Below are 72,089 nucleotides of genomic sequence, written 5' to 3'. Positions count from 1 at the left end.
ATTTTTTTATTGTATTTTATTTAGTTTGTGATGGATATGCGTGCATTGGGGATACAAAGAAAAATAGTGCGCAATGTTATCAAACTTTGGTGATCATAATTCAAAAATGTTTCTTGAAGTATTATTTAATGGCAACACTCAGAAACCTTTGACTCGAGGAATTTTTGAACACCATTGAAATCCTTCGCTTCAAACGTTAGTAGTGGGCATGCTATAAAACTTTAGTGATTTAGAAATGATTCTTGAAGCAGGAGTTAATGGCAACACTCAGAAACCTTTCATTCGAGGAATTTTTAAACACATCATTGAAATCCTTCACTTTATATGAATCTAAAATTCCTCATTGTTATGATGTGATATGCTTATAAGTTGTAGGAGAGACATTGATTCTTTGAGTTGAAATATTAAATAAATTATGAAATGTATGGGATAAAAAATAAATGTAATTTATCTACAATATTTTGGAAATTAATAACTACCGGGAATGTGACGAAGGAAGCAAACCCATAATAAATTAATGAAATGGGTAATGTTACTGAAATTATGGAATCTACTCCATCGTTAATTCCTGAAGCATTGCCAAAAACTATGACTGGACCATCATCGCGACAACAGGATATAATACTTTCTAATCCTCCTTCAAGTCGAATCACAATACCACATGATGATATGAATTCATCTTATCCCACTCTAAGTCGCATTATCACAATGCCAATGGATGGCATTGGATTCACCGGAACCTCCTTCAAGCTGCATTATCACAATTTCATTCTCAAAGTTGCATTATCACAATTTTAAATTACAATGGCATCCTGACTTCACATGTATTAAAGAATGATAAATATGAATAACTCACTTAAATATGTAAGGAATGATTGTTACAAATAAATTTGCTTAAATGTGTATTAAGGTTATTTATATTAAAAAATTTAAATGGATGCATTTTTTAACTTTATGCATGTATTTATTTTATAGCAAAGATGATAAATTTTTATTCTTATTTCTTTAAACTGAGTTGTGCGATTAAGTATGATTACTTAAGCTATTTGTTATGCTTTGGGGAATTTTTTACACAACATTAGATATTTGCACCCTCCATCTCACGTTACTCATTAAGGAAAAACACTTTTATAGTAAACAAGGTGAGGTGGTGTTTCATCAAGATCGCTTCTTAATCAGTTTTTAAGTAGCTGACACGTTGTTCACCAATAGTGCAAAATTCATTAGTTCGTCATTAGATATACATTAAACCCGATCCTTTCACTTTACATTATGTTATACAAATTATAGTTTTTCTTTATACATATTTTAGGATGGTTTATGATGTTAATTTTACAAATATAACATGCAAGTAAGGTAGAAAAATTGGCATCATCGTAGACACTGACAAGTTTAAGCCGTTAAAAAATTTGGTAGAAAATAAATTAGTTACTGTAAGAGCATAATAATTTAGCATTAAGTGGTCAAATTTCCTCATTGTTCAATGTCAATGGCTCATTCAACTTCTACTACACAAAGTAAGATTTGGATTTCATGTGTGGGAACTGTCACATATAAAGATTTAACAACTCGTGCTTTTACTTTGAGAATGAAGTTTTGATCAGCCCGTTCAAATTGCGTGATTCTCTAACTATAGAAAAATCTACCATATCACGAAATTTACTAAGTCATTGACCACATACCATCCATGTGTGAATTTAGGACATGAACCTCCATTACCGAGGCTTTATACCTACAAAATGAACAAAAAGATGGTGTCTCAATTAAAGAGTTTATAAGCATTTCATCTTTTTTATGATGATATTCCTTACAATTTTATTTAACATTACATGACCAATACAGTCCTAAAACTTGATTGTTATATGAAACTCCAATTATACTCTTAGGAACAGAAGCTAGGGGTGGGAGGTTCAATTTTAACCAGAAATTTACATGCCATGGTATGTTCAGAGAATGGAATCTTTGATGTGATTAAGAAAGGTATATAAGTTCATTATAACTTTGTTGTAGGAAGGTTGGTTGCACATATCGAAGAAGATTTTACTATTTTATGCAATTTTCTATTTTATTTATGTTTTAGATTAAAATCCCATTAAGGGTTCTTTGTTTTTGTATTTAAACACTTTTGACATGGCCGTCAAGATGACTTTTCATCATAATAATATTCAACATTTTTTCTATATGGCGATTCTATAACTTTATCTTATAGGTTTGTTGCTTGCAACCTTTATTTTTATTCTAGGTTTAGCGCCTGCTAATATGTAGGATTTCCTACTGCATCGGGTGGCATCAAAGTAGATTTCCACAGTTTTTTTTTGTAACTTGATCAACCATGGGAGATCACTCAGTGAACAGGGAAGATATTGAGAGAATTACCACAACTTTCACCACGGCTCTAACAGCTTTGAATGAATAGATGGCGACTTTAATAATTCAGGTGAACAATGCCAACAACATTTGGAATCAGCTGTACAACCAACTTAAATTAAAGATGAGTAAAATTGATTTAATCATTTGATTAATAAACTTAATAATTAGATTAATTAAATCTATTCATAAAGAGAGAGGAATGGCAATTGTTTAAATATAAGGGAATAGTAGTAGTATATATATATGAGTAATTTCCTTTCCTTTTATTCCATTTCAAGAATAGAACAAAAATTGAAACAATCTCTCTCTCTCTCTCTCTCTCTCTCTCTCTCTCTCTCTCTCTCTCTCTCTCTCTCTCTCTCTCTCTCTCTCTCTCTCTCTCTCTCTCTCTCTCTCTCTCTCTCTCTCTCTCTCTCTCTCTCTCTCTCTCTCTCTCTCTCTCTCTCTCTCTCTCTCTCTCTCTCTCAAAATTCTACATTCAAGTTACTTGCTTTGGGGTTATTGAAAGATTCAAAATCAAATAAGTGAGTTCCTTTAGTTTTAGAACCAGCCTATGGGTAGATCTTATGCTATTACTATGTTAGAATGTTAAATTGATATGATTTGATTCTAGCTTGCATGCAATGTTGGAGACTGTTATGTTATAATTTTAGTAAATTGGAAGAATTAGAAATTAATGAATTAGACTAAGATTAATCCCCCTAAATGTTGTAAATGTGTGATTATATACCTATCCTTAATTTATTCTATAAGAATTAATATTTTAATGTATTGGGATCATTAGAAAAGCATTACAAACCATCATTTTCTGTTCAAAAAACCATTTATAGGTTTTGTCCCTGCAATCCTTTCTAGGCGAGAGTTATAGCTCGCTAGGCGAGCACAGTAGAGACGTAAAACCATGCAGGATGTGTTTTTACTTAGTGGGGTGAAGTTCGATGGGCGAGCTTGCCTAGAGTTTTAAATATAAATAGCATTGAAATTACTCTACTGATCCCAAGCTTTTCTAGAAACCTTTATAATGAAGAATTAAGTCTAGGTATACAAATTGAACTAATACACATATCGTAATATGAATGAGTTAAGATAAATGGAATAAATTAAGTTAGATATGTTCCTTCAAGTAGAAGAATGATTAAGAATCAGTAAAAAAAATAGAGATATAAGACCTTAAAATCCTACTAGTAAAAGAATAAGAAAATAGATTATTACAACTTACTTATGTGGTTAGGTGAGTAGATCCTATTAGGATTATCTGATGGATTCTAAGACTTAGTTCTATGAGAAATAAATTAAATATGTAAACCTTATATAATAAAACTTTGAGATTTAAGGCTTGACCTTAATGATAAGTTGTGATAAGGAAACTGTTGTGAAAACGATGTCGGAATTTTAAATTACAATTGGTTTTTTGATCGATAGGAAATCAACAAGGGGAGAAAAGAAGAAAACAATAAGAACACAATGAAATTGGTTATAAACTGCTATTCTTAACTATCTCTCTGAAACAAGATTACAAGTGTTACAGAATAACAAATAACCTCTCTCACCCTAATTAGGATTTGCCTTATACAATGATGAGAGACTAGTATGCTATTTATAAGAAAACTAACATACTAAGCTAATGAGCTTTTACACACATGCCCATTACACAAGATAACTTAGAGAACAAGCTAACTTAAACAATTAAGCATAATATATGTCTAGAATACATGTTATACATGGTGTAAAACTGGTACTGAAATACATAAGCGCCTAGCAACACAGTGTATATATACATACATGCCCAAAAGAAATATAACATGGCACAAAATGTACACAAAAGTGCGTAAAAGAAAACTAGTAAGAGCTAGATCATTAACTAATGATCCCAAAAATATCTACACGGCGGAAAGCCATCCAATCATCAGGTAAGCAAGACATCACTCTATCTTGTCCTTACCCTTCTCCTGCTCAGAACCACATGAAAAATAATCAACAACATTGGGTGAGATAATAATCTCAGTGGGTTCCCTATCTTATGGGTCCACTCAGCTCTACAGGGTTTTCTAATCAATATTCAAGTCAAGTCAACAAGGGAACAAACACTTAAGCGATGGGGAAACTAACTCACAATGTATGGCAACATGCACCTGAGTTCTCACAACTCAACCACAATCATTATTCAGATCACGAAACATCAATTCCAGAACGGACTTACGTCTAAGCCAAGCCCGGTTCATGCATGCTCGTATGATTAGACTTTCGCAGTGGATATCGGGTCCTCTATGAGGCTTAATCCCCAGTTCAAGCGACCGTCACCCCTATGGGACTCTAACCCACTTAAGGTCTCTTTCACCGTATGGGAATCTAACCCACTTAGGTGTCCACCTTTCCCCAAGTCCGTCGTGGTTGGGACTCAAACCCAATTGAGGCACGAATCATTGGTCTCACATCTCAATGCTTACTCATCTAAGCATACCAAATAGAGATGTGCACCATCACAGAAAAACACACATTTTGAATACATGATCGGTCCCACAAATTATTTGTTCCACAAACCATAACAAGATCCATCGATCACAGGTGACTTCATTCATCACAATACACAAATTATAACATGGCATGTTCCATACAATGCTTATCATTCTCAATCATGGCAACCATTCATCCATGACCTCCACATAAGCATCGTACGAATGAATATCGTCATCCAATGTTATCTAAGTTATAAACCTAACTCATGGCCTAATACCAATCCTAGGTTAACTTACTAGATTGATCATGTAATTTTCACCATTAGCATGTATTCAACACAAGCATAGCATTACAAGGGTTTGCTTATTGAATTTGACTTTTAGAAAAGAGACCGATTGATGTTGGATCAAGGGTTTGCTTATTGAATTTGACTTGAAAAAGAGACCGCTTGACGTTGGATCAAGGGTTTGATTATCGATTATGAAATGGTGAATGTTCATAATGCCTAAGGAGTAACTATAAAGCAATAAAAGAAAGCAAGTAAATGCGTACATCGGAAAGGGGAGGGGGTACATGTAAAGTACAAGGGAGTGCAAAATATAAAATCAATCGGATGAAAATTAATTCTAAAGTCTAAGTTCTATCTAAACATGCATTAGAACTAAGGTTAACTCCATGAGAAATAATGACTAGGTTAATTGACCAATTAGAATATTCTATAAGTCCTACAACTAGGGGAGCATGCAAGATTGAATTACTTCTAAGTCTAGGGGTAAAACCGTCATTTCCATATTATGGTTAGTATTGAATTAAATTTCTATTTATGAAATTCCTAATTAAAATCTAAACTAGATTTAATATTTCTAAAATTTTTTCTGACCTATTCTAATCCTAAAATTATTTTCTTATAATATTTCTAATTCTAATTAACTATTTCTAAAATTAATTTTTAATACTATTTCTAATGTTTTCTAATTAATGTTCTAATTCTAATTCTATAATTAACTTCCAATAACACTAACATTCTAATCACAATCCTAATTATAATCTATTTAACTCTACCTAATCAATTGCCAAAGGTCCTAATTAATCTTCTAATTACTAATCCTAAGTCCTAATTAAGAAAAACCAACAAAAATCTAACAAAGAAACGGAATTGGGCCTTGAGATGGTGAGGAAGGGGTGCAGGACCGAGAATCACACCGTGAAGGCCACCGGAGATACTTTCGGGCCCTAGGCCCAATCGATTCAACCATGGATCTCCGTTGTGGACGTGTTAAACGCAGCGAATGCTTCATCATCACATCGTTTGAAGCCGATTTCCACACCTTGAATCCAAGTCGGGACGCTCAGGATACGACCTTTTAATATAAGATAAACAAAATACTGGATAATTTTATTCATAAGAATAGGTCCCTTTTGTAGGCATTACAAAGTGTAACCGTTGTTTCCAGTTTTCCTAAAAACTAACTATCCACTAACCAACTAACACACAATTCCTAAAGACCAGGTTTTAGCAACTGCCATTAGTTTTAAACAGAAACAATTCTAAAACAAATAAATAAATAAATCTTAACACCATCCCTTAAACTGATATTTGTAGATACTATCAGTTTAGAAACAAGCACAATGCAACAACTTCTTTCTTTATTTTGTCTCCATTACCGAACAAACTCCTAGCATACTTCGAAGCTTGAAAAATGCAGCAGGCTTTAGGGGCTTAGTCAAAATGTCTGCAACCTGATTTTTACTCTTACAATAAATCAATTTAATTGTTCCATCATTGCTAAGATCTCTTAGAAAATAATATTTCACATCAATGTGTTTACTTCTACCATGTAGTACAGGATTCTTGGAAAGTTTGATTGCTGAGTTGTTGTCACAAAAAATTGTGGTAGCTTCACCTTGTTTTGACCGTAGCTCTTCAAGAATCCGTCTCAACCAAATAGCTTGACAAGCACAAGCTGTTGAAGCAATGAATTCAGCTTCTGTGGATGACAGATGACAATTTGTTGCTTCTTAGAAGACCATGAAACATCCCCTGTCCCCAACAAGAAAGCATAGCCAGATGTGCTTCTTCTATCATCTTGATCTCCTGCATAATCACTATCCAAAAACCCGAATAATTCCAACTTTTTACCTTTCTTGTAGAACAGTCCAAAATCTTTAGTTCCTTGTAAATAACGAAGAATTCTCTTGGCAGCTAACAAATGCATTTTTGTTGGACTCTCCATATATCTGCTTATTAAGCTCACAGAATACATTATGTCAGGCCTCGTTGCTGTTACGTACATTAAGCTGCCAACAATTTGCTTGTAAAGTGTGTTGTCCACTTTCTTTCCATCATGATCTTTGTTTAGCTTCAAGCCAAACTCGGTTGGAGTGCTTACAGGATTACAATCCTGCATTTTAAATCTGTCCAAAATATCTTGCACATACTTCCTTTGGGAAATAAAGATCCCATAAGTTGATTGCACTACTTCTTTGCCAAGGAAGTAATGTATCATACCAAGGTCAGACATTTCAAATTCACTCATCATAGATTTCTTGAATTCTTTCATGATGGCATCATCATTTCCAGTAAATATAAGATCATCAACATATAAACACATAATGAGCATTTTCTCGATATCTCCCCTTTTAACAAAAAGTGTGTGCTCATATGGACATTTATGAAAACCCTTTTTCAGAAAATAAGCTTCAATGCGACTATACCAAGCTCGTGGAGCTTGTTTTAGTCCGTAGAGAGCTTTCTTCAATTTATAAACTTTATGTTATAATCCAACCTTTACATAGCCAGGAGGTTGATCGACATATACCTGTTCTTCCAAGTATCCATGCAAGAATGTCGATTTGACATCAAGCTGGAAAATCTGCCAAGATTGTAGTGCCGCTAATGCAACCACTAATCTGATTGTGTCATGCCTTGCAAGTGGAGAGAAAACTTCTGTGTAATCAATCCCATACCGTTGCTTGTATCCCTTGGCGACCAAACGAGCCTTATACTTGTCAACTTCGCCCTTCTCATTTAGCTTTGTTTTGAAAACCCATTTCACACCAATGGTTTCCTGTCCATTTGGTAGATCACATAGCTCCCAAGTATCATTTTTTTCTATTGATGCAATTTCTGCATCCATAGCCTTTTTTCCATTTTGATTCCTTGATAGCAACTTCAAAAGTAGTAGGATCACAATCTGAAAAGAGAGAAAAATGTGTAAGTACATCCTCACCTTGGTCAACTCCAGTAACCTCATAATCTTCCATCCATGCAGGTCTTCTTCTATGACGTTGAGGCCTTTGTGATTCCGCTACAAGTGGACTTCGATCGGCTATAGGAACATTCTGATTTCCTTCTACTACTTGCACATTTTCCATAGGTTTCTCCCTTTCCTCATTATCATCGCAGGCTATTGGGATATATTGTTTAGCCTCATCTTCTTTCCATGACCAGGTTGTTTCTTCATCAAAGACTACATCACGGCTAATGACAATTTTCTTGGTGCTTGGATTGTATAATTTGTAAGCTTTTGATGCATCGCTAACACCAAGAAATATGCATTTTTCTCCCTTGCTGTCTAGCTTTTTTCTCTTATGATCTGTCACTTTGTAATGCCTACAAAAGGGACCTATTCTTATGAATAAAATTATCCAGTATTTTGTTTCTCTTATATCAGTGGTATCAGAGCATAAGCGATACACCCAAAAACTCGGAAATAGTGTACAACTGGTTTTCTTCCGCTCCATGCTTCTTCCGGTGTCATATTTTGAACAACAAGTGTGGGACTTCTGTTCAGTACATGTATGCTCCAGTTGACAGCTTCTGGCCAAAAACTTTTTGGAATACAACTCCTTGACAAAATGCTACGCACCATATTCATAATAGTGCGATTTTTCCTCTCACATACACCATTTTTTTGGGGCGTATAAGCTGCTGTAAGTTGCCTTTTGATTCCATGAGTCTCACAAAATTTTGCAAATTCATGTGAACAATATTCTCCACCGCAATCTGTGCGCAGAACTTTGATTGGACTGCCTACCTCTTTTTCAACCAATGCTTTATAGCTTTTAAATGCTAGAAATGCTTCAGATTTTTCTTGCAAGAAATAAACCCAGACTTTACGACTAAAATCATCAATGAAAGTAATTATATACCTCTTGCCTCCATTGGAACATGGATTAATTGGTCCGCATATATCTGAATGAACAAGCTCTAGTGTAGCCTTTGCCCTCCATGATTTTCCTTGTGGGAATTGATACCGGTGTTGTTTGCTAACGAAACACTCTTCACAAACTTCAGAGGGGATTGTGATTTGAGGAAGACCTGTCACCATATTCTTTTGTTGTAAAGTCTTTAACCCACAAAAACTAAGATGCCCGTAGCGAAAGTGCCAAAGCCATTCCTTTTCTTTTAACCTTGCAGAAAGACATGATTGAGTATTGTCTTGTAGATACAATGGAAACATTCTATTAGCTGTCATGTTCACTTGAGCTATCAAACCCAATTTTTCATCTTCAATTCTGCAAACTCCATTTTTGACATAGATTCCATATCCCTTTTCTTGAAGCTGACCAACACTTAGTAAATTTGTTTTCAAATCTGGAACAAAAAGAACATTAGAAATAGTTTGAACATAATCTTTTTTGGTATGAATGCCAATTGTTCCTTTTCCCATGACAGACACAGTAGAGTTGTCACCAAATTTAACAGTGCTGCGAAATGATTCGTCTAAGTCAGAGAATGCCTTCTTATCGCCACACATATGATTGCTGCAGCCAGTATCCAAATACTACAAGTTTGGTTGAATTTCTTCCTTCACGTGACACACCATTAGAAGAGACACCTCTTCCTCTCTTTCTGCAAAGTTGGATTTTTCTCCTCTTTGATATCTCAAATTTGTTCTGCATTCTGACTTGTAATGGCCATACTTATGGCATTTGTAGCGTTCAATATTGGACTTGTTTAATGACTTTGTTAATTGATGGCCTCCACGTCCTCTTCCTCTTCCTTGAAAATAACTATCTTGATGCTGATAATTTTGTTGGTTCACCCGATCATAGTTATTTTTGCCTCCTCAGCCTCGATGTCTTCCTCTATCTCGTCCTTTATCACCTCCACTAGATATGGTGTGATTTTCGGATACGGCCTTCAATGCTTGTTCTTCTTTCTCCTGTTGGTTAATTTTTTTTCTCATGAACCAACAAGGAACTTTGCAATTCATCAATTGAAAGTTCATCCACATCATTTGCTTCTTCTATCGAACAGACAACAAAATTAAATTTTGGTGTCAAGGATTGAAGAATCTTCTCAACAACGGTGACATCTGTTGTCTTGTCTCCATGAATCCGCATCTTATTAACGATAGCCATCATTCCTGAAAAGTAGTCTGTAACTGACTCTCCTGATTTCATTCGAAGTAATTCAAACTCCGAACGAAGTGATTGAAGTTACTGCCTCTTTGTTCTTGTTGTACCTTGGTATTTCTTCTTCATGGAATCCCAAATATGCTTTGCAGTGTCCTTGCAAAGAATGATTTCCAAAATTGATCGGTCAATTGCTTGGAAAAGATAATTCTTTGCTTTGAGATCCTTCAGCTTTAGTCCTTCCTGCTCCGTCTTTTGCCCGTCTGACAACTCAGCATCTGCTGCAGGTTCTGCTACGCCAGAAACAACAATCGTCCAGTATTCTTTGGATCTCAAGAAGTTCTCCATGAGCATGCTCCAATGGTCATAGTGACCATCAAAGCGTGGAATAGCTGCTTGCACAAAGCCATTTTCTGAAGTCATTTGTGAGAAAAAAAATTACAGCTTTTCCTGGTTCTCTCCCTCGCAGTATTTTTTTTTTCTCACTGCAATCCCTCTCACGTACCGAAGCTCGGATACCACTGATATAAGAGAAACAAAATACTGGATAATTTTATTCATAAGAATAGGTCCCTTTTGTAGGCATTACAAAGTGTAGTTTTCAGTTTTCCTAAAAATTAGGTTTCCACTATAACCAACTAACACACAATTCCTAAAGACCAGGTTTTAGCAACTGCCATTAGTTTTAAAAAGAAACAATTCTAAAACAAATAAATAAATAAATCTTAACACCTTTCCTAACTGCGATTCAAGATCTCTTCTCCTTCGATTCAATCACACAGCCCAAATATCACGTAATTAACGAAAGAAAATTCTCACCTCGAGTCGATGCGCGATGGATCTGGACGGAATGCACGTGATGCTCCTTCGCGATGCGAGGTTATCGATTCCGAGATCGGACGAGTTGCTCCGCCGCAGACAGAAAAGATTCGGAGGGAAGAGAATCGATTACTGGCTTGCTACGACACGGCGGTTTCTGGTTCAACGAAGAAGACGATGATGAATGAAGAATCACGCTCCGGTAATCTGGCTCGAGCTCTTGACTTCTTCTCTTTCTCCCTTCGTGCTTTTTCTTCAATATGCTTTCCTCTCCTTCTGCTATCTGTTTCTGTTATTCCTTCCTATTATCGATCCGTTCTTCTTTTCATCTCCTTCAATTCATTCTGTTATGGAGCTTTTTGATTCCGTTAGGATTGTGAGGTTGGAGGTGGTTGTTGAGGGTTAAGATTGAAGCGTGGTGAAGGTTGTTGAGCGAGGTTGAGATGAAGAACTTGAAGGTGATGGAGGGTGAAGGTTAAGGAATCGGCGTCGGTTACAGGGAGGTTGAAGAAGAAAGAGGAGTTTGTTGGCAGAGGAGGTTGAAGGTGGTGGTTCGGCGAGGGAGAAGAAGAACTGTTATGCGGTTTGTTGAGTTTGTTACGGTTGGGAAGAAGGTTGAAGGTGAGGTTGCAAGGGATTGAAAAAACTGGTTATGTTAAGAGTTTGTGAGGGTGGAGGATGAAGGAGATGGCAATGGCAATGGAAGGAAGTGGGAAAAAAAGAGGAGGGAGTTGAAGAAGCTGGCATGAGGTATATATACAACGCGATTCCGTTAGAACCGTCTATCTCTGTTAATTTCCTTTGTGAAAAGTTGTTAGGAATCATCACACTGTTACTTACAGTTGTTAATCATGAAAAAAAGTTATGAAATTTACCAGACTTATTAGTTTAGAAGAGTGGAGTTAGTTTTTGTTAGAAATTTCAATAGTTATTTTGGAATGAGGAAAAGTTCTGTTAGATTATTCCTTTACATGTTAACTGTATATGTATTTTCAGGTTTGGCGTTGCCGTCGTTTGGTTCGTAAGTCTCCGCGTCTTGGCTTGGTGGTCCTGCTGCGTTTTGCACTGTGAAATGTCGCTTTGGATGTTCAAGTCGCTGTGTGCCGTTTGCTGCTGCATTTTAAACTATGTCGTTTTATGCTCCTGCGGCTTGCGTTTTAGTTAACTGCATTTTGGACTGTTATGGCTTCGTTGCAGCTTTTCACTTTACTCGTTGTTACCGTTTCGCACAGATGCCACCTGCATTTTGTTACCGTTGGATTCACATCACCGTTTTGAGCTTGTATGGATGGTGTGCGTGGCCTTGATGTTACTGCGTTCTGCATTTCCTGCAGCATGATGCATTTGGTAGCAGTTCCACTTTAATAGCATTTCCTTGTTGTTTTACTTTGACTTGTAAATGGAATTTGGGTTACAATTACATGGACATGGATAATAATAGATAATTGTATTAATGAATTAAATGGATTATTGGTTAATATGAGTGGATTGGTTAATTTGGTTTGTAAATGGATAGTGGATAATTAAATGGATTAAAATGGATAAAGTGGAAATGTGAATGGGAATTAGTATATGGTTTTTTTGGTTTTTTTTTAAATGGATAATTGTTAAAATGGGCTAAAAAGACGGGTGTGGTCCACTATCAAAAAAAACAAGTCGAAAAGAAAATCTAAAAAGTCAAAGCTAATTCGTAACCAAAAATAACATTTTCTAAAATTAGTAGGCTAAAGAAAAATGATGAAGTGGTTATGAAATCGAACTAATTCTCCAAAGTCGATTTGAATCTCAAGGATTAAGTTTTGAATTAAAATCCAATTTGAACCTTTAAAATCCATTCAACTTCATGAATTAATTCGAAATGGATAGAACGATTATGGATCACATGATTAAAGATTTAGAGGTTGATGGTTGACTTTGGTCAACCGGTTGACCAAAAAGTCAATAGTTGACCAAAAGTCAACCTAGGTAAACATGCATATTTTCTCATGGACAGTCAAATGTGGACCATAATATCCTGAACCAAACGACTCATGCCAATGCCATGAATCAAACAAGATGAATATCGATCAATTGACAGTTCATACACAAGATCTCTGAATAGCAAAGCCATGAATCAGGATTTCAATCCATATGATGTGCAATGCCATAAACTTCAATCCGACCCTGTTTTTATCAACCACAAACCTTGAATCCATGACGCCTGTCAGCAGATGAATGAATGAATGCACATGAACGAGTATGGATGAGGTTAGATGGATATCAAGTTATAGTCAGACGAAAAAGCGAAAAGGAGGGCAAATTTTGGGGTATGACAACTGTCAATCGATTGGTCCTGCTAAAATTCCATTTTCTGCAAAATAAAAGGGTTGTGCAATCGATTGGTTGAAAGGAACAATCGATTGGTCCTCACACATTTCCACATTTTCAATTCACAGAACACCATTTCCTCTGTTAATCCATTTCCAATAAAACACCCACCCAATCTTCCAACAAACCCATCATACTACATGCTCATATACACATATATATCAAGGATTTCAAGTTCATAACCACAACCAATCACTTACCCACAACCACAATAAATCATGTAATCACAACAATCATAAGAACACATCAAGGCACATGTTCATGGAAATCAACAAAAACAAGAGATATATTCATCATATAGCATGGAATTTCATGATTCATCTATGTTTCTACAACCCTAATCTCTAGAAATCCTAGGGTTTCTAAGTAGAATCCACCTCAAGAAATAGAAGAGGATAAGTTGTTGAAGATGAGATGAGGATGAAGATGATGGTGTTGGTTCCAAGCTTTTCTTCTTCTTCTTCTTCTTCTTCTTCTCCACTAGCTTGTTTTCTCTTCTTCTCTTGAGCTTCTTATTTACTCCACTAACCTTTCTGATACATTGAGAAAATGGAGTGGCTTATGGCAGATGTTATATGATAATAACATGTGGTGGTGAGTGAGTCAAAGATCATTAGCAAGTGTCCATGAGAAATGTGTGGTAAGAAAGTGGTTACTAGTAGCAACAAATATCTCAAATGACATTAAACTTGTAATATTTGTTCTACCAGAGCTATTGACCCATTATTAGTGTTACCAAAATGTCCTAATTAATAAAAGGTCAGTCCCAATTAATATTAATTAAGTCAACCTGAACTCACTATTTACTTTATTTATCCTGATTGATAACTTTTAGAGCACATGGGAACTCAATTGATCTTAATTAATAGGAATTTGAGTAGTTATGGAAATACAGGGTATTACATCTTCCCCCCCTTAAATAAAATTCTTCCTTGAATTTAAATATTACCTGGAAGGGATGAGGGAAAGCTTCTCGCATTTCTGACTCCAATTCCCAGGTAGCATCGCCCGGATGTGATTAATCCCACTGAACCTTAACAAGAGGAATCTCCTTATTCCTTAACACCTTAACTTCTCGTCCTGCAATGCGACTTGGTAGAGGTTCGAAAGTCAGATCTGCTTCTACTTTTATTGAATCTGGAAGAATAGGCTGAAGAGAATCTGGAATGAACTTCCGGAGTTGAGATACGTGAAAAATAACATGCATTTCTAATAGAGAAGGTGGTAAAGCTAATATGTAGGTTACTTCTCCAATCCTCTCTATAATCTGGTATGGCCCTATGTATCTTGGACTTAGTTTTCGTGACTTAAACGGTCCTTTTAGTCTCAACCTCGGAGTCACCTTCAAAAATACATGATCACCTTCATCAAATTCCAACGGTCTTCTCCTGTGATCCGCATAGCTCTTTTGGTGATCTTGCACTTTCTTCATCTTATCACTGACCATCCTTATCTTTTCGGTAGTCTCTTGGATAATCTCCGATCCTAAGATCCTTTCTTCACCAACTTCTGTCCAACATAGAGGTGTCCTACATTTCCGTCCATACAAGGCTTCATAAGGAGCCATCTCGATACGTGTATGATATCTATTGTTATATGCGAATTCAATCAATGGTAAAAGCTCCTTCCAATTCCCTCCACTTTCAAGTACACAAGCTCTTAACATATTTTCCAGTGTTTGTATCGTCCGTTCAGTCTGACCATCCGTTTGAGGATGATTAGAAGTACTCAAACACAATCTCGATCCCATAGCTTGCTGGAATGCTTTCCAAAATCTTGAAGTAAACTTTGGGTCTCTATCGGACACAATACTAGTTGTAACACCATGCAACCTAACAACTTCTGAAATGAAAAATCGTGCAAGATGACTTGCCTTGTAAGTAGTCTTCACGTCCAAGAAGTGCACGGACTTAGTTAACCGATCCACAATCACCCAAGTTGAATCATAACCACCTTGGATCTGAGGTAACCCCACTGCAAAATCCATTGAAATACTATCCCATTTCCAAACTGGAATCTCTAAAGGTTGCAATAAACCACCTGGCTTCTGATGTTCGATCTTTACCTGCTGGCATACTACACATTCCGACACATACTCTGCAATATCCCTTTTCATTCCAGGCCACCAATAGTCCTTCTTCAAGTCTTGATACATCTTTGAAGAACTTGGATGTATGGTAAACGCCCCCTTGCGGCCTTCCTCCAAAACTTTTCTTTTCAGCTCAGCATCATTCGGAACACAAATCCTTTGATTAAACAGAATAACTCCATCCGGTGACTGAGCGAAACCTAGTTGAATCGACATCTCTTGCAACTTCTCATCTATCATTTATCTTTGTCGAATCTCTTCCCTTAGGTTAGAAGTAACGTTCAAATTTCCCATTATCACACCATCCTGCGTTCAACTAAACTGAAGATTAAGATCTTTGAACTTTTACAACAATGCATATTCTAACATCATCAACTCAGCTTTATGCATATCTTTCCAACTTAAGGCATCCGCAACCTTATTCGCCTTCCCCGGGTGATACTTAAGCTCAAAATCAAAGTCCTTCAAATACTCCATCCATCTCCTCTGTCTCATGTTTAACTCTTTCTGGTCAAATAAGTATTTCAAACTCTTGTAATCACTAAGCATCTCAAAATGCACCCCATACAAGTAATGTCGCCACATTTTCAATGCAAAAACAACATCAGCTAGTTCAAGATCATGAGTTGGATAGTACTCTTCATGAGGCTTCAACTGACGAGAGGCATAGGCTACAACTTGACCACTTTGCATTAACACCCCTCCTAATCCTTTCTTAGAGGCATCACAAAATACTTCATAAGACTTACTAGGATCATGGATGATTAAAACATGAGCAGTTGTTAGATTTTCCTTCAAACTCATAAAACTCTTCTCACACTTCGAATCCCATTTAAAAGAAATTTCCTTTCGGGTAAGTCTAGTCATTGGTAATGCTATCTGCGAAAACCCCTTTATAAACCTTCGATAGTAACCTGCCAAACCTAAGAAACTTCTGACTTTGGAAGCATTCTTCGGTCTTTCCCAATTAATAACTGCTTCAACTTTAGATGGATCCACTAACACTCCTCCTTGTGATATTACATGACAAAGGAACTTCACTTCGTTCATCCAAAATTCACACTTACTTAACTTGGCAAAAAGTTTCTTCTCTTGTAGTACAGATAGGACAATCCTTAGGTGTTCTCCTTGCTCTTGAGGAGTACGAGAATAAAAAAGAATGTCATCAATAAGGATCACAACAAACTAGTCCAAGTAAGGTTGAAATATCCGATTCATATAGTCCATGAAAACAGCAGGAGCATTCATCACACCAAAAGGCATTACAAGAAACTCATAATGGGCATATCGGGTTCTAAATGCGGTCTTTGGTACATCCGAACTCTTAACTCTTATTTAATGATAACCCGATCGTAAATCAATTTTCGAGAATACGCAGGCTCGTTTCAACTGATCTAACAAACCGTTTATCCTTGGCAGAGGATACTTGTTCTTAATGGTAACTTTATTCAACTGGCGATAATCAATACGCAACCGCATACTTCCATCCTTCTTCTTTACTAATAACACTGGAGCTCCCCATGGTGAGACACTAGGTCGGATGAAATGCTTGGTTAACAACTCTTCCAATTGATTCTTCAACTCTCTCAACTCGAATGGCGCCATGCGATATGGAGAAACGGAGATTGGAGTCGTCCCAGGTATCAGATCAATAGAGAATTCCACTTCCCTTTTAGGAGGAAGAGAGGTGATATCCTTAGGGAAAACTCCCGGAAATTCACAAACGACTGGAATTTGTGTAACACTCAGATTATCGCTAGATTCCTTGGTAAGTACCAAGAGAATTGACTTTTCATTCTCAAATAAGAAATTAACCATGCCAACTGTACCTTCCAAGATAGTAGTTAATACATCCTTTGGAGTAGCTTCACTAGATGGAATGATAATCAACTTCTCTTCACATTCAATAAACACCGAATTGGTGGAAAGCTAATCCATCCCCAAAACTATGTTAACCTTCTTAAGTGGTAAACAAATAAGATCAATCTGGAAAATTCTACCATTCACCGAGAGCGAACAATTTTCACAAATCAACGGTGTCTCAACCACATCATCCATGGCAGTAGTAACCACCATATGAGGAGACAAGGGAATTGCTTTCAAGCCAAGACGCTTCATGCACTGAATTGATATAAAAGAGTGTGTCTCCCCACAATCAAACAATACAAAACAAAGGATGATTATTGACGAGACACATACCAACAATCAAGGCATTGTTGGTCTTAGCCTTCCTTGCATCCAAAGTATAAACTCGACCGATGCTCTTCCCCTGCATGTGATTCTTATTCTGAGGACAATCCCTAGACATGTGTCCCTCCCTCTGACAAGTAAAACACCTAACTCCACTTCCAACACATCTTCCAAAATGAGACTTCTTACACACTTGACATTGAGGTGGATGGTTAGGTCTTGCATGTTGCACATGTTTTCCTTTGAAAGCCTGAGGTCTCGGCCTGAACTAGCTACCTTGCCTCCCTTGGTCTCTCTGTCCACTCCTATACTGATCCATTTCTTCTTGAACTTTCTCCAAACTGTTCTCATCCACATAACATTGCCATAACAATTCAGCATTAGTAGTGAATTCCTTTTGAGAAACACTATGAGAAATTTCACCCCTTAGACCAAAAGGAAACTGATCAATCTTCCACCTCTCATCAGGTGCATACGTGGCCTGTCTAGAATAAGCAGCCATATCTTCGAACTTCTCAGCATTCGCAGCTATTGTCATAGTACCCTACCTAAGATGTTGAAACTCAAACTCTTTCCGAGTCCTCAAAGAACAAGGAAAATACTTATCCAGGAAAATAGTCTTAAAATGCTCCTAATCCCTAGGTACTCCTTGATTGGTCATAAGAGTCGAAGTACTCTCCCACCATCTCACAGTTGGACCCTTCATCATGTGAGAAGCAAACACAACCTTATTCTCTTCACTAGAATGCACTATCTGAAAAATCCTTTCCATGATGGTTATCCACTCCTGAGCCTTCACAGGATTCAACCCGCCATGGAATTCAGGAGGATTCATGCGGAAGAATTCTCGGAAACTACCACCTGCAGCTTCTTATGGAACCCTGTGAGGATGTAAACCATCATTCCACTGTTCTATCATATGTTGCATGAATTGGTTTTAATTTTGTTGCATTTGTTGCACAAACCGAGGCCATTGAAAACCTTCACTACCACTTGGCATTTCAGAGTCTGAATTTTGGGTCTACCACGACCTCTGCGTCTATCAGCCATGATTCTGAATGTCATACAAATAGGATTAAGTTGATAAGGCTCAATACTATGAATATAACATCAAGGGCAATGATGGAAACCCATATATGAGGCAGAAAGAAATACTTATAATATTTCATGGCTAGGTCGAGGATACGACCTGCTATGATACCAACTGTAACACACACATATAATATATGTCTAGAATACATATTATACATGGTGTAAAACTGGTACTGGAATATATAAGCGCCTAGCAACACAGTGTACATATACATACATGCCCAAAAGAAATATAACATGGAAAAAATGTACACAAAAGTGCCCAAAAGAAAACTACTAGGAGCTAGATCATTAAACAATGATCCCAAAAATATCTACAGAGCGGAAAGCCATCCACTCATCAGGTAAGCAGGACATCACTCTATCTTGTCCTTACCATTTGCCTGCTCAGAACCACCTGAAAAATAATCAACAACACGGGGTGAGATGATAATCTCAGTGGGTTCCCTATCTTATGGGTCCACTCGGATCTACAGGGTTTTCTAATCAATATTCAACTTAAGTCAACAAGGGAACGAAGACTTAAGTGATGGGGAAACTAACGCGCAATGTATGGCAACATGCACATGAGTTCTCACAACTCAACCACGATCATTATTCAGATCACGAGACATCAATTCCTGAATGGACTTACGTCTAAGCCATGCCCGGTTCATGCATGCTCGTATGATTCGACTTTCGTAGTGGATATCGGGTCCTCTATGAGGCTTAATACCCATTTCAAGCGACCGTCACCCGTATGGGACTCTAACCCACTTAGGGTCTCTTTCACCGTATGGGAATCTAACCCACTTAGGTATCCACCTTTCCCCCACGTCCGTCGTGGTTGGGACTCAAACCCAATTGAGGCACGAATCATCGGTCTCACATCCCAATGCTTAGTCATCTAAGCATACCAATTAGAGATGTGCACCATCACAGAAAAACACACATTCTGAATATATGATCGGCCCCACAAATCATCGGTTCCACAAACCATAACAAGATCCATTAATCACAGGTGACTTCATTCACCATAATACACAAACAATAACATGGAAAGTTCCATACAATGCGTCTCATTCTCAATCATGGAAACCATTCGTCCACGACCTCCACATAAGCGTCGTACGAATGAATACCGTCATCCAATGTTATCTAAGTTATAAACCTAACTCATGGCCTAATACCAATCCTAGGTTAACTTACTAGATTCATCATATAATTTTCACCATTAGCATGTATTCAACACAAGCATAACATCACAAATGATTAATGGTTGGAAGAATGCACTTAGAAACACTTAAGAAATGGATTTTGAAGTTTTTAACATAAGTCAATTGATTGGTTGGGAATGCCCACTCGATTGGTTCCTCTCACATTTCTGTTTTTCAAAGTTTGCAAAGGATCAATCAATTGATCCTTAGTGTCAATTGATTGGTTCACTAAACTTTTCCACTGTTCCAAAACAGAAAGTTTGTGCAATCGATTATAATACACTGTCAATCAATTGGTCCTGCTAAAATTCCATTTTCTGCAAAACAAAAAGGGTGTGCAATTGATTGGTTGCAGGGACCAATCGATTGGTCCTCACATATTTCCACATTTTCAATTCACAAAACACCATTTCCTCTGTTAATCCATTTCCAATAAAACACCCACTCCTTCTTCCAACAAACCCATCATACTACATGCTCATATAGACATATATATCAAGGATTTCAAGTTCATAACCACAACCAATGACTTACCCACAACCACAACAAATCATGTAATCACAACAATCATAAGAACACATCAAGGCACATGTTTATGGAAATCAACAAAAACAAGATAGATATTCATCATATAGCATATACTTTCATGATTCATCTATGTTTCTACAACCCTAATCTCTAGAAATCCTAGGGTTTCTAACTAGAACCCACCTCAAGTAATAGAAGAGGAGAAGTTGTTGAAGATGAGATGAGGATGAAGATGATGGTGTTGGTTCCAAGCTTTTCTTCTTCTTCTTCTCCACTAGCTTGTTTTCTCTTCTTCTCTTGAGCTTCTTCTTTACTCCACTAACCTTTCTGATGCATTGATAAAATGAAATGGCTTATGGTAGGTGGTATATGATAATAAAATGTGGTGGTGAGTGAGTCAAATATCATTAGAAAGTGGCCATGAGAAATGTGTGGTAAGAAAGTGGTTACTAGTAGCAACACATATCTCAAGTGGCACTAAACTTGTAATATTTGGCACTAAACTAATACCAACACATATCTCAAAATGTCCTAATTAATAAAAGGTCAGTCCCAATTAATATTAATTAAGTTAACCTAAACTCACTATTTACTCTATTTATCCCGATTGATAACTTTTAGAGCACATAGGAACTCAATTGATCTTAATTAATAGGAATTTGGGTATTTAAGGAAATACGGGGTATTACATCGGGTGAAAAGGAAAAAGAGTGCAACAACCAAAGATCCGAACCCATGAAATAAGGGGCTAGAAGCTCTAGCAGTGTGCAGTAGAGTAAATCACCAGTCTAGAGGAGGAATAATCCATACACTAAACCCATTAGAGACACATGTTATCATTGTAATGTAAGAGGTCACATATAAAATGTTTGTCCAATAAGGAGGGTTGATGCTTTTGTATAAGAAATGGAGGAGGAGGAGGAGGAAAGAAAATGATCTACAGTTGAGAATGATGAATATGTTGTTGGTGTAAGCCCTAGAGGCCAATACTTTTGGTACTTGTATCGAATTATTTATTAATAATAAAAGGCTTTTTCTTTATTATGTTTGTTTAATAAAGTCCCTAGAATAGCTAATCCGTTTAATGTATCAAGTATGACTTAATCATGAGATCACATTAAACATAAGAACATTATTCTTAAAGTATCCGTAGTCAAGCTTTATTGTGATGTGGGATAACATTAAAGCATGAAGACTATTATGTTTATAGACTGATGATCACATCTCATGGATCATGGATAAAGAGTTATCAAGTCTTAAACATAGGTATGAATATTAAGAGTAATAGTTATACTGGATTGACCCGCTATGAGAATACTATATAGAATGTTATGCAAAGTGTCATAAGTTATTCTCATGGTGATAATGGTGTATACCACCCTTCGACCTGAAACCACTATGGACCCTAGATGTAGAGTCGAGTGCCTTATTGCTGATCAAACGTTATCCATAATTGGATGACCATAAAGATAGTTGATGGGTACTCCATGAAGCATGCTAAGGGACATGAGTGACCTAGATGGAATTTTCCCATCCTGCGTAACAGGATAAATGTCTATGGGCCCAATATTGAACTGGACAAGGATGACACGGTCTATGCCTTGTGTTCAATATAGACATAAGAGCAAAAGGGTAATTATACACATAATTATTATCACAGAAGGATTTGTTAGATCACATGACATTTTCGTGTCTTAGGTAGCAGTGATGTGTTGCTAGATACCGCTCACTATTTATTATGTTAAACACGTGATTTAATATAATTGTTAATGCCGCGAAAACCTATAGGGTCACACACAAAGGACGGATTGATGAGAGATAGAGTAATTAAGGAATATCATAATGTACGGTGCCCTTAAGTGAATTATAGAACATCGTAAGGTACGGTGTACTTAAGTAGAATACGAAATATGGTAAGGTACCACGTGCTTAAGTGATTTTGGCATATTATAAGATATGAGCCATATACACTTGAGTGGGATTTTTAGCTTGCAGCCCACACAAGTGGTTCTATAAATAGAACCCTTGTGTAGAAGCATTGTTGCAGTTGCAATTTCATTTCTCTCTCTCTCTCTCTCTCTCTCTCTCTCTCTCTCTCTCTCTCTCACTCACTCAAAGCCTTCATTCGTAGTAGCTAGCACTGAGATTGAAGGAATCCGTTCGTGTGGACTGAGTAAAGGCGTTGTCATTGTTCAACGTTCGTGATCGCTCCGTAGATCTGCATCAAAGGTTATAATTGCCACAAGAGGTAACGAATCTATCACTGATCATGCCCATTCGTAAGGATCATTAAAGGAGAATTTTTAAATTCCGCTGCATTTTGGATCGCCCTTCTCCTTCATATGTAAAGGTTAAGTTTGCAGAGGAAAAATCTGATTAGCAGGTAAATTTGGTGTTGCGGAGAATTTCACTAGCATCCAAAAGTAAAAGGGAAACACAAGAATTTGTTTAAAATATATTTTTCTATCAAGAACAAGGTGTGTGTGATCGTGGATAATGGAAACACAAAGAATCTGGTGTCGTAGAAATTGGTAGATTATTTAAAGTTGTCCATAGAATACCATGAGAATCCATACATCCTCGGTTGGGGATGCAAGGGCTTCCAACTTCAAATAATTCTATCCTCCGGAGCTTAATTTTCATCGATTCAATATTACTTTCAATAATTACTAATACATACTTATTAATGTAACTATAGTTGATGTTTAAGTATTCTGAAGATGATAAGTTGTAAAAAAGGTAGATCACTTATGTTCGTACGTGCTGGAGAGACTTTAAGTTACAACTCACGTGTGACTACATAATGGATCATAAGCCTAATATTATGCATATGTGGGTGAGATATAATTTTCTTGACAAGAAGTTTTGAAAAAAGTTTGTGAAGTCTCGTAGTTCTGAGGATTTCCTAGTTAGTGCTAATTTTAATTTTGATAATGTTATGCTTATGATTTATTGAGACAACCATGAAAGTTAATAAGTTTTCTATGTTTATAACAACTTAAAAGTGAAACAAGAAAGCTGAACAAGGCAAAAAAATAAATACCCCCATAAGTTGTCTCATGGGGGTTACAGGAAACATGCAAAAAAACAATCATTAATAAAAAAAGACAACAAATGGGAGATGAGGGCTCCATGAGTCGTGATCGTATCCCATCTCCACCATCACAATACGAGAAGTGAAAGAGAGATATAAAAAGATAAAATGGAGAGTACACTTGAGATGCCTCAAGATCAGTCACTTAGAAAATTGTAAGTAGGATTTTTTGTGCGTATGTTATGTGTTATTTAAATATCTTTGGTAATTAACAATATATATATTATCATGTTGTTTAGTATTCATTATTTGTGTTAGCCCGTGATGGTTCTTTTGTTCCAGAACGATGGTATGATATATTAATACAAGCAATCGAAACAAATGAGCATGGTGGGCGAGTCCATGGTGTTGTGGATGGAACCGACCAGAGATTATTCTATGGTACATCTAGAAAAAGAACCATACATATGTAAAAAGAAACAATTGCAGAGTTTGATAAGAAGTTGGAAAGAAAAAATGAATAATTAGAAGATGCGTTAGCCAAAGTTACAAGAAAACTGAAGGAAAGACGTGGAAAAAATGAAAGTTAAATGTGGTATGTGAGAATATTGTGATATCAAAAATGTATGATATATATTGTGTTGATTCTTTTTTGTGTTCTTGTTATTTTTATGATGTAGAGAATCCGTGAAAGCGTCCAATAGTGTACACATGAAGATGGTGATGATCAATTACCTGAAAGAGCTGCTATACATGGTACAAACACAAAGGGAAGTTGTTCAACCGTCCCCGCCGATAATGAGATCCATAATAAGTTTTTGGCTCTTTCTGAAGAATCAATAACCTAATTATTATGTCTTGTTATGCATAAAAAAGATCTAATTCCTCTTGATCGAGAACATGATCGAGAGTTAGAGTGTTTCTATGTCGATCTTACAGATATAAAGGATTTGATCATTGGAAAACAGTGGTTGGATGTAGGGATCCTTCAGATTTGGTGCATGTAATTATAGAATTGAATATCTCATTCTGGTACATTCGTCATTTTTAATAGAAGTAATTCCTCACTTATTTTTTGAATTTTGTTTAACCATTTAGGTACATTCACCTTGTTTGATTAGAATTATATAAACCGGATATTTATGAATTCTTGGATATAGTGAGTATTCGATTTACAAGTAATAGTCCATAAACTATTCAAACATTCATAGATTCACGGTTAGATGGGAGAAAAACTAATACTTAACATCATTTCTCGATGTGTGAGTAATTTTCAAATTATGGTTTCTCTAATATAGTTAGTTTCCATGTTTTACCAAATACTGATTATATATGATTGTGTTCATTCAGTGAACATATTCAATTGATCATCATATCACTTGAGAGAAATATGGTAACTACATTGTGTTCCTCACTTAAACCACTTGAACCTATAATGAAACAAATTATTACTAGGTAAGTTTATGTTTATTTGACTTATAGTAATATTTTATTTGACTTTGTAATTAGTTTATCATGTAATATTTTTAAATCATTTTCAATATACAGGGTTATGAAGCGACAATATATTATGATCAATTCCAAAAAAACTCACATTTTATATGTCCAAGATAAGTAGATTTCTTTTTATGTGCATATATATATATATATATATATATATATATATATATATATATATATATATATATATATATATATATATATATATATATATATATATATATATATATGCATGTGTGATTATATATTCATGAAATATTTAAATTTATAGACGAGGAGACAAGAAGAGGGATACGAGTGTGGGTATTATGTTATGAAACACATGTTAAATATTGTCTTTGTCGGCATTGTTGATTCTTGGGATCATGTATATTTATATTGTGTCATGAAATGTTAATAATAACATCTTAATTGTTTAAGTTTGCTATTATATTTCAAATCATGTGATATTCAATTTTTTTCAATTTTTTATGTAGATATTTAACGACATGACACCTTTCTCCCCCAATGCCTTAAACGACATCGGTAGACGTTAGACGATTCTTTTTCAATGTGCTACGTGAAATGATGCTAATATATGACTTTGACTTTGATGTTTGTAAAATATCATTTTGTCGTTGATGTTTGTAATATATAACAAGGATAAATATATGCTTATAAATAATATTTTTGATTTTGATGTAAAAAAACATTTAAGTACTGTATAAAATACAGGTAAAGAAATATAGGTCTATTATATATGAAAAAAATAAAATAAAAATAAAATTGATTAAGAAGATCGTGGTGATAGGTAGCACACCAAATATTGTATTTCACATATTTAATAAAATCACCTACCTGAGTATCAAGTAGGGTCTTTAGTATGAGATATTGGTGAAATATATATAACACTCATTAGAAAAACCAGGCATGTGCACGACTTAAAATTACTTCCTAAAATCATTATTTAACAACAAATTCAAAATTTATTGATTGATTCTACTCTCACCATATTTAAAAAATATGAAAAACTTTAGATATGGTGGAAATCATAATAGTCTTGTAGAAAATAAATTTATATTACTTCCTAAAATTATTATTTCACAAAAAAAAAAACTATTCTAGATTAAAATCTTTATCCTTGCAATTTATGTATCATTGGCTTATCAAGAAGAATTTGTTAAATCATAGAGGATTAGCGTATTACACATAAAACCCTTACGGATAGCGCGATCACATGTCTCAAATTATCTCACCAATTTTTATTTTGAAGGTTTTTGTAGCTTATTTAACAACAAATTCAAAATCAATCAGTTGTCATACATTGTTGTTTATAAATTCAAAGAAAGATTTCATTTTTGCGTAAGAAAAAAGTTTTCCAATTATTATTAATTAAAAGAAATCTTTAATTTTGTTAATTGCACTACTTAATTATCGTTGTCGATAGTCATACCATATTCGTTGCAATTTTTCAGCCATAGCGTTTGCAATTTCTACTCCATCCTTTATTAACATTGTTATTTATGTCACACATTTTTTTAACGTTAGCGTACACATTGTCTTTCTCTCGTCCTCTTCCTTATAGTTTTGTTGACAAGTCTATTTAACTATTTGTTTATTAAGTTGTTCTCACTAAATCCCAAGTTTTATCTTAAAGTATAGGTTGTTTATCTTGAATTATTCAATTTTTTAAAGTTTATTTATTTGCGTGCAACCTTGTGTTTGATTCAGTTCTTTCAATCATCGTTTTCATTTCTTTCGAATTTTAATTTTTTTATTAATTTAATTCTTTCGGTGATAAAGTTTTACACTATTTGTTATGTTTTTCAATTGGTTAGGCTTTAAATCGATCAACAGTTTCTTTTTGACGGAACGTGAAAGAAGACAAGTAACAATGTAACACCTAATTCTATGAAAACCAGGTTCTATTATTCTAATTTATTCTATTTTATTTTTATTTATAATAATTTTAACATTTTATGAATTATTTTATTCTTTTATATTAAAATATTAATATCAACTAAAAAATATGAATCAGGTTACTCAAAGTAACAAAAAAATGAAGTTTTTATTAAATCGCAAAAAGGAACTCTAGATAAATTCATTAAAACAAAAAAAAAGTATCTATGAAAATATAGGTAATTTTTAATTGATGTTGCTATAAAATAATTGAAAGGTCTAATTACATTTTTAAAAAAATTAAAATTAATCCAATATCAAAATGTCTTAACCAAGATTAAATGGATTGACTTTACTATCCATTGGAAAAGAAATTTAACGAGAAATCGATTATGATAATTTAATAAATAATTTTGCATCTCAAAAAGCCTGAAAAATAAATTTCTTTCAAATTAATTATACTTAAAAAAATTATTTTATAAAGGTCCAATACTTAAAGCTTGCTATAACCCTCAATATTGGTTGAGACGATCCTGCGACCAAACTTCTCATATCTTCATCGAGCATTTCAAGCATGAAGACATTGTCAAGTTAAGATTTATTTTTGGAGTAACAAAATCAAGTTTAAGAGAGTGTTGAATATTTAAATTGAATTTGGGTTTGTTAGTTTTTGGGCCTTAGTAATTTTAAGCCCAAATTGGTGTTGTAGTATGTCCAACTTCTAGAAGTCTATTCTATATAGATATCTCTAGAAGATAAGGATAAGTTATTATTTTTATAGAATATTAGAGAGAATTCTAGAGAGTGATTTATAATCATTAGATTAAGTTTGTGGTGGCAAAATCCTAGTCGTTAATTTAAGAATACCACTAGTATAAATAGAGGTGATGTATTTGAGCTTGTAAAAGGTCAAAAATTATAAACACTCAATAATAAAGGTAGTCTTCCCATTCTCAAAAGTTTCATATCCTCTGGTAAATACTTAACACTTTTTCAACCTATAAAAAACTTTCTTCCAATATCTTATATTTTTATTTTAAAATTATTTTTATATATTCAGATGTACTAATATTTTTACTATTGGAAAAAAAACACAATAACTCATTTATATGTATAAACCTATTACATAATTCCAAATCATACATTTATATTCAATTGGGTTCCTTCAACCATTTCGCAACAGCGATAAATACCTTTCACGGTTAATAATAATTCAACATGAATCAATGGAGACAAAAGCTATCATAAATTTGATTTAAATATAGGTATGCATTTGCACAATTTCTCCGGATCTTATTCCCCATCTATTTAATTTTATTCAAATTTATAATAAATCTTATTCTAAATTATGCAGCTTCATTCTAACTATTAAAGACGCAGTATATTCATACAGTAACATCTTTGTCATTCGATTTGATTGGTCTTATGTCAGAGATTTTTTTCCAGTGTCAACGACCATGATTTTCTTGATTAAATGAGGTGAATCTTTTTCCTAATTAATGATTTTTGCTGTCATTGGGATTTTGAATTTTCTGCTATAGAATTTTGTTGAGGTCAAAGTTTGCCATAAGAAATTATATTTTTCTTCCTTATTTGTTTCATTAAGTGTGTTCAATGGATTGTGGTAGCCGGTTATAATTTATGTTTGTTAGGTATGTGTTGGATTCTTGCATTTATGCTTGATTTAATCCTATTTAAGTGGTTGGACTATAGGATCACTCCTATAGCCAAAGCTACATATATTCTTATATTTTAGTATTATTCATAATGAATCAGCGGGCATTCGAACAGACCCTACAAGCAATGCTCAAGAAGTAATGTAATTTTTGTTGACTGCTGTGAATTTTGACATCATATTTATTGATTTTGATTTTCCCATAATAAGGAGATCTCAGGTATAATAATGTTATTATATCTACCACTAAAATATATTTTTATTGTATTTTATTTAGTTTGCGATGGATATGCGTGCATTGGGGATACAAAGAAAATTAGTGGCCATGTTATCAAACTTATGTGATCATAATTCAAAAATGTTTCTTGAAGCAAGATTTAATGGCAACACTCAGAAACCTTTGACTTGAGGAATTTTGGAACATATCTTTGAAATCCTTCGCTACAAATTTTAGTAGTGGGTATGCTATCAAGCTTTGGAAATGATTCTCGAAGCAGGAGTTAATGGAAACACTCAAAAACCTTTCACTCGAGGAATTTTTAAACACATCATTAAAATCTTTAACTTCATATGAATCTAATGTTCCTCATTATTATGATGTGATATGTTTATAGTTTGTAGGGGAGACATTGACTCTTTGAGTTGAAATATCAAATAAATTATGAAATGTATGGGATGAAAAACAAAAGTAGTTTATCTACCATATTTTGGAAATTAGTAACTATGAGAAACAATGTGACGAAGGAAGCAAGCCCATCATAAATGAATGAAAAAGGGATAATGTTACTGAAATGATGGAATCTAGTCCATCGTCAATTCCTGACCCATTACAAAAAATTATGATTGGACCATCACCGCGACAACAATACATAATACTTTCTAATCCTTCTCCAAGTCGAATTATCAAAATACCACAGGATGATATGGATTCATCAGATCCTACTCTAGGATGCATTATCACAATGTCAATGGATGGCATTGGATTTACCGGATCCTCCTCCAAATTATGTTATCACAATTTCATTTTCAAAGCCGCATTATCACAATTTTAAATTACATTATTGAAGTCGTATTATTACAATGTCATTCTGAAAGTGATAGCTTTTTATATGGTGTAAGGCTAAAGATCTACGTCCTAATCATATTATCACATGTAGTGACTTCACATGTATTAAGGATTGATTAATACAAATAACTTGTTTAAATATGTAAGGAATGATTATTACAAATAACTTGCTTAAATGTATATTAAGGTTATTTACATCACAAGCTTTAAATGGCTGCATTTTTTAACTTTATATATGTATTTATTGTATAACAAAGATGATAAATTAAGATAAACAATCACATTACATAAACCAATAAAATAAGTTAGAAGTACTCTTAAGTAAGCCAAAAAAAAGTAAAAACAACAAAACATAAGCTATTTGTTATGCTCTCGAGAAATTGTTACACAACATTAGATATTTGCACCCTCCATCTCATGTGTGTTTATTAAATAGATCTAGTACTCCTAATTTATATTATATTAGAAATTTGCTGGTTATGTGCATGTATTTGTCATGCTTGTACAAACACGCGAATGTAAAGTCAAAGGAAAAAAAATAAAATATATCTAGAACTATAATCTTTCCATATAACTAAATTTAATAAAACATTTTTATACTAAACAAGGTGTTATTGCATCAAGAAGGATTCTTAATATTTTTTAAGTAGCTGACATGTTGTTCCCAATTAGTTAAAAAATCATATACATATTAGATTTACATTAAACTTGATTCTTTCACATTCCATAATGTTATACAAATGACAGTTTTTCTTTATACATATTTTAGGATGCTTTATGATGTTAATTTTACAAATATAACATGCAAGTAAGGTAGAGAAATTGACATCATCGTACACAGTGACAAGTTTAAGCCGACCGTTGTTTGTCCTCAAGTAAATTGCCTATAATTACATATTTCAACATACAACAAGTCGCACAATAACAATCGAACATCACCAAATTAAATATTTCTTTTACTCGACCGTTGTTCTAGCTTCCAACTTTTATCCGGTGAATTCGGAAAATGTCATCAACATTGACGAGTATTCAACTTGTCTCTCAATTCACTATAACTCACTCAATGGATAGGGTGATCTCTCAATCAAAATGAAAAATCAATTATACTTATCTTGATCATTTTCTAATAGAGTTCATCACAAAAATCACAACACACACATAAAGGTCTTTTCAGGTTGTAACTTGCCTTATGTTCGGGTATGATATTTTTAGTAAAGTAGGTTTAAACTTTTGGAGTTAGGTACATAATTATCCTTCTATCATCATACCCCTTTGTTCCTTTTTTATGGTACTAGAGATTTTTGGTTCTTATCTTTATTTTCTCTTTTTCTTTTTTAAGAAACGTCTTTTTCCACTTCTTTTTATTCTCGAAATTTTGAAATTTTTGGACAATATTCTCTAGTACCCCAACTTCAAACTTAAAACTTTGCTCACTTCCAAAAGCAATCACAAACTTTATATTTTTCATATACGTTAAGAACTATACTTCTACCTAACTCCAAAGAGAGGGTGGAAAGAAAATATCTTTCAAGTCATATGGCTAAGAATTTTAGGCTACGTCACTGAAAGAAAGGGTTAGGCTCAAAGTGGTTAGCAATGGATATACCTATTACTATAGGGTGGTTTAAAAAAAGGATCAAAGTTAAAAAAACAAAAAATTGTCTCATTATGTGTTGGTCAAACCAGATAACTTAATCGGAAATAGATCAAGCCAGATAAAATAATAATGCATGGATACACTCATAAAGAAAGAAAAGTGAACAATAGAAATATTTGGCTCAAACCTTACTAGATGAGGTATATATAGGTTGAGTACAAGTCCGTTGATTATTTTCTCATCCTTCTCCTTCAAGTTTCTAGTTGCTATTATGATGATCAAGTTTCTTTTGGATCCTATGTTCAATGCTAAAGTGCTAAACTTGAAAATCTGAAGAAAAAAAAACAAACAACTACAAACTTGTTTATTAAAGATAACATGGGTCTTCATGGCATGGTTATTCTTGAGTAGCTAATTCCTCTTGTGGATGGTCTTGAATAAAGATAAGTAAATTATGAAAAACAAAAATTGATTAAAAATAATGGGTTGCCTCTCATCCAATGCTTCTTTTCCGTCATTAGCTTGACGTCTCATGCTCAAAACACATCAGGCGCAAGGGATACCCTCACGCCGATGAAAACTCATTTTTGAATTCTTTTGTGAACTTCACTACCTTTTTCTTACAATTGGTAGCATGTCTATAGATCCTCCATATATGGTGTCCATTGATATGCATTAAACACCACATTCTCATTGTTAAAATTCAAAATCAATTCACCTATCTCCACATCTATTTTTGGCTTCCCGGTTGCCAAAAATAGGCGCCTGAGAATCACTAATTCTGATTAATCATTTTTCATGTCAATTACCACAAAGTCTGTAGGGAAGGTTAAACTATCAATATGAACTAGCACATCTTGTACATTACCAAGCGAACGCGTCGCAAATGAATCGGACAAAGTGAGTGTCATGTTGCTCGATATGATCTCTCCTATCTTCAATTCCTTAAATTTCTCAGTGACATGACATTGATGCTTGATCCTAAGTTGCATAAAGCATGTGGGACTTTTAACTCACCAATGGTGCAATTGATGTTGAACTCCCATGGATCCTTCATCTTTGGTGGAACTTCCGACAATTTTGTCATCTCCTCTTTGTCATGTTGACATGTCCTTGAGTCAACTTCTACTTCCCACCTTTTAGCAATACCTACATAAACTTAGAAAACTTGGGAATTAATTTTAAAATTTCATGAAAAAATGTACTTACCAAAGGTTTTGTCAACACTTCTTTAAAATTTTCAAACATTCCAGCTTCATCCTCATGTACCAGTTTCTTCTTAATGATAAGATATGATGGTTTTATGTAATCTGGTAAAAGTGGGTGTGGTTCATTAAGGATTTTCTCCTTTGATCTCTTCCAAGGAGAGTTTTTATCTATGAGTTAAACAAGGGTGACTTCTCTTTACTCTTAGTTTCCTTGTCTTCCATTCTCCTCTTTTTCACTTCCACCTTCGTTTTTCTCAATTTCATCCTCTTGAACTCTTTCAGCTTCACCCTTTTTAGTAACTACACCAAAATATGTTTCCATAACCTTTCATGTTTCATTATTAGGATTATCAACGGTGTTACCGGTGAATCTCCACTTGAGCTTGGCAGAGCAATTATTTGTCTGGATAATTGACCAACATGTGTCTCCAAATTCTTGATTGACGCATCATGGTTTCTACTCATAATTCCATGGTTCTTATTTACCTGATCAAAGCTACTCTTAGTGACTTCAATGAAATTCTGCAAGGTCTCTTCCAACTGTGATGGATTCCTTTGAAATGGAGCTTGTTGGCTTTGTTGCATATCTTGGTTGGCATTTGAATTTTGATTATTGCTCCAATGGAAATTTGGGTGATCTTTCCAACCTGGATTGTATGTGTTGGAATACGATTGCTATTTTGAAAATTTGCAAACTGGACCTCCTCACTTGTCCCTTCCAACGAGCACCTTTCATTCACATGTTCTCCTCCATAGAAATCTCACCTAAGTGCTTGTACCTGGCTCTCGTTATCTCTATCTAAGTTGCTTTCAGTTAGATTTTTATTTAACAATTCAATTTGAGCTAAAAGAGTAGTATGGGTATGAAGAGGTAACATACCTTTAGATGTACCCTGAGTTTCAAGCTTGACTGGCCTTTCGCCTTTCGAACGATATCCATTCATACATATATTCTCAATAAGGTCTTTTACTTTTGGTTCAGTCATTTGACGGATAGTACCTCCCGCGAAAGCATCCAATAACATGTGAGTTTGACTCTTGAGACCTTTGATGAAGTTTTGAATCTGCTCCATATTATTCATGTTGTGATTCGGGCATCTGCATAATAAAAGTTTTAGTCTGTCCTAAGAGTCATAAAGCAACTAAATTTCATGTTTCTCAAAATTTACAATTTCTGCTCGGGGATCGGTAAATTGATTAGTAGTAAAAAATCGTTCAAGGAATTTATCCTCCAATTCCTTCCAAGTCCGGATTGTTTCATTTCGAAGGAAAAGTAACCAATCTTTTTCACTTCCAATCAATGGGAACCCAGACAACCTCAATTTAACCTGGTCTTCAGTGACATCAGTTGGTTTGCACATTTAAGCTGTTTTATACAAGCGTGCAAGATGCGCCCATGGGTCTCTAATCGCCTTCCATTTGAACATATTTTATTTTAAACCTGAAAGTACATAATTTTTAATATCAAAGTTAGTAGGGTATGCCGATACAACACCCTAGAAACTTGTCCTTCATTGGTTTGATTAAAGCAGCTGCCATGATGACTTCTTCTTCAGAGTCATAAGAACTCGATAGGTGATATTCTTCTAGTATTCCTCCATCCAGAGCTGCTTCTCTAGCTCTTTTCTAAGAGCACATGCGGTTCTTTCAATTTCTGGATCAAATGGTATTAATGATGATTCTGAACTGCACATACACAAACAAAAAAATACCTCAGTAGCATTATGATAAACAAGAAAATAAAACAAAAATTTAAAAGACTAAAAATAAAAAATGGCACAAATGCCACGTTGTTGAAAAATTAACAGTCCCCGACAACAACGCCAAAAACTTGATGACTTCTCGGCAAGTGTACCAGTAATGTCGAAGTAATAACAAGATTGAATCCACAAGGACTGCCTCAAAGCAAGACAAAATGTGTGCAATGTATAAAAAATTAGTAAAAGTGGGGGTTTTCGAGTTTTAGTACAAAAAGTAAATAAACGAGTAAACAATATCACGAAAGTGGTCAAGTTGTGTTATAGAATCCATATTCCTCTATTATTGATGTTTGATTCCCTCCATGAATGATCTGATCACTATAATCTCACGGAGAATTAACAAAACCATTATAGAGGATAAATCACTAACCACTACTCGAAGCTTTCTATCCCAAGTCCGCTAACATCATCCGTGTTAGGCGATGTATAGAACGTTAATTCTTTATGTCATTATGCGGGGTCTCCTATTCCTATTTAACTAGTGTAAGTACAACAATTTCCCTAGGTCCAACACATAGACTAATGGTCAGTATTCCCTATGTGCCCAAAATCAGATTAAAAAAGTGTCTCACATGAAAAAGCATTAAGAACAAGGAGAAATTGAATAAGATTATAGATCTATAGGTTCAAACAATGGTCAAATAAACATACAATCCAACGATATAGAAATAGGTCCACCATAACACAACCTAACCTAGAGGAGCTTAACTACTCATAGTGCAAATAACAATACCATAATTCATAGAAGAAAATAACATAAGAAGTCCCTTTAAGTGATGACCTCCAGTGACTTCAAATGCTCTAAAAATAACTACCTATGCTCTCAAAATCATGCTTTAATCCCCCAAAATCATAACCCTTGTGAAAGTGCAGAAAATACCCTTTTAAAGGCATTAGAATGGACCAGAACGCGTTAGACCAACCCATAACAAGTTCCTATCGTGCGCGTGATACCTTGCATCGCGCACGATGGTGCATGTGATTATTTCTGAAGTTGCATCCTTTTTTTCTCCTTTTTCACTCCAATTTTCAATAAGTCCATAATTTTCAAACTTAGCTATTTTTCCTCATTCTTTGGTCATTCTTCTTCATTTAACCTCCAATTTCACTTGTTTTGATCTGATTCTTCAACTAGATATATGCAATGGCGGATTGTCGTCACATTCCTTGGACGTAGCAAAGTCAGCACATTGATAAATGGTTGGAAAGAAGCACCAGAGGATGTGAAAGAGAGCATATGGACAAGCATATTGGTATTAATTTTAATGTTCATCGATTCAATATTACTTTCAATAATTAATAATACATACTTATTAGTGTAACTATAGTTGACATTTCAGTTTTCTGAAGATGATATGTTGAAAAAAAGATAGATCACTTATGTTGGTACTTGTTGGAGAGGTTTAAAGTCACGACTCACGCGTGACTACATAATGTATCCTAAGCCTGATCTTGAGCATGTGTGGGTGAGATATAATTTTCTTGACAAGAAGGTTTGAAAAAAGTTTGTGAAGTCTTGTAGTTCTCAGGATTTCCTTGTTAGTGTGAATTTTATGTTCTGATAATTTTATGCTTATGACTTGTGGAGACAAAAATGCAAGTTAATAATTTTCCTATGTATATAACAACTTAAAAGTGAAGCAGTAAAGTTGAACAAAGCGAAAAACAAGTACATAAATTGTCTTGTGGGGTTACAGGAAACTTGAAAAAACAATGATTAATGAAAAAAGACAACAAATGGGAGATGAGGACCCCATAAGTTGTGATCGTAACCCATCTCGACCATCACGACATGAGAAGTGGAAGAGAGCTCGACAAAGACCAAATGGAGAGTAAACTTTAGATGCCTCAAGAGCAATCACTTGGAAAATTATAAGTAGGATTTTTTGTGCGTATGTCATGTGTTATTTAAATCGCTTTGGTAATTAATGATATATATCTTATCATGTGGTTTAGGATTCGTTAGTTGTGTTGGCCTCTGCAGGTTCTTTTATTCCAGAACCACGACATGATATATTAATAGAAGCCATCGAAACAAATGAGCATGGTGGGCGTGTCCATGGTGTTAGAGATGGCATCGGCCTGAGACTATTCTATGGTATATCCAGAAAAAGCACCAGACCTACGCAAAAAGAAACAATTGAAGAGTTTAAGAAGAATTGGAAATACAAAATAAATAATTTGAAGATGCGTTAGCAAAGGAGCAGGAAAATCGAAGGAAAGACGTGGAAGAAATGAAAGAGTTATATGCAGTATGTGAGAATATTGTGATATCTGGAATGTATGATATATATTGTGTTGATTCTTTTTTGTGTTCCTGTTATTTTTATGATGTAGAGAATCCATGGAACCGTCCATGAAAGAACTGTTGTACGTGGTATAAGCACAAAAGGAAGTTGTTCAACCGTCCCCGTCGATAATGAGATCCATAATGTTTTTTTGGCTCCTTCTGAAGAATCAATAACCTAATTGTTATGTCACGTTATGGATAAGAAAGATCTAATTTATCTTGAGCTAGAACATGATCAAAAGTTAGAGTGTTTATATGTCGATCCTACTGATATAAAGGATTTGATCATTGGAAAACAATGGGTGGACATGGGGATACTTCATGTTTGGTGCACATAAGTATAAAATTGAATATCTCATTATGGTACATTCGTCGTTTTGAATAAAACTAATTCCTCACTTATTTTTTGAATTTTTTGTAACCATTTAGATACATTCATCGTGTTTGTATATGTTTAAATAAATCAGATATTTATGGATTCTTGGATTCAACAAGTATTCAATTTACACGTAATTGTCCAAAAAAGATTGAAACATACATAGATTCACAGTTAGATTGGAGAAAAGACTAATACTTAGCACCATTTCTCGATGTGTACGTTATTTTAAAATTGTGGTTTCTCTATTATAGTTACTTTCCATGTTTTACCAAATACTAATTATATATGATTGTGTTCAATAAATGAATATGTTTGATTGATCATCATATCTCTTGGGACGAATATGGTAACTACACTTTGTTCCTTACCCAACCCACTTGAATCTATGATGAAACAAATTATTATTAGGTAAGTTTATGTTTATGTGACTTTTAATAAAATTTTATTTGACTTTTTATCAAGTAATATTTTTAAAACATTTTCAATATACAGGGTTATGAAGCGACACTATATTATGAACAATTCTAGAAAAAGCTCACATTTTGTACTCCCAAGATAATTGCATTACATTTTATATACATGTATAGTTACATCCATGTGTGGTTATATATTCATGCACTACTAGAATAAGTCATTTTAGCCTCCTAGTTTAGAGTCGGCCACCGACACGGACACTATTAGTGTCGGCTAAGCCTACACTAACGGACTCTATCTAGGTACACTTGTAAGACAAGTTATTTTTTTTATCAGTGTCGGCAAAACCGACACTACTTGTTATTTTATATTTGAAGAATGTTTGATTAATTTATTTAGAGTCGGTGAGACCGACTCTATCTAGTAGCATTATTTTTTAATTAGTATTTATTTACTTAGAGTCCGCTGAGCCGACTCTATTCTTATAACATATACAATTTCCATTGATTTATCTATAATATATATATATATATATATTTAAGATTTAAGTATTTTATTTATTAATTAGAGTCCGCTTGGCGGACTCTATGGAATTTTCTATTTCGTACCAAAAATCAGCTTATTTCCCTCTTTCCTTTTCCCTCGTCATTTTTCACTCTCCCTCCATTTCATTTCACAAAACGAAAACCCTAATCTGATTCTTCCTCTCTCTCTTCCGATTCTTCCTCTCACCGTCGCAGGCGTCACCACCGTAATCGCCGAGACCGCGACAAGGACTCCGTTAAGAACCGAAAAAAAACCAAGTCTCACTCCCACACCAAACGACGTCGCAAGCATCATCGCTAGTCTTCCGATTCTGATTCATATTCTTCATCCCCCTTTATGATTACTCCAGGTTCCAATTCAATTCCTCACATAACGGACTACATGCTTATTCCCTTTTTAATTTTTATTTCTCGGTATATACATGATTTGATTCCATATTCAATTTACTATCCATGAATTTTTATGTACAAACGTTCTCAAATGCTATGGAATACAGTTGAAGAAATAGTTTATTCAACCTTTTGTCTCTGTGTTTTGGTTACGGGTATGTTTGTATGTTTCCACTAATTTGAATTAATCAAATTTAGTTTAAAGTTCGTCTGTGTATTTGGTTCTGCCGTGAAGAAAATTGATTTTGATTGAATTGATTCTGTAAAAGTAATTCTGGCTAAAAGTGATTTACAGTATGTTTTAGATAAATTGTTGCAAAAGTGAGTTGAGTTGTGTTAAGAAAGAAAAATCAGTTCTACATGATTTACAGTATGTTTTACAGTGATTTACAGTATGTTTTACAGTATGTTATAGAAAGAAAAATCAGTTCTACATGAGAGCAACTGAACATGTTAAAATCAATTTTGGGTGATCCAAATGTTATGGTATTGATCAATATGACACTCAAGGCTTAGGTCCTTAGATTCTGCAGCTAAATTTTATGTCATTATTTGGTAAATGATTCTTGGATTCGTATTTATGTGTGACAACTTCAGACATTTCAAGTTCCGTCTTTTTTGAGAAGAAAAGCCAACCCTAAAAATGTTGTTTCCATCATACTGGGAGGAGGTTCTGGTGTTCAACTTTTTCCTCTTACCAAACGAGCTGCTACACCAGCTGTGAGTTAACCAAACCATTGTTTTTGTTGACTCAAAATTCGAGAATTGTTTCATTCGGTAATGATACATAGTATTGTTTACATTTTTCAGGTTCCTGTTGGTGGATGCTACAGGCTTATAGACATTCCAATGAGCAACTGCATCAACAGCGGGATCAACAAAGTATTTGTATTGACACAGTTCAACTCAGCATCCCTTAACCGTCATATCTCTCGCACCTATTTTGGAAATGGCATCAACTTTGGAGATGGATACGTAGAGGTATGTATCAAGAAATTGGCTGTTAATTGTGAATGGTGTATATCGTCATGTTTAATTTTTGAACCACTGAAAATAAAATAAAAATCCCTTGGAATGCATGTATTCTATTCTCTCCTAATACCCATTAGGAAGTTATCTGATTTTCTCCTAATACCCATTAGGAACTTATCAGCCATTCATTTTTGTCTAATATATGTTTGTTTGCAACCGACTTTTTTGAGATCAAACTTGTAAAGGAAATTGAGCCAGCATTGAAAAAACAGCTTGTTATTTCAACAGTACTGATGACTGTTGGAATTGCAATTGTTAGTTGGATAGCACTCCCATCTACCTTCACCATCTTCAATTTTGGAGAGCAGAAAGTTGTCAAGAACTGGTTAGTTTCATAACACTTATTGTTAGGGTTTCAGTCTATTTACGAAATAATGATTTGAATCATAAATTTTGAACAGTCTTAGTACTTACTGGATTGATTTTGGCTTTGCAGGCAGCTATTCTTGTGTGTTTCTGTTGGTCTTTGGGCAGGGCTTATCATTGGATTTGTTACTGAATACTATACCAGCAATGCATACAGGTAAAAGCAATTCTGAATCATATTTTGCATTTTCATCTTCATTCATCTAATTGATTAAATATTAACAGGAGTTACATTTTCTTTCTGAATTTTGCAGCCCTGTGCAAGATGTTGCTGATTCCTGCAGGACTGGTGCTGCTACCAATGTTATCTTTGGTCTTGCCTTGGGATACAAGTCTGTTATCATTCCAATTTTTGCCATTGCAATTAGTATTTTTGTAAGTTTCAGTTTTGCTTCTATGTATGGTGTTGTTGTTGATGCACTTGGAATGTTGAGTACTATAGCAACCGGATTAGCCATCGATGCATATGGTCCAATCAGTGACAATGCCGGAGGTATTGCTGAGATGGCTGGAATGAGTCACAGAATTCGTGAGAGAACCGATGCTCTTGATGCTGCAGGAAACACAACTGCTGCCATTGGAAAGGTTCAGTTTTCCTCTTTTTTTTTTCTTTTCTTTTCACCTAGTTCAATATATTCTATTATTCTAGTTAAGTTCTTGATGTATGTTGTAACTATGTTGTAGGGGTTTGCTATTGGTTCTGCCGCCCTTGTGTCTTTGGCCCTTTTTGGTGCCTTTGTGAGTCGTGCTGGTGTTACAACCGTCGATGTCCTGACTCCCAAGGTTTTCATCGGTCTGATTGTGGGCGCCATGCTCCCTTACTGGTTTTCTGCCATGACCATGAAGAGTGTCGGAAGTGCAGCATTGAAGATGGTTGAGGAAGTTCGCAGGCAATTCAACACGATTCCTGGATTGATGGAGGGAACTGCGAAACCTGACTATGCCACATGTGTGATAATCTCCACCGACGCTTCCATCAAAGAAATGATCCCACCTGGTGCCCTTGTTATGCTAACACCCCTTATTGTTGGGATCTTTTTTGGTGTTGAAACACTTTCTGGTGTCCTTGCCGGATCATTGGTTTCTGGTGTACAGGTAATTAATGTTTGGTACCCACTGTCTGCTGCTTGTAATACAATCAATATTAATTCATGATGCAATGTGGTTGTTGTGTTGATTACAGATTGCCATCTCTGCATCCAACACTGGCGGTGCTTGGGATAATGCCAAGAAGTACATCGAGGTAAAATACTATTTTACTAAATAGATTGAGCTGTATGATACTATTTTTGATAGAAGTATTTGGAGTTTCTATCTCCTTCCATCAACCAAGAGCTTTTAGCTCTCTGACTCCACCTTATTTGGAGGTTGATATTAATTATAGTATCGTTAAACATATTAGTAGTTTTAAAATATATATGTTTACCCCTTTATTTTTCAGAAGCAGACTTAATCAAATTAAACTCTCCAAAAAGGATCTAGTTATCCATTTTTATAGTCTAATGTAAGTTAGATATAATAGCACAAGTCCTATGTTTATCAACATGCTTAGAGTGACCATAGAAAGCTGTAATTCTACAGTCAGGACTGCTATCAGTTTGAAAAGGAAAGTTCTGTTGAAAATGAAATTCCTGCTGTGCTGTTTGATATCAGTTTGAAATTCCTGCTATCAGTTTGAAAAGGAAAGTTCTGTTGAAAATGAAATTCCTGCTGTGCTGTTGTTGCTGCTTTTATATGGATAGATATATATTAACTAATGTATATAATTACTGTACTTTTATGATAAAGTGAGCCTGTACTTTTATAATTACTGTATATATTAACTAATGCATTGTCACTTTATATGGATAAATATATATTAACTAATGTTTAAGATTATCTAACGACACTTTCCATTCTTCAATTGGTTTATTTTGTAAGGAACATCCCACGTCTTTAATCAATTTAGGCACACCTTCACATTCAAAAGCAACTTCACGAAGCAATGCGAGCTGCTACCGAGGCTGCAAAAGCTGCTACCGAGACTGCACAAAGGATGGAGAGGGAGATGAATGCTTGGAAGGAATTTATGATGAAGAAATTTGACACTTCAACTTTTGTATCACATTCTCATCATTATGATGACGATTTGGATGATCAATCATTAGATGAAGATTGATCTTGTACTTTTAGTAGAACGAATTAATCTCGGATGTGATTACTTTTTGTGTATGTTTTTTGAAAGTTAATGTGGGTAGAACTTTTGTAGTTACTTTCACGAATGTTTAAAATTGTTTCCAAATGTTTTACCATAAATATGATATTGTGGATTGAAAAAATTTGTTCGAGTGAGGTTGTCATGTTGCAACCCGTTATTGTCCTTTTTTGTTGACTTTAGAGTCGGTGTATGCAAGGCTAAATATTATTATAGACTTTTCTATGTTGACTTTAGGGTCGGTGACACGGACGCTATCTGTTGACTTTTTTTGTTGACTTTAGAGTCGGACAGGCCAACGCTAAACATAATATTGACTTTTCATGGTTTTGAAACAACATAGCGTCGGTTCAATTAGTGTCCGCTTTAGCCTCCGTCTCCCCGAGGCTACGTAGCCTCGGTGTATCTTTAGCCGACGTTACACAGTAGCTTCGCAACTTTTATTCAAGGCCCGACACCGCCGCTAAACCGACGCTAACCACATATTAGTGTCTGTTTTTTCACCGTTAGCGTCTGTAAATGGCCGACGCTAATAACAGTTTTTCTAGTAGTGATGAAATGTTTAAATTTGTGGACGAGGAGACAAGAAGAGGGATACAAGTGTGAGTATTATGTTATGAAACACATGTTAAACATTGTCTCCATCGACATTGTTGATTCTTGGGATCAAATATATATATTATGTCATGAAATGTTTATAATAACATATTAATGTTTAAGTTTGCTATTATATTTCAAATAGTGTGATGTTCAATTTTCTTAAACTTTTTGTATAGACGTTTAATGACAAGACACCTTTCTCCCCTAATTACAATTAAAAGATATCTGTAGACGGACGTTTATTTTCAATATGCTACTTGAAAAGGGCGCTAATATATGATTTTTTCTTTGATGTTTATAGATATATCATTTTATCTTTGATGTTTGTAATTTATAACAAGGATAAATATATGTTTGTAAATAATATTTTTGACTCTGATGTAAAAAATATTTAAGTTTGTAATTTATGTATAAAATATAGGTAAACAAAATATAGGTTTTTTATATAAAGAAAAATAAAATAAAATAAAATAAAGTATTTCACCACTATTGATTAAGAAGGCCGCGATGATAGGTAACACACTAAATATTGTATAACATACCATCTATGGGAATCAAAGTCATGACCTTTATATATTGCACAACGATTGTTTACTATAATCATTGTGATAGGTAGCATGTTGCTTAGTTTGTCACAATCAAACATCTGTGGTGGAAAACATCATACTTACCACACCCTACCTCCCAACGGTTGGTTAACCGTGATGGTATCCATTTTCCAACCGTTGTAAAATGGGGTTTCCATAGTAGTGTTTGCAGTATATATTTAATGAAATCATCCACATGAGTGTGAGTGTCAAGTAGTGCCTTTAGTATGGGATATTGGCGAAATATCTATAATACTCATTAGAAAAATCATGCACGTGCATGGCCTAATAGCGCACCACAATCTCAACAGAAAGAAATATGAGGAGTGTGATGCGAGTGGTAGACCTCTAACATATACTATATGTCTTTGGTCCATATAGCTTGCTACACAAATGCCACAATATGTTAAATTTTATCATTCTAGGATTGATTCTTCTAGTTTGGTACATGCATTACATATATAATATCAACCCAACAAATTTTTATAATATTTCTTAATTATTTTATTTATATGTAGGGGATTGGCAGTTATTAGCTATTTAAAGAATAATTATTATTATAATTTAAAACAACTTTTTGAAAAATAAATTATATTTTTATTTAATTTAAATCTCATTTATTGATAATTACTAGGATAATATTATGAATAATATTTAAATAAAATCACAATGTCAATTTAACTCTTTAATGTTTTTTAATGAAATTAAATAAATTTAATTTTAATAAATAAATGCATCATTTTTAATCAATTTACATACGGTACATTTTGGATATGTTATGCTGGAACAATATTATAGTATTTGGTTCACCAACATCACATAGCCGCTTGCGGGTAAATTGCCGAGATTTAGAAAAATAAAAGAATGAATCTGACGTGAATCGAACACGCAACCTTCTGATCTGGAGTCAGACGCGCTACCATTGCGCCACAGATCCATTTGTTGTACTTTTCTCGTCTAAATGATATAAAGTGTAAACTCTCTAAATTATCGCTTTTTTTTACCCAAACCAGAGAATCTCATTATTATACAGTATCTTTAACATGTGGGATTTTTGTTTTTTTTTTTAGATTTGTTCGCTGGAAATAAAAGTATAAGATAATTTTGTTATTGGAAATGTTTGCGGTCACATTCAGAGTCAACTTAAGCCACATCTAATAATTATATTTAATGGCAAAAATGATGGTGTTAATTTAGTTTGGATGCATTAAAATGAGATTTCAACATTCTCTTTAATAAAAACTAAAATAACAAATAAATTATAACTTGTGTAGCTTGTTTTTCTTTTTAACTTAAAGACATTAGAAATTGTTATTAAAAGTTAATTAAATATGATTAACATATTATATTATAATGGCGTTGATTAGGAGTATAATGATTATTATTAGCAAAATAATGACAATATAATGGTTATTATTTCTTTATATTTGTACATCACTAATTATAAAATTGTTCTAGTATCTAATAAATTAAGATAGTATTTATAACACTGATTAGTGGGTGTAACAGAAATTAATTAAATCAAAAGTTTAAACCAAACTAAATCGAGAAAAAATAGATTTTTTAAGTTGAACCAAATTAATGAAGTTTGATTTGATTTGATTTGATTCTCAATTTTATTTTTTTAGGAGCCGTCAAATCATGTATGACTATAGTTATCGTTATTTATGTTTCAAACTCTCTTTGTTAGTTTTCAACTCTTTTTTATATATTTTTTTTGTTATTGCTTCTTATTCAACAAAATTCTTTCTAGTGTTAAAAACTAGTTTTTATGTTTATTTGAGATGTGAAGCATAAAAATTTATGTGTATGCTTTTTAGTTCCATTTTTAAAAAACACTAAAAGTCGATCGTAAGTAACTAATAAATTTGTATTAGTTTTTATTGATTGATTCTACTCTCACCATATATATATATACACAAAATGTGAAAAAAAAACTTTGGATCCGATGAAAATCACAAAAGTCTTGCAGAATTATATTACTTCATAAAATTAATGTTTCCCAAAAACACTCTACTAGGTTAAAATCTTTATCCTTGCAATTTCAGTATCCTCGTCTTAGAATTTGTGTATTTGTTTGCAGTCTTGTGTTTGATTCAGTTCTTTCGATCATCATTTTTATTTCTTTTGAATTTTAAGTTTTTTGTTAATTTAATTCTTTCAGTTATAAAATTTTAAATTATTTTTCGTGTTTTTCAATTGATTAGGATTTAAATCGATCAACAATTTATTTTTGATAGAACATGAAAGACGACAAGTAACAATGTAACAACTAACTATGTGAAAATCAGGTTTTATTGTTCTAATTTGTTCTCTTTAATTTTTATTTATAATACTTTTTTTATATTTTATGAATTATTTTTTTATTTATTTTAAAATATATAATGTCAACTTGAAAATATGAATTAGGTTACTCAAAATTACAACAACAAAAAAATCAAGCTTTTATTACATCGCAAAAATGGTCTCTAGATAAATTCATTAAAACAAACAAAAAAAATTATAAATATGAAAATATAGGCAATTTTTCATTGATGTTGCTATAAAACAAATGAAATGTCTAGCAACATTTTTTAAAAAAATTAAAATTAATCTAAGATCAAAATGTCTTAACCAAGACTAAATGGTTAGTTTTACTATCCATGGGAAAAGAAATTTTATGAAAAATCGATTATGATAATTTAATATAAAAAATTGCATCTCAAAAAGCCTGGAAAATAAAATTTATTTAAATTAATTATATTTAAAAAATTAATTTTATAAAGGTCCAACACTTAAAGTTCACTATAAGCCTCAATATTAGTTGAGACGGTCCTGCGACCAAACATCTGATATCTTCACCGAGCATTTCAAGCATGAAACTTCATCAAGTTAACATATTTTTTTGAAGTAACAAAATCAAGTTTAATAGGGCGTTGAATATTTAAATTGATTTTGGGTTTGTTAGTTTTTGGACCTTTGAAATTTTAAGCCCAAATTTGTGTTGTAGTAGGTCCAATTTCTAGAAGCCTATTCTAGAGAGATCTATAGAGCTCTATAGAAGATAATTATAAGTTATTATTTTTGTAGAATAATAGAGATAGTTCTAGAGAGTGATTTATAGTCATTAGATTAAGTTTGTGGTGGCAAAATCCTAGTCATTGATTTAAGAATGCCACTAGTATAAATATATGTGATGTACTTGAGTTTGTATCAATCCAAAAATTATAAACACTCAATAATAAATGTAGTCTTCCATTTCTCAAAAGTTTCATATCCTCTCCTAAATACTTTTAACACTCTTTTCACCTACCAAAAACTTCCTTTCAATATCTTGTATTTTTTTTATATATATTCCGATGCATTAATATTTTTCTTATTGGAAAAAAAACACAATAACCCATTTATATGTATAAACCCATTACATAATTCCAAACCCTACCTTTATATTCAATGGGGACTCTTCAACCATTACACAATAGTTGGAGATACCTTCCACTGTTAATACCAACTCAACCTGAATCAATGGAGACAAAAGTTATGATAAGTTTGGTTTAAATATAGGTATAATTTGCACAATTTCTCCTGATCTTATTCCCTCATATATATTTTTTCAATCTAATTTGTAATAAATCTTGTTCTAAATTATGCAGCTTCATTCAAACTGTAAAAGATGAAGTCTGTTCATTCAACAACATTTCTACCTTGCGATTTAATTGGTCTTTTGTCAGAGATTTTTTCCTAAAGTCAACGATCGTGATTTCCTTGATTAAATGAGGCGAGTTTTCTCTTAATTAATGATTTTTGCTGTCATTGAGATTTTGAGTTTTTTGTTATGGAATTTTGTTGAGATCAAATGTTTGTCAATAAAAATTATATTTTTCTTCTCTCTTTGTTTCATTAGGTGTGTTTGATGGATTGTGATAGTTGGTTATAATACATGTTTGTTAGGTATTTGTTGGATTCTTGCACTTATACTTGATTTAATCCTATTTAAGTGGATGGATTATTGAACTTACGTTAGATTTGATCATATTAAAGTGGTTGGATTATAAGTTCAGTTTGTGTATTGTTTCATGTCCCAATTAAGTCTGATTTTTAGTTGCATTTATCTACATATATTAATTTCCTTTTGGGATGTGCATTCAACGGGTCTCACTCCTATATTCAAAGCTATATATATATTCTTATGTTTTATTATTGTTTATAATGAATAAACAGACATTCGAACCGAACCTGTAAACAGTGCTCAAGAAGTAATGCAACTTTTGTTGATTGGTGTGAATTTGACATCATATTTATTGATTTTGATTTGTCCATAATAAGTAGACCTCAGGTATCAACAATTTATTTCTTGTTTTCTAAATCTTAGATGAATTGTTATTATATCTACCACTAAAATATATTTTTTTTGTATTTTATTTAGTTTGTGATGGATATGCGTGCATTGGGGATACAAAGAAAAATAGTGTGCAATCTTATCAAACTTTGGTGATCATAATTCAAAAATATTTCTTGAAGTATGATTTAATGGCAACACTCAGAAACCTTTGACTCGAGGAATTTTTGAACACCATTGAAATCCTTCGCTTCAAACGTTAGTAGTGGGCATGCTATAAAACTTTAGTGATTTTGAAATGATTCTTGAAGCAGGATTTAATGTCAACACTCAGAAACCTTTCCTTCGAGGAACTTTTGAACACATCATTGAAATCCTTCATTTTATATGAATCTAAAATTCCTCATTGTTATGATGTGATATGCTTATAAGTTGTAGGAGAGACATTGATTCTTTGAGTTGAAATATTAAATAAATTATGAAATGTATGGGATTAAAAATTAATGTAATTTATCTACAATATTTTGGAAATTAATAACTACCGGGAATAATGTGACAAAGGAAGCAAACCCATAATAAATTAATGAAAGGGGTAATGTTACTGAAATTATGGAATCTACTCCATCGTCAATTCCTGAAGCATTGCCAAAAACTATGACTGGACCATCATCGCGACAACAAGATATAATACTTTCTAATCCTCCTTCAAGTTGAATCACAATACCACAGGATGATATGAATTCATCTTATCCCACTCTAAGTCGCATGATCATAATGCCAATGGATGGCATTGGATTCACCAGAACCTCCTTCAAGCTGCATTATCACAATTTCATTCTCAAAGCTGCATTATCACAATTTTAAATTACAATGGCATCCTGACTTCACATGTATTAAAGAATGATAAATATGAATAACTCGCTTAAATATATAAGGAATGATTGTTACAAATAAATTTGCTTAAATGTGTATTAAGGTTATTTATATTAAAAAATTTAAATGGATGCATTTTTTAACTTTATGTATGTATTTATTTTATAGCATAGATGATAAATTTTTATTCTTATTTTTTTAAACTGAGTTGTACGATTAAGTATGATTACTTAAGCTATTTGTTATGCTTTGGGGAATTTTTTACACAACATTAGATATTTGCACCCTCCATCTCACGATACTCATTAAGGAAAAATGATTTTATAGTAAACAAGGTGAGGTGGTGTTTCATCAAGATCGCTTCTTAATCAGTTTTTAAGTAGCTGACACGTTGTTCACCAATAGTGAAAAATTCATTAGTTCGTCATTAGATATACATTAAACCCGATCCTTTCACTTTCCATTATGTTATACAACTTAGAGTTTTTCTTTATACATATTTTAGGATGGTTTATGATGTTAATTTTACAAATATAACATGCAAGTAAGGTAGAGAAATTGGCATCATCGTAGACACCGACAAGTTTAAGTCGTTAAAAAATCTGGTAGAAGATAAATTAGTTACTGTAAGAGCATAATAATTTAGCATTAAGTGGTCGAATTTCCTCATTGTTCAATGTCAATGGCTCATTCAACTTCTACTACACAAAGTAAGATTTGGATTTCATGTGTGGGAACTGTCACATATAAATATTTAACAACTCGTGCTTTTACTTTGAGAATGAAGTTTTGATCAGCCCGTTCAAATTGCGTGATTCTCTAACTATAGAAAAATCTACCAGATCACGAAATTTACTAAGTCATTGACCACATACCATCCATGTGTGAATTTAGGACATGAACCTCCATTACCGAGGCTTTATACCTACAAAATGAACAAAAAGATGGTGTCTCAATTAGAGAGTTTATAAGCATTTCATCTTTTTTATGATGATATTCCTTACAATTTTGTTTTACATTACATGACCAATACAGTCCTAAAACTTGATTGTTATATGCAAACTCCAATTATACTCTTAGGAACAAAAGCTAGGGGTGGGAGGTTCAATTTTAACTAGAAATTTACATGCCATGGTATGTTCAGAGAATGGAATCTTTGATGTGATTAAGAAAGATATATAAGTTCATTATAACTTTGTTGTATGAAGGTTGGTTGCACATATCGAAGAAGATTTTACTATTTTATGCAATTTTCTTTTTTATTTATGTTTTAGATTAAAATCCCATTAAGGGTTCTTTGTTTTTGTATTTAAACACTTTTGGCATGGCCGTCAAGATGACTTTTCATCATAATAATATTCAACATTTTTTCTATATGGCGATTCTATAACTTTATCTTATAGGTTTGTTGCTTGCAACCTTTATTTTCATTCTAGATTTAGTGCCTGCCAATACGTAGGGTTTCCTACTGCATCAGGTGGTATCAGAGTAGATTTGATTCTAGCTTGCATGCATTGTTGGAGACTGTTATGTTATAATTTTAGTAAATTAAGAGAATTAGAAATTAATGAATTAGACTAAGATTAATCCCCCTAAATGTTGTATATGTGTGATTATATACTTATCCTTAATTTATTCTATAAGAATTAATGTTTTAATGTGTGATCATTAGAAAAGCATTACAAACCATCATTTTCTATTCAAAAAATCATTTATAGGTTTTAAATATAAATATCATTGAAATTACTCTACTAATCCCAAGCTTTTCTAAAAACCTTTATAATGAATAATTAAGGCTAGGTATACAAATTGAACTAATACACATATCTTAGTATGAATGAGTTAAGATAAATGGAACAAAATTAAGTTAGATATGTTCCTTCAAGTAGAAGAATGATTAAGAATCAGTAAAATATAGATATATAAGACCCTAAAATCTTTCTAGAATAAGAAAATAGATTATTACAACTTACCTATATGGTTAGGTAAGTAGATCCTATTAGGATTATCGGATGGATTCTAAGACTTAGTTCTATGAGAAAGAAATTAAATATGTAAACCTTATACAATAAAACTTTGAGATTTAAGGTTTGACCTTAATGATAAGTTGTGATAAGGAAACTGTTGTAAAAACAATGTCGGAATTATAAAGTACAATTGGTTTTTGATCGATAATAAAGCAACAAGGGTAGAAAAGAAGATTATAATAAGAACACAATGAAATTGGTTATAAACTGTTATTCTTAACTATCTCTTTGAAACAAGATTACAAGTGTTACAGAATAACAAATAACCTCTCTCACCCTAATTAGGATTTGCCTTATACAATGATGAGAGACTAGTATGCTATTTATAAGAAAACTAACATACTAAATAATGGGCTTTTACACACAAACCCATTACACAAGCTAACTTAGAGAACAGGCTAACTTAAACAATTGAGCATAACAAACAGGCTCAATCCGACATGCTAACAATTCTAGCATACTTCGACTACAACATGTGAACAGACTTCGACGAAATGATAATGATCATGTCGGATTGTCAAACCCAAAAGCTACCCTTCGACCATACCATACTTTGATCCAATATCTAACAAATATCCACCTTGGATCAAACTCTATAACATCTAGGGAATAAACTATCTTTCTTTGTGCAGCTTTATCAACTGCATAGTCAATTTTTCTTTATCCTTAAACATAGCGTCCATGGTTGCGGCTCCTTTCAACGCTTCTAAACAATCCTACTGAACCAATAGGGTTTTTATCTTCAAGCGCCACAGACCGAAATCGTTCACTCTGATGAACTTTTCTATCTCATACCACTACGCCAAAATCTGGAATAGACAGCGCACCTTAGATGGCGCTTTCTTAAAGAAGCGCACTCTAAAGGGAAGAGAAAAATAAGGAGGAATAGACAGCGCACTTTAGAGGGCGCTTTTGTAACAAAGCGCTCTCTAAAGTGAAGCGAAAAAATAATGAGGAAATGGAGGGACACCAATAGAGGGCGCGTTTATGAAAGCGCCCTCTAAGGGTACCCTTAGAGGGCGCTTTTAAAAAAGCGCTCTCTAAGTCCATGTACATTTCCAGTTTATAAAGCGCTTTTGGAAAGCCTTAGAGAGCGCTTTTAGAAGCGCCCTCTTAGGCCCTCTTTAGAGAGCGCTTTTTTTACACAAGTGCCCTCTAAGGTCCCCTTTATTAAACATTAAAATTATAACATATATACTGCATGTCTCTTTATTTTCCCTCTCTATATGCTATTTCGTTTACGTAACTGGGTTTTCTCTCTACTGCGATTACTCTCTACTGCGATTACTTTCGTCCTCCGTTCGTTCTCCCTCCCTCACCGTCGTCGTCGCCGTCGCCTTTTTCTGCTGCTGCGTTCACGTTCACTGAGTTATCTGCGTCCACCGTCCCTGTTCACTTTCTTCTCCATCGTTACCGTCACCTTGAAGGTATTTCTCTTCTCCATCGTTGCCGTTCACTTTCTTCAGGTGTTTGATTAGGGCATTTTCTAAACTGAGTTTTACATTTTGTGCATTATGTTGATTAATGTTGTTTAGGGCAAACGAGCACTATATGGTGTTCATGAGCACCTTGTTGTAAGGTTTTTTATTTCTGATTGAAAACTGATGTCATTTGGAGTGTGTTTGAGCTTGTGCTTGGAAGTTTGATGATTATGGATGCAAGTTTGTTCATGTTCCAAACACCGTAAGTTTGCATTGGTCTTTTGTATGCAGTAGGTGTGTGTGAGTTTGTATTCAATAATGATGAAAAAAAGAGAGAGTTTAGATTGTTGTAACATGAGAGAAATGGAAGGTATATGAATGTGTTTTTTTGTGTAGCTTCACGAATATGGTCATTGAATCATTTCTATATTACAGATAAAATGGCTAGTAACCAAGACGATATCCATGACGCGAGTGGATCACGTAACAATGTTGAAAATGAAATCAAACGAGGATTGACTGTTATGAAGTCAATCATTCGTGCAAGAGACAAGGGTGAAAAATTCGAAGTACATTGGAGTGCTGAAGACCAACTAATTGAGCCTAACGGTTCAATGTTGGTAAGTTACATTGGTTCCCTTGTTCGACAACATATTCCGATTACATGTGATAATTGGAGAAGTCTGGAATTGAAGGTTGGCAAAGAAAAAATATGGTTCGAGATACAGGTACTTACCATATATTATTATATGTTTTTTTTGTTGACTATTTGTTGACCATATATTGTTATAATATTACTTATAATAACACACTCCATTTGTATGTTTTTTAGAGATCCTTTCACATCGATGAAAGCCGGCAAAAATATTGTATTCAATTGGCCGGAAAAAGACTCCGAGGATTTCGATCCTTTTTGTCCAACAAATTTCTCAAGGATGAGGAAGGAAACTTTGTTGAAGCAGAATGGCCAATGAAGTATGCGGAGATTATTTCAGCCGAAGAATGGGATAACTTTGTCTCCAAACGAAGAAACGAAAAATTCCATGTAATGTCTATTAATTATGGTATTATACAATTGTTAAGTTACTTGGTTCTAATATGCCTTAAACTTTTTTATCCAGGAAGTAAGCGACAAAAATCGGAAAAGGGCATCAAAACCCGCGTATCCGTACAAAAAAGGGCGTACGGGATATGCACGGTTACAACAAAGAATTGTGAGTATATTCAAATGCTATGAGCTTATACATTGTCACAATATGTTATAATTGATGATCTTATAATCTGATTCAATTTGTAGCTAGCCGAGGAGAAAAGTGACGCAACATCTCTTCCGGAGCACGTATTGTGGAAGGCTGCTCGGGTTGGGAAGGATGGGGCTGTCGTTGAAGTGGTTCAAAATGTTTATGACGAATGTGTAAGTATATGTAACATTATTTCTTTAATTATATCAAAAAATTTGTTAGACATATAATTCATTTTTAATCTCCTCTAATAATATTTCAGGAGACTTTATCCCAAACCTTACCTTCAACCGAGGTCCAGGATTGCAGGAGCGTACTTAGTCAAGTACTAAATGTTCCTGAGTATTCCGGTCGTGTGAGGGGTAAGGGTTTTGGTGTGACTCCGTCGTCATTTTATAAAAAACCAAAAACAAAAAATCCTACCAACAAAGAGGTGATGGAGACCTTGGCGGAGTTAAGGGCACAAGTACTCGAACTGCAAAAGGAGAATGCAAGGTATAGAGAGGAAAGGTGCGGTTCTGAGGCAAAAGATACTAGTGACCGAGCTAGTATCAATTGTCAACCGAAATTTCCCGAGGTAATTATATATGTTATTATGAAATTAAAATAGCACTTTTTTACTTGACACATATACACGTTAACAATAACATTTATTATTGGTTTAGGGCATTACACCTTGTCAGCTGTATCTATCGTCACCAACTTATCGCATAGTTGGCAAGGGAAAAGTGCACAACACTTCGGGTGAATTACTTCACCATAATCCCCTCACGGTGGGATATATGAAAGTTTTGGTTGACCTTGTATTAGATACCGACGCGCTTCTACCATTACCTGACGTTGTTTCAAAGACAACGTTGATGCGAGATGCAGTCGGATCCTTTGTTGGATGGCCGTCAGATCTAATTTTCCCAGATGCCGAGGTATATATGTTCTAAATGATTATGAATATTTAGTATTCATATTTCAATTCAGATACAATTATGATATTTAATCAATCCTTATTACATGGTAATGTTAGACTCCTACAAGACCCACACATAAAGCTGGTAAAGGGATTTCAAGACGCATCGAGTCGGTTGCATCTCAAAAAGAGGTACAAATATATATACCCATTGAATTATATATGCAACGATTCTGTTGCATCACAAAAAGTCATGATTTAATTTATATGAATTTTTAGGTTCCCGGTCGAAAGTTGAAAAAAGCTGGTAACGATATTCCAACGACGTCCGGGACAAAATCTCAAATTATGATGCGTCTTGAGAAAATGGTGGAAGAGTCCGATATTATGCACGGCGCCATCCGTAGTGTAGATTTTGATGAAGGTGTTTTCGGAATTGCTCATTCCGAAATAATTGCAAAGGAGGACATGCAACAACTTTTTGAACACGAAGAATTGGGCATCGTTGTCATTCATACATACATATGGTACTCCGATCAATCTATTATTTACTTAGTTGAGCAATTTATTTACACATTTCAATGAGTAGTCTAATGTTTATTATGTTTCTATTTAAGGTATATGTATGTAACATTGATGCGGGGAACTGAATTGTGTAACCGATTCAATTTTATTGCTGCTTCCCGTATCAACACAACGTTTATAACGAAAAATCCAACATCCGTAAAGAATGAACTAGTCGATAGATTCATGGCGGCCGGCGATAATACTACACCCAGTTTGTATTTTTTACCGTTTAATTCTAGCAACGGGTTAGATTTTCTTTCTAATAATTTCATTCTAATCTATGTATATCTTTTACGTAGAAAATTTTCATGCATCTAAATTTTTGTTTTATTTTACAGTGGTCACTGGGTGTTGGTTGCTATGGATCGTTCGAGACTAATGGTGTATTATCTCGATTCGTTATCGGGTGATTGGAGTAAATATCCGAGTATGAAGAAGACGGTTGGCGCGTAAGTGAAATTCCCCTAAATATTCGTGTGTATTTGTATATTTAATTATGTCTGTCAGATTGATCTCAATATACGTTTTTATTTTGTTAGGGCAATACTAAAATTTAGATCGAAAAAGAATTACCGTAATAGGAAGGACATTACCTGGGTCAGAGTTCAGGTATATATTAAGTATCTTATTTTTGCTTATAATAGTGTTTGTTTTTTTGCTTATAATAGTGTTTGTAAGAAATTAACTATATATATATATATATTGTTTGTTTTTCTGTGTAGTGTCCTCAGCAAAACAATTCGGTCGATTGCGGATTTTTTGTTTTGAGATTTATGAGAGATATCATTGCGTTGAATCGTATAGACATCCCAAAAATGGTATGGAATAATAACTTAGGGTTTATTTTAATATTATCGGATATTTCATCTAATTTGTTACTAAATCATGAATATGTTTTATTCTCTTAATTGTAGTACTTTGAGGAATACAAATCTTACTCAAGAGCTCATTTGGATGAAATGAAGGATGAATTGTGTCAATTCATTGTTGATCAAAGAATCATATAGCTAGGTTGTATATTGTTGTACATATATGTATGGAATGTTGTTGTTGTATGCTGTTGTTGTATATATGTTGTATATTGTTGTTGTACTTTTACTAAATCATGAATATGTTGTTGTATATTGTTGATCAAAGAATCATATATTAATGTTGTATATATGGAGGATTAATTTTGTATATAAATGGATTCATGTTGTATATATCAATGGATTAATGGTGTATAACATTGGATTAAAGGATGAAATCAATATGAATTTTACACTTTTGCAGCATGCGAACAGGTTACCAATTAAATATCCACTGTTTTTCAAACAATTTTTTTTAAAATAACTAACACTTTAGAGGGCGCTTTTTGTAGTAAGCGCCCTCTAAACACTTTACATTGACAACTTTAGAGGGCGCTTTGTCCAGAAAGCGCCCTCTAAACACTTTACATTGACAACTTTAGAGGGCGCTTTTTCCAGAAAGCGCCCTCTAAGGTATCCCTTTATGGACCACTCCAGAGGGCGCTTTTTTCTGAAAGCGCACTATAATGTGGCCCTTAAAGGGCCACTTTAGACAGCGCTTTCTCCAGGAAAACAAAGCGCTGTCTTTACCTATGCCAGCGCCACTTTAGAGGGCGCTTAAAAGCGCTGTTATAGGCCAAAATAAGCGCCCTCTTTTCCCTTATTTGGCGTAGTGTACTTTCTTTGCGGTATCTTCTCCATTCTCACCGTGCGAATTTATTGTGAAAACAATATGGGAATTAGAAAGTGTAATTGGTTTCTTGATCGGTAAGAAGCCCACAAGGGTAGAAAATAAGAAAACAATAAGAACATAATGAAATTGATTATAAACTACTATTCTTTACTTTCTCTTTGAAACAAGATTACAAGTTTTACAGAATAACAAATAACCTCTCCTACCCTAATTAGGATTTGCCTTATACAATGATGAGAGACTAGTATGCTATTTATAAGAAAACTAACATACTAAACTAATGGGATTTTACACACAAGCCCATTACACAAGCTAACTTAGAGAACAAGTTAACTTAAACAATTGGGCATAACAAACATGCTAAATTTGACATGCTAACAATCCTAGCATACTTAGACTACAACATGTGAACAGACATCGACGACATGCTAATGATCTTGTCGGATTGTCGAACCAAGAAGCTAACCATCGACCATACTAGAGTTCGATCCAATATCTCACAGAAACAAAATAAGTAATCTTAAAGAACACGATTAGGATTGATAAAAAAAATTGTATATGAACAATCATTTTATGAATGAAATGTTAATTAGCGGGCTTTGGACCATATTATAACAACCCATTTTTTTCAGTATTTATTTCTTATATTATTATACTATTTTATTTTTATTTATTTGGGGTGTTAATTAATTAATTGGTTGTTAGATAGTGTATTAATTGATTATATTAATTAACTTGGTGTGTTAGTCAATTATTCAGTTGATATGAAATACAATGAATAATTGAATTAATTGACTTGGTGTGTATATTGTGTTGGTTTAATTGATTTTGAACTAAATAGAGATATTATAATACTATGTCTTATTGGACCTAATAATTAAATTAGAGGTATCATTTCTTAAGCCCAAAATATAACAATAGAATAGTAAGAGGTGAGGAGAGTGAGAAGTAGCACTCACTTGGTCATTTTCAAGGCAACAAGAAAGAAAAGAGGAAAAAGTAAGGAGAAGAGGGGAAGAACAAGGGAGAAGCTAGGATTTCCAGAAAATTGAAGAGGTAAGGGGGAGAATCCTTATTATTATGGGTTAGTATCATGGGGTCAATGGGTAGAAATATGTTTAGGTTGAAATCCCTAATTTTTATGGTTTTGAAATTGTTAGGTTTTGATGAGTAATATTTGATTTGTGATGATTAATTGCGTTTGGAATGGATATATGGGTGAAATTGAGGGATAGCTTGAGAAGCCACTTAATTTATTAAATTTCATTACAGTAATGGTATCGTTAAGAAAATTCCAGTTTTTAAACTGAGTAACCGGTTACCCCATAAGTGTTAACTGGTTACGTGCTAACAAATTTGTCCAGAAAATTGAATTATATTTTCGTGTTAACCGGTTACCCTAAAAGTGTTAACCGGTTACGTATATAAAAATCTGTCCAGAGATTGAGTTCTGTCTCATGTTAACCGGTTACCACTATTGAAAAAGAAAAATTGAGAACTTTTAAAAGCTGTAACCATTTTGAAATAAAATCTAAGTGTGCGTATTTGATAATTAGCCTATATATGTAAATAGTATAATTGTTATGAATGTGTATACGTACAAATGGTGGATAATTCATAGAGTTGAATTATGGTTATATGTGGAATGTTAAGATGGTAGAGATGATCTTAATTGCATATATTATTGGTATTTGTAGATTCATTCATGGCATGGTCGATTTTATGGTGGAAGCGGTGAAACTGTGGGTTCACATGGTAATAGACGTTGATCCTTGAATGGAAATAGGCGTAGAAGACGCTGATCCTTAATTGGAAATAGGCGTAGTGACTTTGATCTTTTCTGAATCGGAAGTGTGGCTTGGATTCTAGATATTGAATCGGAAAGCGGTGAAACGTTGGATTCACATTGTGGTACCACATGCATAGAGTCACATGTCTTGCATTGAGTCACATTAGAGTTATGTGATAATTGAATATATGCATTGATGTGATTGTTATGTGTGTATGATATCTAGTAATTGAGTTTGGTGATGTTTGGATACATAACTTGTTGAAATGTGTGATTATGTGATAATTATAGTTACGTGCATATTTGGGAATATAACATTGGATTTTAATATTATACTCCTTGAGTTTTGATGTATGCTTGAAACATGTGGAATAAATATTGGTTAGTCTTATTTACATGGTTATACAAGGTGTGATGAATTCCTTTAATTGTTGATTTAATCATTGTGCTTTATTATACTTCTTCATAATGATTTGAATTCTCACCCTTCTGTTTGAATGTTGCCTTTACATGGGCATCGTGCAGATACTCAAGAGTAGTATTGCTGAAGTAAGTGGAAGGTAGCTTACTCAAGATTTAGCCGGAGAGTTTCCGTGTTTTGGTTTAGAGACTAGGTAGTGAGTCAATGCTCTGGTCATGTAACACTGGGTAGATTAGTAGTTTTGAACTCATGTCTTATTTGGATATGTATTATGTTATTACTTGTGAACATGTCTATTTGCAATTTGCTGTTTGAGAGGCCATAGTGCCAAATAGTCTGGATATGGTTTTATTTTATCTTGAGGAGATTATTGAGAGATGATCATGGTATGGGACATGAATCATTCTATAAAATACATGAGTATTCATTATTTTCTGCTACGAAAGCATATTCTTGTATATTCATGATATTTGAAATGTGTTACTTTAAATGGCCAGGGGTATTGTATATTGATGATGAATGATGTTGGTTTTTGAAATCTTTTAGTTTTTGAAAACGTCGATGTGACGCCCTTTTGTTTATATGCGTGCTTATTCACTTTGATTATATGTTAAGTATTTTGGGGTATAAAAAGGGGTGTTACATTAGTGGTATCAGAGCATGGTCGACCAGTTGGTCAATAGTCGTTAATGTTTTCCAATCCTATTGTATTTGATTTGTGTATCTGTCACGATCGATACTGTGTGTCTGAATTGTCCATTGAGTATCTTTGGTAGGGATTTTGGAATTGATTTAGTTTGTCTTCCTTTAGGGCAGCTTGATGTGATTTTGAGTATGAATTGGTTAGAATTTAATCGGGTGTATATCAACTGTTTTGAGAAGACAATTATTTTTCCTGAGGTTGGTGCTAAGGAAGATTGGTTTGTGTCTGCTAAGCAAGTTGATGAATCGGTGCAAGATGGTGCCGAGTTGTTTATGTTGTTGGCAACTTTGGATTTTCGTGAGAAGAGGACGATTGAAGAATTGCCAATAGTTTGTGAGTTTGCGGAGGTATTTCCTGAAGATATAAGTGATTTACCACCGGAACGTGAGGTTGAGTTTTCGATTGATTTAGTTCCTGGAACTAGTCCTGTATCGATGGCTCCCTATAGAATGTCTGCTTCTGAGTTGAAAGAGTTGAAGAGTCAACTTATAGACTTGCTTGAGAAGAGGTTTATTCGTCCTAGTGTGTCGCCGTGGGGTGCACCTGTTCTGTTGGTCAAGAAGAAAGAAGGTTCTATGAGATTATGTGTTGATTATAGACAACTGAACAAAGTGATGATTAAGATCAAGTATCCACTTCCGAGGATTGACGATCTGATGGATCAGCTGGTTGGAGCTTGTGTGTTTAGCAAGATTGATTTGAGGTCTAGGTATCATCAGATTCGTGTAAAGGCTAAGGATATTCAAAAGACTGCTTTTCGGATAAGGTATGGTCACTACGAGTACTTCGTGATGCCTTTTGGTGTGACCAATGCACCTGGTGTATTTATGGAGTATATGAATAGAATTTTTCATGATTATCTGGATAAGTTTGTTGTTGTGTTCATCGATGATATATTGATTTATTCTAAGAGTGAAGAGGATCATGCCGAGCATTTGAAGGTTGTGTTATCGGTGTTGAAGGAGAAGAAGTTGTTTTCTAAACTCTCTAAATGTGAGTTTTGGTTGAGTGAAGTAAGTTTTCTTGGGCATGTGATTTTGAGTGGTGTTATTTCCGTGGACCCTACGAAGATGGAAGTTGTATCTCAATGGGAAGCTCCTAAGTCTGTTGTTGAGATTAGAAGTTTCCTTGGTTTGGCTGGTTATTATAGGAAGTTCATTGAAGGATTTTCTAAGTTGTCATTACCGTTGACGCAGTTGACTAGGAAAGGTCAAACTTTCATTTGGACGTCGTAGTCTGAAGCAAATTTTCAAGAGCTTAAGAGAAGATTGACTACGGCTCCTATTTTGATTTTACAGGATCCGTTAGAACCTTTCGTTGTGTATTGTGATGCTTCTTTGTTGGGTTTTGGAGGTGTTTTGATGCAAAAAGGGCAAGTGGTAGCTTATGCTTCAAGGCAACTTAAAGTTCATGAGAGGAATTATCCGACGCATGATTTAGAGTTGGCCGCCATTGTGTTTGTGTTGAAGCTTTGGAGACATTATTTGTTTGGATCGAGATTTGATGTGTTTAGTGATCACAAGAGTTTGAAGTACTTGTTCGATCAGAAAGAATTGAATATGAGGCAAAGGAGATGGTTGGAATTCTTGAAAGATTATGATTTTGGTTTGAATTACCATCCTGGAAAGGCGAATGTTGTAGCCGATGCATTGAGTAGGAAGTCATTGCACATGTCTATGTTGATGATTCGAGAGTTTGAATTGTTGGAGAAATTTAGATATTTGAGTTTGGTTTGTGAAGCGACGTCTTCGTGTGTTAAGCTTGGTATGTTGAAGCTTACGTGTGGCATTCTTGACGAGATTAGAGAAGGTCAGAAGTCAGATTTGAAATTAGTTGATGTTATGATATCGATTAATCAAGGCAAAGCTGGTGACTTTCAGATTGATGAGAATGGTATCATGAGGTGTCGTGATCGAATTTGTGTTCCGGATGTTGCGGATTTGAGAAAGAGGATTCTTGAGGAAGGGCATAGAAGTGGTCCGAGTATTCATCCTGGTGCTACTAAAATGTATCAAGACTTGAGGAAGATGTTTTGGTGGCAAGGTATGAAGAAGGATGTAGCGGAATTTGTGTATTCATGTCTGACTTGTCAAAATTCAAAGATTGAACATCAAAAGCCGTCTGGTTTGATGCAACCGTTATCTATTCCCGAGTGGAAGTGGGATAACATCTCTATGGATTTTGTTTCGGGTTTGCCGAGAACATCGAGTAATTGTGAGGCGATTTGGGTCGTTGTGGACAGGTTGACGAAATGTGCTCATTTTATTCCGATGAGGATGGATTATTCGATGGAGAGACTTACTAAGTTGTACATCGAGAGGATTTTGTGTTTGCATGGTATTCCGTCGAGCATTATTTCGGATAGAGATCTGAGGTTCACTTCGAGATTTTAGGAAGGTTTGCAAAGCGCTTTGGGTACGAAGTTGTGTTTGAGTTCGACATATCATCCGCAAACTGATGGTCAAACGGAGAGGACTATTCAGTCACTTGATAATCTTTTGAGGTCTTGTGTTTTGGAACAAGGAGGAAATTGGGATAGTTTCTTGCCTTTGATCGAGTTTACGTATAACAACAGTTTCCATTCGAGTATTGGAATGGCACCTTTTGAGGCTCTTTATGGTAGGAGGTGTAAAACTCCTTTGTGTTGGTACGAATCGGGAGAGAGTGCTGTGGTTGGACCCGAGTTGATTCAAGAGACTACGGATAATATTAAGATGATTCAAGAGAAGTTGAAGGCTTCTCAGAGTCGTCAAAAGAGTTATCATGATAAGAGGAGGAAGGCTCTTGAGTTTAAGAAAGATGAGCATGTGTTTCTTCGAGTTACGCCAATAACGGGTGTTGGTAGAGCTTTGAAGTCGCGTAAGTTGACGCCGCGTTTCATTGGTCCTTATCAGATTTCCGAGAGGGTAGGTGAAGTGGCATATTGGATTGCATTGCCACCGTCACTTTCTAATCTTCATGATGTGTTCCATGTGTCTCAATTGAGGAGGTACATTGCGGATCCATCGCATGTTGTTCCATTAGATGATGTTCAAGTGAGGGATAATTTGACGGTTGATACATCACCGATGCGAATTGAAGATCGAGAAGTGAAGAAGCTTCGTGGTAAGGAGATTGCTTTGGTGAAAGTGATATGGGGCGGAGCCGCCAATGGCAATATCACTTGGAAACTCGAGGATAAAATGAAGGAATCGTATCCGGAGTTGTTCGTTTGAGGTAATTTTCGAGGCCGAAAATCTTTTAAGTGGGGGAGAGTTGTAACAACCCATTTTTTTTAGTATTTATTTCTTATATTATTATACTATTTTATTTTTATTTATTTGGGGTGTTAATTAATTAATTGGTTGTTAGGTAGTATAGTAATTGATTGTATTAATTAACTTGGTGTGTTAATCAATTATTTAGTTGATATGAGATACAATGAATAATTGAATTAATTGACTTGGTGTGTATATTGTGTTGGTTTAATTGATTTTGAACTAAATAGAGATATTATAATACTATGTCTTATTGGGCCTAATAATTAAATTAGAGGTATCATTTCTTAAGCCCAAAATATAACACTAGAATAGTAAGAGGTGAGGAGAGTGAGAAGTAGCACTCACTTGGTCATTTTCAAGGCAACAAGAAAGAAAAGAGGAAAAAGTAAGGAGAAGAGGGGAAGAACAAGGGAGAAGCTAGGATTTCCAAAAAATTGAAGAGGTAAGGGGGAGAATCCTTATTATTATGGGTTAGTATCATGGGGTCAATGGGTAGAAATATGTTTAGGTTGAAATCCCTAATTTTTATGGTTTTGAAATTGTTAGGTTTTGATGAGTAATCTTTGATTTGTGATGATTAATTGCGTTTGGAATGGATATATGGATGAAATTGAGGGATAGCTTGAGAAGCCACTTAATTTATTAAATTTCATTACAGTAATGGTAACGTTAAGAAAATTCCAGTTTTTAAACTGAGTAACCGGTTACCCTATAAGTGTTAACCGGTTACGTGCTAACAAATTTGTCTAGAATATTGAATTATGTTTTCGTGTTAACCGGTTACCCCAAAAGTGTTAACCGGTTACCACTATTGAAAAAGGAAAATTGAGAACTTTTAAAAGCTGTAACCATTTTGAAATAAAATCTAAGTGTGCGTATTTGATAATTAGCCTATATATGTGAATAGTATAATTGTTATGAATGTGTATACGTACAAATGGTGGATAATTCATAGAGTTGAATTATGGTTATATGTGGAATATTAAGATGGTAGAGATGATCTTAATTGCATATATTATTGGTATTTGTACATTCATTCATGGCATGGTCGGCTTTATGGTGGAAGCGGAGAAACTGTGGGTTCACATGGTAATAGATGTTGATTCTTGAATGGAAATAGGCGTAGAAGACGCTCATCCTTAATTGGAAATAGGCGTAGTGGCTTTGATCTTGTTCGGATCGGAAGTGTGGCTTGGATTCTAGACATTGAATCGGAAAGCGGTGAAACGTTGGGTTCATATTGCGGTACGACATGCATAGAGTCACATGTCTTGCATTGAGTCACATTAGAGTTATGTGATAATTAAATATATGCATTGATGTGATTGTTATGTGTGTAGGAGATCTAGTAATTGAGTTTGGTGATGTTTGGATACATAACTTGTTGAAATGTGTGATTATGTGATAATTATAGTTACGTGCGTATTTGGGAATATAGCATTGGATTTTAATATTATACTCCTTGAGTTTTGATGTATGCTTGAAACATGTGGAATAAATATTGGTTAGTCTTATTTACATGGTTATACAAGGTGTGATGAATTCCTTTAATTGTTGATTTAATCATTGTGCTTTATTATACTTCTTCATAATGATTCGAATTCTCACCCTTCTGTTTGAATGTTGCCTTTACATGGGCATCGTGCAGATACTCAAGAGTAGTATTGCTGAAGTAAGTGGAAGGTAGCTTACTCAAGATTTAGCCGGAGAGTTTCCGTGTTTTGGTTTAGAGACTAGGTAGTGAGTCAATGCTCTGGTCATGTAACACTGGGTAGATTAGTAGTTTTGAACTCATGTCTTATTTGGATATGTATTATGTTATTACTTATGAACATGTCTATTTGCAATTTGCTGTTTGAGAGGCCATAGTGCCAAATAGTCTGGATATGGTTTTATTTTATCTTGAGGAGATTATTGAGAGATGATCATGGTATGGGACATGAATCATTCTATGAAATACATGAGTATTCATTATTTTCCGCTGCGAACGCATATTCTTGTATATTCATGATATTTGAAATGTGTTACTTTAAATGACCAGGTGTATTGTATATTGATGATGAATGATGTTGGTTTTTGAAAGCTTTTAGTTTTTGAAAACGTCGATATGACGTCCTTTTGTTTATATGCGTGCTTATTCACTCTGATTATATGTTAAGTATTTTGGGGTATAAAAAGGGGTGTTACACATATAACCTGGTTTATACCAGAAACAAAAATGAAATTCATTAATAAATAAATGTGAGAAACGCTGAGACATGTAGTGGAACTCATTGAGACATGTAGTCTCATCCCACATTTTTTTCAGGTAACAGTCTAAGAAAGACAAGAAGCGGAGGAAGTCGGAGTTCAAGACGAAATTAGAGACATTTATATTAGAAGTGTAGTTCTTATACTGTACTATTATATCAAAATTAAGGTCTAATGTCATATTTTAGACAACTTCTGTTGTATATTTTGTACAACTATATTTCTGTGTTGAATATACCGTGTATTTAAGTTTTAAAATTTTTGTAACTTCTGATGTATCCAGATTCAATTATGTATATTCCATTTGATATACTAGTCAATCGATATGGGGTGTTATAATTTGTATCAAAGCAGGCCGGTTCAAACCGGACCTTGCAATGGGTTATTGAAATTCACACCATAAGTAGTAAGGACCATTAAGAGTCTTAGTAGTCTATTATGAAATCGTTACATGTTGAGCTTGATCTACTCAATGTTGTGTATGATAGGCATGATATTATGGTTAAGAAATCTAAGCAGGCCAAGGAGGATAGGCATTAAAGCCCTAAGGATGTATGAAGTCAAAATGAAGGTTAAAAGAAAAACCATGGATTAATACGTAGAGAAACATCAGGCAATGTTTAGAAGAAAAAGGTACTTCTTAACATTATGCAATATAAACAAATTATACATAACATAGCAGTCACAAGAGTAATTCAGACATCAACATCAATGGTACAGAAGTAAGTTCATGTGCATGAATTATTTCCATGCAAGAAAAAAAGAGCTTAAGTAATTTGAGGAATTGATAAATGGAATCAATCTTCAGAAGGATTCACAACTCAGTTGGAGTTCACAATCGAGTAGGATCAATAAGGCACCTCCAAAGGTTAAAAGGTAAGTGAAGCGGGAAAGTAAGGAGTCACACTCTGTCTATTGAAGGGAAATGTAGAGACGTCGAATCCTAAAAGTTTAGTGTTAAATGGAAAGTAGTGTGTCTTTAAAGTCATACAACTAGATGAATGTTAGGATTTGTAAAGGTTGAGGGAATAAGTCCAATAAGTAGAGTATGAGTTAGAATGCGATGTTCTGATGTTAACAGACAATGTATCACAATGATGTAGGAAGATTATAACTGGAAAGGTACAAAGGAATAAGAGATCTATCTGACAGTTATAAAGACAGATAACAGAAAGTATCACAGAGTAAATTATCATCTAGAACAACCCAATGTCATTAAAGAAGATATATCCCCATCTTTAAGAAAACATTAGAAATAGGAATGGAATTTACAGGAAACCAACATTAACCAAGAATTTTGCATACAGAGTGAAACCTTTAAGATTCGAAGTAGTAACCCTCACTGCAAAACCTAGCACCGGAAGTAGTTACACAACTCAAGCCAGATGATGTAAGTATAAAGTGCACCTAAGAGGGGGTGAATTAGGTACTTTGAAATTTTCTAGTTTTTACATGAGGTTTATACTAATTTCCCTCACAATCCGAGAGTACATCAAGTCCTCTTGCCATTATAAAATATTTTACTATTGTTAGAACATTGTACAAGCATATACCTATATTCTATACATAAGCTTCTAACTAAATTAAAAAGGAAAACTACCTTGTGATTTTACAGCACAGAAAAATAAAACAATCATTTCTTTTTCCAACTCTCTTGATTCCAATAATCCTAGACAACAAGGTATTGATACAAGTATATGTGTTTTGATAAATATAAGTTTGAAACAGTAGGATATAGTAAATCCTTACTTATAGAATTTATTACCTTTCAAGAATTATGGTATAACATAGTCATTTGAGTAGTTTCTTCATACTTTAACATTTGATCATGTCTTCAGAATATTGATTGTCTTCATCAAAACAACTTCATTGAAAGCTTGGTTTTTCAGAATGAATAGTAACATTGACTCCATAGGATATTCTAAACAATTTCCCCCCAAGTTGACTAGCCTCTATTGCAGACAAGTAGATATTTCCAAACATCGTTAAATCTTAGACATTTATTGAATCCTTAGTAATGATATAGACTACCAGTAGCCTAGACAATTATCCTAAGTACTAAACCAAATTTCATTTCAATTGATACCATAATTAGTTAGTCTATTTTAGGTGAATGACTCGCCAAGCATAAGTATCTCATTATAGATCAAACCATAGATAAACTCAGGCACCTTGAGTGATTGTAAATTTCTAGCGATTATCTATTTGAACCAACTGGCCTGTTCATATAAGATCCTATTAGCTCAACTCTTGTAAGAAGTCTAAGTTAATTCCACCTTATACCCTTCCAAGAGGATAATTAGGGTAACTCAAGAATTGAAGATCTAGTGTTCTAGAGTTTTTTATTTGATTCATTATATTATTGTTTTGCATTTGTAAACATCTAAAGAAGTCTAAATTGAATATTTAAGGCATAAACCATGATTGTTAGTTGAGTTGTAATTCATAATCTTTAATCTGTTGAAAGAATAGATCATTAGGGTAATGATTCAGAGAAAGTGAGAGGGACTCTCATATTTATAGGGAGTCCTAAATAGAAAGACACATGTAGTATTAGGAAGTAGACATTAAACAAAGTTTGTTCATCTAAGACTAATTGTACTAATACTATTGATAATGAATTTTGTTTCTTGGGTTGGAAGCCCCTTAGATATTGGTGATGTTGAACTTAATTGGGTTAAAAATTCCCTTATGTTATTTATTTCTCACTACTTAAAATTACTTAGTCTGTTATAAATTGTGTTATGTGGTACTCATTTTCTAAGGCATTATGTCCAACATCTATCCTGCAAAAAACAAAATGCTAGTCTGGATTGTGGCTAAAGCATTTAGTCTAGCTTTTAAGGCAGAATTGATGGAGAAATCCCCTCGAAATTTCTCATATTTTAGAAGGTATTGACCCTAGAATAAATTTAAATCATCGGGTGACAAGGAAAAAGAGTGCAACAACCAAAGATCCCAACCCATGAAATAAGGGGCTAGAAGCTTTAGCAGTGTGCAGTAGAGTAAAGCACCATTCCAGAGGAGGAATAATCTATACACTAAACCCATTAGAGACACATGTTATCGGGGTAATGTAAGAGGTCACATATAAAATGTTTGTCCAATAAGGAGAGTTGATGCTTTTGTAGAAGAAATGGATGAGGAGGAGGAGGAAAGAGAAGGATCTACAATTGAGAATGATGAATATGTAAAGGTTAAGTTTGCAGAGGAATAATTTGATTAGAGGGTAAATTTGGTGTTGCGGAGAATTTCACTAGCATCCAAAGTAAAAGGGAAACACAAGAATTTGTTTAAAACATATTTTTCTATCAAGAACAAGGTGTGTGTGATCGTGGATAATGGAAACACAAAGAATCTGGTATCAAAGAAATTGGTAGATTATTTGAAGTTGTCCATAGAATCCCATGAGAAGCCATACAACCTAGGTTGGGGAAGCAAGGGCTTCCAACTTCAAGTAATTCTAGCCTCCGGAGCTCCTATCTCCATCGGAAAACATTACAGAGAAGAGGTACTTTGTGACGTTCTTGATATGGATGTTTGTCATAATTTACTCGGTTAACAGATTGTCGATGGAGTTTAATGTCGTATAATATATAGTTGATGGTCCTTATTCTTCACTTTATAAGAGTTATATTGCATTCCTTGGACGTAGAAAAGTAATCATATTGACAAATGATTGGAAAGAAGCACCATAGGATGTGAAAGACAGCATATGGACAAGCATATTGGTATTAATTTTAATTTTCAACGATTCGATGTTAATTTCAATAATTACTAATACATACTTATTAATGTAACTATAGTTGACGTTTAAGTATTCTGAAGATGATAAGTTGAAAAAAAGGTAGATCACTTATGTTCGTACGTGTTGGAGAGGCTTTAAGTTACAACTCAAGCGTGACTACATAATGGATCCTAAGCCTGATCTTATGCATCTGTGGGTGAGATAAAATTTTCTTTACAAGAAGTTTTGAAAAAAGTTTGTGAAGTCTCGTAGTTATGAGGATTTCCTAGTTAGTGCTAATTTTAAATTTGATGATTTTATGCTTATGATTTATTGAGACAACAGTTTCTATGTTTATAACAACTTAAAAGTGAAGCAAGAAAGCTGAACAAGGCAAAACAAATACCCCCATAAATTGTCTCATGGGGGTTATAGGAAACTTAAAAAAAACAATGATTAATAAAAAAAGACAACAAATGGGAGATGAGGGCTCCATGAGTCATGATCGCACCTCATCTCCACCATCACGATACGAGAAGTGAAAGAGTGCTAAAAAAAAGACCAAATGGAGAGTACACTTGAGATGCCTCAAGAGCGGTCACTTAGAAAATTGTAAGTAGGATTTTTTATGGGTATGTTATGTGTTATTTAAATCTCTTTGGTAATTAACAATATATATTTTATCATGTTGTTTAGGATTCATTAGTTGTGTTAGCCCATAAAGGTTCTTTTGTTCCATAACCACGATATGATATATTAATAGAAGCAATCGAAACAAATGAGTATGGTGGGCGTGTCCATGGTGTTGTAGATGGAACCGACCAGAGATTATTCTATGGTACATCCAGAAAAAGCACCGAACATATGTAAAAAAAAACAATTGCAAAGTTTAAGAAGAAGTTGGAAAGAAAAAATGAATAATTTGAAGACGCATTAGCAAAAGTTGCATGAAGATTGTGAGAATATTGAAAGAGTTATATGCGGTATGTGAGAATATTGTGATATAAAAAATGTATGATATATATTGTGTTGATACTTTTTTGTGTTCCTGTTATTTTTATGATGTAGAGAATTCGTGGAATCGTCCAACAGTGTATACATGAAAATGGTGATGATCAATTGCCTGAAAGAACTGTTGTACATGGTACAAGCACAAAAGGAAGTTGTTCAATCGTCCCCGCCGATAATGAGATCCATAATGAGTTTTTGGCTCTTTCTGAACTAGAACATGATTGAAAGTTAGAGTGTTTCTATGTCGATCTTACAGATCTAAAGGATTTGATCATTCGAAAACAGTGGTTGGATGTAGGGATCCTTCAGATTTGGTGCACGTAATTATAGAATTGAATATCTCATTTGGTACATTCGTCATTTTTAATAGAAGTAATTCCTCACTTATTTTTTGAATTTGTTTAACCATTTAGGTACATTCACTTTGTTTGATTAGAATTATATAAATCAGATATTTATGAATCCTTGGATACCGTGAGTATTCGATTTACAAGTAACAGTCCATAAAATATTCAAACATTCATAGATTCACGGTTAGATGGGAGAAAAATATAATACTTAACATCATTTCTCGATGTGTGAGTAATTTTCAAATTATGGTTTCTCTAGTATAGTTAGTTTCCATGTTTTACCAAATACTGATTATATATGATTGTGTTCATTCAGTGAACATGTTCAATTGACCATCATATCTCTTGCGAAAAATATGGTAACTACGTTGTGTTCCTTACCGAAACCACTTAGACCTATAATGAAACAAATTATTACTAGATAAGTTTATGTTTATTTGACTTATAGTAATATTTTATCTGACTTTGTAATTAGTTTATCATATAATATTTTTAATCATTTTCAACATATAGGGTTATGAAGCGACACTATATTATGAACAATTCTAAAAAAACTCACATTTTGTATGCCTAATGTAAGTGGATTTCTTTTTACGTGCATATATATATATATATATATATATATATATATATATATATATATATATATATATATATATATATATATATATATATATATATATATATATATATATATATATATATATATATGCATGTGTGATTATACATTCATGAAATATTTAAATTTATAGATGAGGAGACAAGAAGAGGGATACGAGTGTGGGTATTATGTTATGAAACACATGTTAAACATTGTCTCTCTCGGCATTGTTGATTTTTGGGATCATCTATATATATATTGTGTGATGAAATATTTACAATAACATATTAATGTTTAAGTTTGCTATTATATTTCAAATCATGTGATATTCAATTTTTTTTTCAATTTTTTATCTAGACATTTAACGACATGACACCTTTCTCCCCCAATGACTTAAACAACGTCGGTAGGCGTTGGTTGTTTTTTTCTTTTCAATGTGCTACTTGAAATGGTGCTAATATATGACTTTGACTTTGATGTTTGTAAATATATCATTTTGTCGTTGATGTTTGTAATATATAACAAGGGTAAATATATGTTTATAAATAATATTTTTGACTTTCATGTAAAAAACATTTAAATTTGTAATATATATATAAAATACAGGTACAAACATATAAGTTTATTATATATGAAAAAAATAAAATAAAATAAAAGATAAAGTATTTCATCATTGTTGATTAAGAAGATCATGGTGATAGGTAGCACACTATATATTGTATTTCACATATTTAATAAAATCACCTATCTGAGTGTCAAGTAGGATCTTTAGTATGAGATATTGGCGAAATATACATAACACTCATTAGAAAAACCAGGCATGTGCACAACTTAATAGCGCACCATAATGTCAACAGAAAGAAATATTGGGAGTGTGATGCAAGCGATACACCTCTAGCATATATTATGTGTCTTTGATTCATATAATTTGTTACACAAATGCCTTTATATGTTAAATTTATCATTCTAGAATTGATTCTTATAGTTTGGTACACCAGTTTGATGTATTACATACATATATAATGTTATCCCAACAATTTTTTATAATATTTTTTAATTGTTTTTTTTATATGTACGATATTGTTGCAGTTATTAGTTATTTAAATAATAATAATAATTATAATTTAAAATAACTTTTTGATAAAAAAATTTATTTTTATTTAATTTAAATCTCATTTATTGATAATTATTAGAATAATATTTTAATAAAATCACAATGCCATTTAAATTCTTTAAATTTTTTCAATGAAATTAAATGAATTTAATTTGAATGAATAAATTCATCATTTTTTATAAATGTACATACGGTACATTTTGGATATGTTATGCCGGAAATTGAATCCGCTATAAGACAAATTAAGATGGTTACGATGAACATTGATCGTAAGTAATTAAAAAAAATTATTAGTTTTCATTGATTGATTCTACTCTCACCATATTTAAAAAATGTGAAAAACTTTAGATATGGTGGAAATCATAATAGTCTTGCAGAAAATAAATTTATATTACTTCCTAAAATTATTATTTCACAAAAAAAACTATTCATAGGTTAAAATCTTTATCCTTGCCATTTATGTATCATTGGCTTATAAGAAGAATTTGTTAAATCATAGAGGATGAGCGTATTACGCATAAAATCCTTAAGGATTGCGCGATCACATGTCTCAAATTATCTCATCAATTTTTATTTTCAAGATTTTTGTGCTTATTTAAGAACAAATTCAAAATCAATCCGTTGTCGAAAATTGTTGTTTATAAATTCAAAGAAAGATTTCATTTTTGCGTAAGAAAAAAGTTTTCCAATTATTATTAATTAAAAGAAATTTTTAATTTTGTGAATTATTCAATTTTTTAAAGTTTATTTATTTGCGTGCATCCTTGTGTTTGATTCAGTTCTTTCTATCATTGTTTTCATTTATTTCAAATTTTAATTTTTTTTTG

At 33.7% G+C, this 72,089-nt stretch overlaps 3 long non-coding RNA genes, 1 other non-coding gene and 1 pseudogene across 4 annotated transcripts; 4 read left to right on the top strand and 1 right to left on the bottom strand.

Annotated features, from left to right (window-relative positions):
- Positions 1-11,060: 11,060 nt before the first annotated feature.
- LOC127083495 (uncharacterized) lies at positions 11,061-12,503 on the top strand. The gene is made up of 2 exons (XR_007788448.1): positions 11,061-11,209; positions 12,004-12,503. It is a non-coding gene; the product is annotated as an uncharacterized LOC127083495 (long non-coding RNA).
- A 15,321-nt stretch (positions 12,504-27,824) lies between these two features.
- LOC127083497 (uncharacterized) lies at positions 27,825-29,614 on the top strand. The gene is made up of 3 exons (XR_007788450.1): positions 27,825-28,146; positions 28,236-28,360; positions 28,834-29,614. It is a non-coding gene; the product is annotated as an uncharacterized LOC127083497 (long non-coding RNA).
- Positions 29,615-38,286: 8,672 nt separating this feature from the next.
- Positions 38,287-39,183, top strand: LOC127083496 (uncharacterized). Its single transcript, XR_007788449.1, has 3 exons — positions 38,287-38,360; positions 38,803-38,925; positions 39,016-39,183. It is a non-coding gene; the product is annotated as an uncharacterized LOC127083496 (long non-coding RNA).
- A 96-nt stretch (positions 39,184-39,279) lies between these two features.
- LOC127079997 (pyrophosphate-energized vacuolar membrane proton pump 1-like) lies at positions 39,280-41,900 on the top strand (annotated as a pseudogene).
- A 1,949-nt stretch (positions 41,901-43,849) lies between these two features.
- TRNAW-CCA (transfer RNA tryptophan (anticodon CCA)) lies at positions 43,850-43,921 on the bottom strand. The gene has a single exon. It is a non-coding gene; the product is annotated as a tRNA-Trp (tRNA).
- Between the last annotated feature and the right edge of the window lie 28,168 nt (positions 43,922-72,089).

This window comes from Lathyrus oleraceus, chromosome 5 (genome assembly GCF_024323335.1).
Source record: "Lathyrus oleraceus cultivar Zhongwan6 chromosome 5, CAAS_Psat_ZW6_1.0, whole genome shotgun sequence".
In the NCBI taxonomy this organism is placed as follows: Eukaryota; Viridiplantae; Streptophyta; class Magnoliopsida; order Fabales; family Fabaceae; genus Lathyrus; species Lathyrus oleraceus.
The sequence above is the reverse complement of the archived record's forward strand: the minus strand, read 5'-3'. Positions and strand labels throughout refer to the sequence as shown.